Source organism: Lytechinus pictus, chromosome 1 (assembly GCF_037042905.1).
Source record: "Lytechinus pictus isolate F3 Inbred chromosome 1, Lp3.0, whole genome shotgun sequence".
Classification (NCBI taxonomy): Eukaryota; Metazoa; Echinodermata; class Echinoidea; order Temnopleuroida; family Toxopneustidae; genus Lytechinus; species Lytechinus pictus.
In genome coordinates this window covers 44,015,555-44,076,502 of record NC_087245.1, presented here as the reverse complement: position 1 = coordinate 44,076,502, position 60,948 = coordinate 44,015,555, and the positions used below count along the sequence as shown (strand labels likewise).

General features: G+C 39.0%; 1 protein-coding gene across 1 annotated transcript; it reads right to left on the bottom strand.

The window, feature by feature from the left end:
• Window positions 1–23,596: 23,596 nt before the first annotated feature.
• Window positions 23,597–42,145, bottom strand: LOC129283636 (12S rRNA N4-methylcytidine methyltransferase-like). Its single transcript, XM_064103857.1, has 6 exons — window positions 41,635–42,145; window positions 39,200–39,347; window positions 38,175–38,258; window positions 36,567–36,703; window positions 29,254–29,439; window positions 23,597–27,655 (listed from the first exon to the last, which is right to left on the bottom strand). Exons 2-6 carry the CDS (start codon window positions 39,338–39,340, stop codon window positions 27,067–27,069), a joined length of 1,137 nt encoding a protein of 378 aa, XP_063959927.1. The 5' UTR covers window positions 39,341–39,347; window positions 41,635–42,145; the 3' UTR covers window positions 23,597–27,066.
• Window positions 42,146–60,948: the final 18,803 nt, after the last annotated feature.

Here is a 60,948-nt window from a genome sequence, read left to right as displayed (position 1 = left end):
TAGAGAAAAGCCTACTCTTCCGTCTCCAAGTGATTTCAAGAAAATAAATGTTGTTTTTTACCTATCCAAAGCATCATTTTGCCACCTGCATTGAGGGCTCCAAAAGGCAAGATATTTTAATATAGTCAAGCTTCGGATAAGGGTGGGGGTACCTTCGACATGCTTTTGCGGGACTATGTTTTAAGGTACCCGAATGTAATTGCTTGCGACATGCAGAGCAATGCCTCCTCTAACTTTTCCAAGAGGTTTCATTAACATAAAAGTTGCTTTAATATGTAAAAAACGCCTTTTGCCCTCATACCCAAATTATGTAATATACACTTTTCTATCGCGACGCTCATTACATGCATTTATGCGTGCTAGTCACACCAACAAAGGCGAGGCGAGACCGATTGAGTCTATTGTACTCTTTGAAAGACATATGCCAGCGAGCGCATTGTACATAGTCGGTATCAAGTGTGACTGTGACGGAGGTTGCTTTTTTGGTGTCATTTTATCTCAATATCGGGGAATACATTTGGAGGTATTTTCCCTATATTAAGACATCAATACTGTCATGAAGCATATACCAATGTTCTCGTTAATATATCCTCTTTCGTGTAGAATGCTTATATATTTTGCATTAATTGTTGATATTAATGACAAAACAGAAAGATATCAATGCACATGCAAATTTTTGCCTAAAAACATGGAAATTTTTTGCATAAATTCTTATATTTTTCAAAAAATATTGACCGGACTGTCCAGAAAACGATCGCAATCGATGTAAATCATTGTGAAATGCGTATTTATTTAATATCTCTCCATTGTTTGTGCAAAAATATGAAAATAATTGATTTTCATGAAAAATCCAAGATGGCCGACAAAAATGGGGTCCTCTGGGCCTTCCGTACAGGATATGACCCGGCAGCAACACAATTTCTTGACCACTGATATCATGCTAACATGACTGTTGGGCCCATCAAACCTTATATGTACCCGGTCGGCTGAATAAACTCCCTGAGCCCCCGGACTAATACTGTTGGGGCCTGTAAAGGCCATTTTGACCTTCGAATTACAGTATTTATCACCTACCTGGCAGAAGAACTGATATATCTTGTTAGAAATTATGCTTTCAGACAATATTTTACTCATAGATCATAATTACGTGCATTTATGGTGCTCACTCGTGTGAAAATTTATTTCCTAGTTCGCATTGTACAATACAATCAATGTCTATGGCGGCCATTTTGAAAGTCAAAATACAGTATTAAACACAAACTTTAAACCTGAATGATATATTTCGTTAAAAATTATGTTTTTTAGACAGTATCCCATTTATTCATCACAAATAAATGCATTTCAGTGTTCACTCTTGTGATTTCTTTGGTCCTGTTCTCATTGCACATAATACTGTTAGGGCCTTTGGCGGCCATTTTGAATATCAAAATACAGCGTTTATCACATACATGAAATATTAGATTATACATCATGCTAGCATTGATGATTCATATATTACTTCGTCCATAGATCACAATACTTGCAGTTTAGTGATCATTTTTTGGTAAAATTATTTTTCCCTATTCATATTGTACCCCGGGGGGGGGGGGGGCACATTCATTGACGAGTGGATACCATGCGCGACCACGGGGTCTCGAAAAGCACCCTAAACACGTATTTTCCATATTCTGAAAATGCACCCTAAACAAGTATTGGCGTGTGAAACCCTACCCTTAACAAGTTTTGGAAACAAAACGATACTCTTGGCAAGTATTCCCTGAAATGAACCCCTCAACAAGTACAGCGATATTTTATTGTTATGTCACGGGCCCGTCGGTCGTCAGTTTTACCTTTACACATCATTAATTTTGGTCTAGTATACGGCCCCACCTTCTACACCTCGCGAAAATTGGACTCTAAACACGTATAGCGTTGGGGCAAAAAGGACATCCTTTATAAAACATTTGGGAAAACATTTTAATTTTGTTTTATCATCCCCGCAAATTTGACCCTAAACACGTAGCTTTCCTAGCGAAATAGATACCATTTTTTCATTATTTTTGTGTTTTTGACACCCTTATCACGTTACGTACGTAACGTGCCCTATCTTGAAAAAATGACATCCTTTTTACATGTTTTTTGGTCGCGCATGGTATCCACTCGTCAATGTAAGTGCCCCCCCCCCCCGGTATTGTACATAATAGGGTATACAGAGGTCTGTGGCGGCCATTTTGAATATCAAGATATAAATATTTTGTCCAAAATTGTATTTAGCAAATTTGCTGGCAATTTTATGATTTTCATGGGTAATATGCATATTTTGGCGGCTATATTGGATTTTGTCAATTTGCGGAAAATGCTCAAGGTTACACGAGTGGCATCATTCATATTCGTAATCAGCATCTTCGAATTGACAAGAAACCATAAAAAATATTGTATATATGAAAAAACAAGGTTATGCCTCTTCTATCCTGGACTCTCCCTCTCTAAGTACATTTTTACTTTTTTTCTTTCCTATTTTAAAGTGTACTTTTAATCATGCAAATGATTATAAAAGTATATACATTTACAAAAATCTCTACACTTGTTTTAGAAATTTACTTGCAAATCCATGACTATGGATATATATATGTGCACAATACAGTGGCGTACCTAGGATTTTTCACAGGGGGGGCAAAATTGGCCGCCCAAAAATTTGACAAGCCAAAAAAAAAAAAAAAAAAAAAAAAAAAAGGGGTCATCAATACAAAATAAAGATTTTCGTACCAGAAAAAATTTGACAAGCAAAAAAAAAAAAAAAAAAAAAAAAAAAAAAAAAAAAAAAGGTCTTCAAAATCTCGTCAGGGGGGGCAGAGTGCCCCCCCCTGCCCCCCCCCCGTAGGTACGCTAGTGGCACAATAGATTTTAGCATATCTTCTTTCATTTAATATTTTTCAGTATATTTCTAGCTCTGACTGCCCTGCTTTATACACCGTACATCTCCCATTGTCAAAAAATAAATATATTTTGTTTCAGTAGCAGAATTGGTGGATGCAAACTCTTACTGTTATTTTCCAATAAAAATGGAAAACAATTTTCCATTGGAGTAAAGACAAACTAATTCACTATTCATTGAGCAAATAATGGTTTTTATTTCTCTGCGCATATATTCTAGTCATATCACCATGGCCCTTCCAGATGGTGGTGACTGAATTTATAGGAAAACTGAGTGATAAAACTAAGATTTTCAGAGAATTTTGGAAAATAACTAAATCCATTATTATCAAGCAACAATTATTTCATTCTGAATGCTGCAACCTTGTTAATATGAATTTGATGCATCTTTACCAAAAGATAATACGATGACATTATTTCTTCAATTCTTTAAACTAGACATTTTAATATTGCCAATAGTATTATTCAGGACGGAGTGTAGCCAAAACGGAGTGAAAAAAAAATATAAAAAAATAAATGTCATGTTATTATATTTCGGTGTAGGTGTATAGCATTCAAAACGGAATAATCGTTGCTAGATAGTAATGGATTAAAATACTTAAGAAAAATGAGAAGGTACGGTCAAGCTCAAGAGAAAGTCAGAGTAGGAACGGAAGATGAACAAAGACCTGAAAAAGGGAAATTTTAAGGACTGATTCTAGGAATTCATGGAGAGCAGACATATCTCACCAATCCACTAATGCGAACATAAGCACGGACAAGAAATGTTTTGTATTAAGACCTAAAATGTGGCAAACACTTTAAGTAGTCATGAAAAAGAAGCATATACTATTGTACATAAAACAATGATTACTCGAATTGCGAGGAAGTATATTGCAAATGGGATGTTTTAGTACAACAGGATTATATATCTCGTTAAAGTTTAACAGACATTGCGAGCACCAGGAACAATGAAGACATAGGCCCTAATCAAATTATGTTTCATAAAAATGTGAAAAAAAAAGTTTCTTATGCAATATAACATAATTATAATATAATATAACATCATAATGAACAATAATTTCTTCTTTCCCATTACGTTTCTCTTCCTCTCTCCCTCTTTTTCTCCTTTTCCCCGTTTTTTTTTGTCAGCCGATGGGGGGGGGGGGCGTGCCCCCCATGCCCCCCGTAGTTACGCCACTGAAAACAATAATTAATTGGGCACTGTAAACGACCTTTTATCATAGCAGAATATTTTAAACTTTAAATCAATACTCTGATAGAAGTGCAAAGGATCATTTTCTAACCTTTTTTTTGGGGGGGGGGGGTAAGGTCAAGTTCCTATAGTCGTAATCATTTAACTTTAAAATTTACTCTTATGTGGTCATTTTCTAAAGAAAAAAAGAAAAAGTTGGAGGGGGTGCTTATTCTAAGAGTGTTTAGGTTCCTAACGGCCATGGCCTTTGCCTTCTATATTTTTATGTTGTCAGTTAAAGGACCTCCTCCGCCACGAAAAGAACCCAGAAATATCACTGAAGGTGATCAATACCTAGCTGCGCTATGACGTTATAGGGGAATCGAGCCCAAATAAAAACTTGTTTTTAGAGGAAAAAGAAAAATCAGATAAGTTTATACGTAAAGGTTTGAACAACATCGGACAAACAAAAAGAAAGTTGTGAATATTTAAAAGTTGTGGTAATCACTATACCCACGGAGACTTCAAATTGGCCGCATATGTGATGTCATAGTGGGTTCTAGGACAACTACCCCCTGGACAATCACCCCCCGGACAACTACCCCCCGGACAATTACCCCCCGAGGACAATTACCCCCCGGACAATTACCCCCCGGACAATTACCCCCCGAGGACAATTACCCCCCGGACAACTACCCCCCGGACAACTACCCCCCGGACAACTACCCCCCGGACAACTACCCCCCGGACAACTACCCCCCGGACAATTACCCCCCGGACAATTACCCCCCGGACAATTACCCCCCGAGGACAACTACCCCCCGAGGACAATTACCCCCCGGACAATTACCCCCGGACAACTACCCCCCGGACAACTACCCCCCGGACAATTACCCCCCAGACAATTACCTTCAGAAAATCCCCCCTTCTCTCCAGCATCAATGTTAGAATTAAGCGGGACCCATTGTAAGTTTTGGTCGGTGGCGCAGCTTTCCGAAATATTTTCTACTTCATCTTACGTGTATAACTTTTTCTTTCTCTTTTATCTATTGCTCTTTCTCCTGTTCTCTCACTTTCTTCTTTTTTCCTTTTTTGTTTAGCGGCGCCTTCTGCATCATGAAAAATGGGAGGGGGGGGGGGGGCTTGCACCCGAAACCTCCCGTTTGGCTATGCATATATACATCAGAAAATTTGTAAACTGGCCCTCATTCTAAGTTTTCATAGAACAATTGAACACGATGAGTCATAATAATCACAAATGCTGAATATTTTTGATTCCAACTGATCTGATCTTTTTGAATATTTATTTTGGGTTTAATTTCAGGTGAGAAATCAGGCAAATAGATAAATCGTTAAAAAAACACCTTTATAGGTAGAAATATTGAAAGTCGATAACGCAACTATGAACACTAACACTGTCAAGTAGACCTATTAATCTGTTTTTTTTAACAGTTCAACTAACAAGAAGCTAAGAATTATGAAACAATTGGACTTTGGTGCACATTCCAGATTAAGATGTGGCTTTATAACTTAATACAGTAAGCTAAAAAACTTAAAGCAAAGACAATACACACAAGAACACCTTGTAAATTACAAGGTGTTTTTGTGTGTAGTATTCTTGGGTGAAAGCAATTAAACATTAAAGAAGGAAATTAAGTACCAAATTTACTAAATTGTAAACAATATGACATATTCAAATACAGTGTTTTTTGTATACAAATTGACAATCATGATGGTAAACAATTCGTTTAAGGTGCATTTTAAGGACGGTTTGTAAGAATTTATAAAGAAGTAGGCCTATGCAAATCAAATAATGCGACCGCGCACCGTGAGCTGAAAATATTAATATTTAGACCATAAAACGGACATTTTACAGAGCACTTGAAAAATCAATTTGCAAATTTTCAAATAATGAAAGCTCGATATCCGAGATGAAATATGTTTTGTATATTGGCTTCGAAACTTGATATTTTAAGCTCCATATCAGCCTATATTGAGCAAGATATTAATCTCATCGAAAAAGCAATGCGAGCGCGAAGCGTGAACGGAAAATACTTGATATTCCGGTATGAAAATGGTGAATTTGAGCACTATCTAAAGCATTGTGTAGGGAAATTGTGAAGTAGATTTGGAAAGCACTTAATAAATGATGCGAGTGTGAAGCGCGAGCTGATATCTTCATTATTATTTTGACCTAGGACCTGGACATTCTATAGGTCTAAGGACATTTTGTCATCATATGAAAATGATGACAACTTTCTTATTCCTCTTCCTGAGTGCGATATGAAACATATGAAACTGTGATATTGTCGATATTCTTTCCTGAAAAGGGACAATTTAGTCATTAAGAATTCATGAAAATTTTATTATCATATTTATTAATGTATAAGCCTAAATGAGTGAGTAAAATGTGTTGACACTGAGGCCTGAAAACTTGATATTTTAAGCACTTTTGTAATCATGAATAGGATTTGTGAGTTGATATATTTTTAACAAAAATGCGAGCGCAAATCGTATGTCGAAATTTTTGGTAAACTGTCATAAAAGGGGGGTTTTAAGTAGTTTGTTATATAATTTGGCAAATCAAATAATGCGAGCGCACAGCGCAATTTGCAAGTTATATTCACACCATAAAACGAACATGAAACAGAGCACTTAAAAATCAGTTTGTAAATCAAACTAAATTATGAATAATGTCCGAGCTGAAATATGCTTTGTAATATCAACTTCAAAACTTGACATTTTAAGCTACATATCAGCCTATTTAGCAAAATGTGTATCTCATCGAACAGGCTATGCGAGCCCGAAGCGCGAGCGAAAAAAATAATAAAGTGACATGAAATATATTTTTAAATCATTTTCCAAGTCATCCCCTGACCTTTTTTTTCACTCGTCTCCCTCTTATTTTAACTCTTATTTTTCCTCCTTTCTTTCCCCTTCTTTTTCTTTTTTTCTTTCCCCCTTTTTTTTCTTCATTTTTTTGCTCTGCCGATAGGGGGGGGGGGGCCCTCAACCCCTGGATCTGCCTATGGATGGAGCTCAATTTTACAGCTTTCTTACGGCGTACGTTTGATTCCAAGATACTCGAGAATGCCTTGAGTACTTCTTACATCAAACGTATGGCCGACGTATGACTCTGTGCACTCCCTTTGTCTAGGGGTAATTGTCCGGGGGGTAATTGTCCGGGGGGTAGTTGTCCGGGGAGTAGTTGTCCGGGGGGTAATTGTCCGGGGGGTAGTTGTCCGGGGGGTAGTTGTCCCCGGGGGGTAATTGTCCGGGGGGTAGTTGTCCGGGGGGTGATTGTCCAGGGGGTAGTTGTCCTGATACCGTCATAGTGATGTAAGGCAAGGACTACTCTTCCATGTACAAATGGCTAAAATGTTGGGGGGTTTTTTCTTCAAAAGTTTTAAATGAAATTTTATCTGAATTTCTTTCATGATGTTATAAAACAACTCGGCTGTCCTACCGAGTTCCTACAGGAGTTACCATAAACAGAAACAGAAATATACTACCTGGTTTATATTCATATTACGGCCCCAATGGAATATGTACTTACAAGAAAACCACAAATCCTGATAATAAAATACAAGGCCTATGGAAAAGCTGTCCTTGTCGCCTTGTCATAATTTACTTACCCAGTTGCCAATTTCAAATCTACTTTGTCTTTAATAGGAGCTTAATTTTGAAGCAGCCATAACTTGTTTTGCTTATCCGATTTCTTTCAAACTTTCACACTTATGTTTTCTTTTTTTTTCCTTTCCATGCAACACAACATTTTATGACCAAGGCTGGATTCTTTACCCAAAATGAAAAGGATTTTGTGCCAACTTTTATGAGCATTTTCATGGTTAAAAACTGAAAAGTAGCCATGGCTAAAAACTGAAAAGAAGTTTGATCCAAAAGGATTTTTCCTGCATTTCTGCCTATGGTTTGTGGTTACCATGGCAGCAAAATGTCAGGCGAATGCATTAAAAGATGTCTCTTGCCCATCTTTACCACATAGGCGATGTGTGAGCCATATTTCACGAGAATCGGTTGAAAAATAATGAAGCAGTTCGAATGTCAAGGTTTTTACATAATTTTCACCATAATTATAATACCCCATCATTCTAATGCTCCCCCATCATTCTAATGCTACCCATCATTCTAATGCTACCCCATCATTCTAATACTACCCCATCATTCTAATGCTCTCCAATTCATTCTAATGCTCCCCCATCATTCTAATGCTCTCCTATCATTCTAATGCTCCCCCATCATTCTAATGCTCTCCCATCATTCTAATGCTCTCCAATTCATTCTAATGCTCCCCCATCATTCTAATGCTCTCCTATCATTCTAATGCTCCCCCATCATTCTAATGCTCTCCTATCATTCTAATGCTCTCATATCATTATAATGCTCTCCCATCATTCTAATGCTCTCCTATCATTCTAATGCTCTCCTATCATTCTAATGCTCTCCTATCATTCTAATGCTCTCCTATCATTCTAATGCTCCCCCATCATTCTAATGCTCTCCTATCATTCTAATGCTCTCCTATCATTCTAATGCTCCCCCATCATTCTAATGCTCTCCTATCATTCTAATGCTCTCATATCATTATAATGCTCTCCCATCATTCTAATGCTCTCCTATCATTCTAATGCTCTCCTATCATTCTAATGCTCTCCTATCATTCTAATGCTCTCCTATCATTCTAATGCTCCCCCATCATTCTAATGCTACCTCATCATTCTAATGCTCTCCTATCATTCTAATGCTCTCCTATCATTCTAATGCTCTCCTATCATTCTAATGCTCTCCTATCATTCTAATGCTCTCCCATCATTCTAATGCTCTCCTATCATTCTAATGCTCTCCCATCATTCTAATGCTACCTCATCATTCTAATGCTCTCCTATCATTCTAATGCTCTCCCATCATTCTAATGCTACCTCATCATTCTAATGCTCTCCTATCATTCTAATGCTACCTCATCATTCTAATGCTCTCCTATCATTCTAATGCTCTCATATCATTCTAATGCTCTCCCATCATTCTAATGCTACCTCATCATTCTAATGCTCTCCTATCATTCTAATGCTCTCCTATCATTCTAATGCTCTCCTATCATTCTAATGCTCTCCTATCATTCTAATGCTCTCCCATCATTCTAATGCTCTCCTATCATTCTAATGCTCTCCCATCATTCTAATGCTACCTCATCATTCTAATGCTCTCCTATCATTCTAATGCTCTCCCATCATTCTAATGCTACCTCATCATTCTAATGCTCTCCTATCATTCTAATGCTCTCCCATCATTCTAATGCTCTCCTATCATTCTAATGCTCTCCCATCATTCTAATGCTACCTCATCATTCTAATGCTCTCCTATCATTCTAATGCTCTCATATCATTATAATGCTCTCCCATCATTCTAATGCTCTCCTATCATTCTAATGCTCTCCTATCATTCTAATGCTCTCCTATCATTCTAATGCTCTCCTATCATTCTAATGCTCTCCTATCATTCTAATGCTCTCCTATCATTCTAATGCTCTCCCATCATTCTAATGCTACCTCATCATTCTAATGCTCTCCTATCATTCTAATGCTCTCCTATCATTCTAATGCTCTCCTATCATTATAATGCTCTCCTATCATTCTAATGCTCTCCCATTATTCTAATGCTCTCCTATCATTCTAATGCTCTCCCATCATTCTAATGCTCCCCCATCATTCTAGTGCTCTCCCATCATTCTAATGCTCTCCTATCATTCTAATGCTCTCCCATCATTCTAATGCTACCTCATCATTCTAATGCTCTCCTATCATTCTAATGCTCTCCCATCATTCTAATGCTCTCCCATCATTCTAATGCTACCTCATCATTCTAATGCTCTCCTATCATTCTAATGCTCTCCTATCATTCTAATGCTCTCCTATCATTCTAATGCTCTCCTATCATTCTAATGCTCTCCCATCATTCTAATGCTCTCCTATCATTCTAATGCTCTCCCATCATTCTAATGCTACCTCATCATTCTAATGCTCTCCTATCATTCTAATGCTCTCCCATCATTCTAATGCTACCTCATCATTCTAATGCTCTCCTATCATTCTAATGCTCTCCCATCATTCTAATGCTCTCCTATCATTCTAATGCTCTCCCATCATTCTAATGCTACCTCATCATTCTAATGCTCTCCTATCATTCTAATGCTCTCATATCATTATAATGCTCTCCCATCATTCTAATGCTCTCCTATCATTCTAATGCTCTCCTATCATTCTAATGCTCTCCTATCATTCTAATGCTCTCCTATCATTCTAATGCTCTCCTATCATTCTAATGCTCTCCTATCATTCTAATGCTCTCCCATCATTCTAATGCTACCTCATCATTCTAATGCTCTCCTATCATTCTAATGCTCTCCTATCATTCTAATGCTCTCCTATCATTCTAATGCTCTCCTATCATTCTAATGCTCTCCCATCATTCTAATGCTCCCCCATCATTCTAATGCTCTCCTATCATTCTAATGCTCTCCCATTATTCTAATGCTCTCCTATCATTCTAATGCTCTCCCATCATTCTAATGCTCCCCCATCATTCTAGTGCTCTCCCATCATTCTAATGCTCTATCATCATTCTAGTGCTCCCCCATCATTCTAGTGCTCTCCCATCATTATAATGCTCTCCCATCATTCTAGTGCTCCCCCATCATTCTAATGCTCCCCCATCATTCTAATGCTCTCCTATCATTCTAATGCTCTCCCATCATTCTAATGCTCTCCCATCATTCTAATGCTCCCCCATCATTCTAATGCTCTCCCATCATTCTAGTGCTCTCCCATCATTATAATGCTCTATCATCATTCTAGTGCTCCCCCATCATTCTAGTGCTCTCCCATCATTATAATGCTCTCCCATCATTCTAATGCTCCCCCATCATTCTAGTGCTCTCCCATCATTCTAATGCTCTATCATCATTCTAGTGCTCCCCCATCATTCTAGTGCTCTCCCATCATTCTAGTGCTCCCCCATCATTCTAGTGCTCCCCCATCATTCTAGTGCTCTCCCATCATTCTAATGCTCTATCATCATTCTAATGCTCCCCCATCATTCTAGTGCTCTCCCATCATTCTAGTGCTCTCCCATCATTCTAATGCTCCCCCATCATTCTAGTGCTCCCCCATCATTCTAGTGCTCTCCCATCATTCTAATGCTCTATCATCATTCTAATGCTCCCCCATCATTCTAGTGCTCTCCCATCATTCTAGTGCTCTCCCATCATTCTAATGCTCCCCCATCATTCTAGTGCTCCCCCATCATTCTAGTGCTCTCCCATCATTCTAGTGCTCTCCCATCATTCTAATGCTCTCCCATCATTCTAATGCTCTATCATCATTCTAATGCTCTCCCATCATTCTAATGCTCTCCCATCATTCTAGTGCTCTCCCATCATTCTAATGCTCCCCCATCATTCTAGTGCTCCCCCATCATTCTAGTGCTCTCCCATCATTCTAATGCTCTATCATCATTCTAGTGCTCTCACATCATTCTAATGCTCTCCCATCATTTTAGTGCTCTCACATCATTTTAATGCTCTCCCATCATTCTAGTGCTCTCCCATCATTCTAATGCTCTATCATCATTCTAATGCTCCCCCATCATTCTAGTGCTCTCCCATCATTCTAGTGCTCTCCCATCATTCTAGTGCTCCCCCATCATTCTAGTGCTCCCCCATCATTCTAGTGCTCCCCCATCATTCTAATGCTCTCCCATCATTCTAATGCTCTCCCATCATTCTAATGCTCTCCCATCATTCTAATGCTCCCCCATCATTCTAGTGCTCCCCCATCATTCTAGTGCTCTCCCATCATTCTAATGCTCTATCATCATTCTAGTGCTCTCACATCATTCTAATGCTCTCCCATCATTTTAGTGCTCTCACATCATTTTAATGCTCTCCCATCATTCTAATGCTCTCCCATCATTCTAGTGCTCCCCCATCATTCTAATGCTCTCCCATCATTTTAGTGCTCTCACATCATTTTAATGCTCTCCCATCATTCTAATGCTCTCCCATCATTTTAGTGCTCTCACATCATTTTAATGCTCTCCCATCATTCTAATGCTCTCCCATCATTCTAGTGCTCCCCATCATTCTAGTGCTCCCCCATCATTCTAGTGCTCCCCCATCATTCTAGTGCTCCCCCATCATTCTAATGCTCTCCCATCATTCTAATGCTCTATCATCATTCTAGTGCTCCCCCATCATTCTAGTGCTCTCCCATCATTCTAGTGCTCTCCCATCATTCTAATGCTCTCCCATCATTCTAATGCTCCCCCATCATTCTAATGCTCTCCTATCATTCTAATGCTCTCCCATCATTCTAATGCTCCCCCATCATTCTAGTGCTCTCCCATCATTCTAATGCTCTATCATCATTCTATAGTGCTCCCCCATCATTCTAGTGCTCCCCCATCATTCTAGTGCTCTCCCATCATTCTAGTGCTCTCCCATCATTCTAGTGCTCCCCCATCATTCTAGTGCTCTCCCATCATTCTAGTGCTCCCCCATCATTCTAGTGCTCCCCCATCATTCTAGTGCTCTCCCATCATTCTAGTGCTCCCCCATCATTCTAATGCTCCCCCATCATTCTAGTGCTCTCCCATCGTTCTAGTGCTCTCCCATCATTCTAGTGCTCCCCCATCATTCTAGTGCTCCCCCATCATTCTAGTGCTCCCCCATCATTCTAGTGCTCCCCCATCATTCTAGTGCTCTCCCATCATTCTAGTGCTCCCCCATCATTCTAATGCTCTCCCATCATTCTAGTGCTCTCCCATCATTCTAGTGCTCTCCCATCATTCTAGTGCTCCCCCATCATTCTAGTGCTCCCCCATCATTCTAGTGCTCCCCCATCATTCTAGTGCTCTCCCATCATTCTAGTGCTCCCCCATCATTCTAGTGCTCTCCCATCATTCTAATGCTCCCCCATCATTCTAGTGCTCTCCCATCATTCTAGTGCTCTCCCATCATTCTAGTGCTCCCCCATCATTCTAATGCTCCCCCATCATTCTAGTGCTCCCCCATCATTCTAGTGCTCTCCCATCATTCTAATGCTCTATCATCATTCTAATGCTCCCCCATCATTCTAGTGCTCTCCCATCATTCTAGTGCTCTCCCATCATTCTAGTGCTCCCCCATCATTCTAGTGCTCCCCCATCATTCTAGTGCTCCCCCATCATTCTAGTGCTCCCCCATCATTCTAGTGCTCCCCCATCATTCTAGTGCTCTCCCATCATTCTAATGCTCTATCATCATTCTAGTGCTCTCACATCATTCTAATGCTCTCCCATCATTTTAGTGCTCTCACATCATTTTAAGGCTCTCCCATCATTCTAATGCTCTCCCATCATTCTAGTGCTCCCCCATCATTCTAATGCTCTCCCATCATTTTAGTGCTCTCACATCATTTTAATGCTCTCCCATCATTCTAATGCTCTCCCATCATTTTAGTGCTCTCACATCATTTTAGTGCTCTCCCATCATTCTAATGCTCTCCCATCATTCTAGTGCTCCCCCATCATTCTAGTGCTCCCCCATCATTCTAGTGCTCCCCCATCATTCTAGTGCTCCCCCATCATTCTAGTGCTCCCCCATCATTCTAATGCTCCCCCATCATTCTAATGCTCTCCTATCATTCTAATGCTCTCCCATCATTCTAATGCTCCCCCATCATTCTAGTGCTCTCCCATCATTCTAATGCTCTATCATCATTCTATAGTGCTCCCCCATCATTCTAGTGCTCCCCCATCATTCTAGTGCTCTCCCATCATTCTAGTGCTCTCCCATCATTCTAATGCTCCCCCATCATTCTAGTGCTCTCCCATCATTCTAGTGCTCTCCCATCATTCTAGTGCTCCCCCATCATTCTAATGCTCCCCCATCATTCTAGTGCTCTCCCATCATTCTAGTGCTCTCCCATCATTCTAGTGCTCCCCCATCATTCTAATGCTCCCCCATCATTCTAGTGCTCTCCCATCATTCTAGTGCTCCCCCATCATTCTAATGCTCCCCCATCATTCTAGTGCTCCCCCATCATTCTAGTGCTCTCCCATCATTCTAATGCTCTATCATCATTCTAATGCTCCCCCATCATTCTAGTGCTCTCCCATCATTCTAGTGCTCTCCCATCATTCTAGTGCTCCCCCATCATTCTAGTGCTCCCCCATCATTCTAGTGCTCCCCCATCATTCTAGTGCTCTCCCATCATTCTAATGCTCTATCATCATTCTAGTGCTCTCACATCATTCTAATGCTCTCCCATCATTTTAGTGCTCTCACATCATTTTAAGGCTCTCCCATCATTCTAATGCTCTCCCATCATTCTAGTGCTCCCCCATCATTCTAATGCTCTCCCATCATTTTAGTGCTCTCACATCATTTTAATGCTCTCCCATCATTCTAATGCTCTCCCATCATTTTAGTGCTCTCACATCATTTTAATGCTCTCCCATCATTCTAATGCTCTCCCATCATTCTAGTGCTCCCCCATCATTCTAGTGCTCCCCCATCATTCTAGTGCTCCCCCATCATTCTAGTGCTCTCCCATCATTCTAATGCTCTCCCATCATTCTAATGCTCCCCCATCATTCTAATGCTCTCCTATCATTCTAATGCTCTCCCATCATTCTAATGCTCCCCCATCATTCTAGTGCTCTCCCATCATTCTAATGCTCTATCATCATTCTATAGTGCTCCCCCATCATTCTAGTGCTCCCCCATCATTCTAGTGCTCTCCCATCATTCTAGTGCTCTCCCATCATTCTAGTGCTCCCCCATCATTCTAGTGCTCTCCCATCATTCTAGTGCTCTCCCATCATTCTAGTGCTCCCCCATCATTCTAGTGCTCTCCCATCATTCTAGTGCTCTCCCATCATTCTAGTGCTCCCCCATCATTCTAGTGCTCTCACATCATTTTAATGCTCTCCCATCATTCTAATGCTCTCCCATCATTTTAGTGCTCTCACATCATTTTAATGCTCTCCCATCATTCTAATGCTCTCCCATCATTCTAGTGCTCCCCCATCATTCTAGTGCTCCCCCATCATTCTAGTGCTCTCCCATCATTCTAATGCTCTCCCATCATTCTAGTGCTCTCCCATCATTCTAGTGCTCCCCCATCATTCTAGTGCTCCCCCATCATTCTAATGCTCTCCTATCATTCTAATGCTCTCCCATCATTCTAATGCTCCCCCATCATTCTAGTGCTCTCCCATCATTCTAGTGCTCCCCCATCATTCTAATGCTCTCCCATCATTCTAGTGCTCCCCCATCATTCTAATGCTCTCCCATCATTCTAATGCTCTCCCATCATTCTAGTGCTCCCCCATCATTCTAGTGCTCTCCCATCATTCTAGTGCTCCCCCATCATTCTAATGCTCTCCCATCATTCTAATGCTCCCCCATCATTCTAGTGCTCTCCCATCATTCTAGTGCTCCCCCATCATTCTAATGCTCTCCTATCATTCTAATGCTCTCCCATCATTCTAATGCTCCCCCATCATTCTAGTGCTCTCCCATCATTCTAATGCTCTATCATCATTCTATAGTGCTCCCCCATCATTCTAGTGCTCCCCCATCATTCTAGTGCTCCCCCATCATTCTAATGCTCCCCCATCATTCTAATGCTCTCCAAGTCATTCTAATGCTCTCCTATCATTCTAATGCTCCCCCATCATTCTAATGCTACCCCATCATTCTAGTGCTCCCCCATCATTCTAATGCTCTCCCATCATTCTAATGCTCTCCCATCATTCTAGTGCTCCCCCATCATTCTAATGCTCTCCCATCATTCTAATGCTCTCCCATCATTCTAATGCTCTCCCATCATTCTAATGCTCTCCCATCATTCTAGTGCTCCCCCATCATTCTAATGCTCTCCCATCATTCTAATGCTCCCCCATCATTCTAGTGCTCCCCCATCATTCTAGTGCTCCCCCATCATTCTAGTGCTCCCCCATCATTCTAATGCTCCCCCATCATTCTAATGCTCTCCAAGTCATTCTAATGCTCTCCTATCATTCTAATGCTCCCCCATCATTCTAATGCTCCCCCATCATTCTAGTGCTCCCCCATCATTCTAATGCTCTCCCATCATTCTAGTGCTCCCCCATCATTCTAATGCTCTCCTATCATTCTAATGCTCCCCCATCATTCTAATGCTACCCCATCATTCTAGTGCTCCCCCATCATTCTAATGCTCTCCCATCATTCTAGTGCTCTCCCATCATTCTAGTGCTCCCCCATCATTCTAATGCTCCCCCATCATTCTAATGCTCCCCCATCATTCTAGTGCTCCCCCATCATTCTAATGCTCTCCCATCATTCTAATGCTCTCCCATCATTCTAGTGCTCCCCCATCATTCTAATGCTCTCCCATCATTCTAGTGCTCCCCCATCATTCTAATGCTCTCCCATCATTCTAATGCTCTCCCATCATTCTAATGCTCTCCCATCATTCTAATGCTCTCCCATCATTCTAATGCTCTCCCATCATTCTAATGCTCTCCCATCATTCTAATGCTCTCCCATCATTCTAATGCTCTCCCATCATTCTAGTGCTCCCCCATCATTCTAGTGCTCTCCTATCATTATAATGCTCTCCCATCATTCTAGTGCTCCCCCATCATTCTAATGCTCTCCCATCATTCTAGTGCTCCCCCATCATTCTAATGCTCTCCCATCATTATAATGCTCCCCCATCATTCTAATGCTCCCCCATCATTCTAATGCTCTCCCATCATTCTAATGCTCTCCCATCATTCTAGTGCTCTCCCATCATTCTAGTGCTCTCCCATCATTCTAGTGCTCTCCCATCATTCCAGTGCTCTCCCATCATTCTAGTGCTCCCCCATCATTCTAGTGCTCTCCCATCATTCAAATGCTCTCCCATCATTCTAGTGCTCTCCCATCATTCTAATGCTCCCCCATCATTCTAATGCTCTCCCATCATTCTAATGCTCTCCCATCATTCTAGTGCTCCCCCATCATTCTAGTGCTCTCCCATCATTCTAGTGCTCTCCCATCATTCTAATGCTCCCCCATCATTCTAATGCTCTCCCATCATTCTAATGCTCTCCCATCATTCTAATGCTCTCCCATCATTCTAATGCTCTCCCATCATTCTAGTGCTCTCCCATCATTCTAGTGCTCTCCCATCATTCTAGTGCTCTCCCATCATTCTAGTGCTCTCCCATCATTCTAGTGCTCCCCCATCATTCTAGTGCTCTCCCATCATTCTAATGCTCTCCCATCATTCTAGTGCTCCCCCATCATTCTAATGCTCTCCCATCATTCTAGTGCTCTCCCATCATTCTAATGCTCCCCCATCATTCTAGTGCTCTCCCATCATTCTAATGCTCTCCCATCATTCTAGTGCTCCCCCATCATTCTAATGCTCTCCCATCATTCTAGTGCTCTCCCATCATTCTAATGCTCCCCCATCATTCTAGTGCTCTCCCATCATTCTAGTGCTCTCCCATCATTCTAGTGCTCTCCCATCATTCTAGTGCTCCCCCATCATTCTAGTGCTCCCCCATCATTCTAGTGCTCCCCCATCATTCTAATGCTACCCCATCATTATAATGCTCTCCCATCATTCTAATGCTCCCCCATCATTCTAGTGCTCTCCCATCATTCTAGTGCTCCCCCATCATTCTAATGCTCCCCCATCATTCTAGTGCTCTCCCATCATTCTAATGCTATCCCATCATTATAATGCTACCTCATCATTCTAATGCTACCCCATCATTCTAGTGCTCCCCCATCATTCTAGTGCTCTCCCATCATTCTAATGCTACCCCATCATTATAATGCTCTCCCATCATTCTAATGCTCTCCCATCATTCTAGTGCTCTCCCATCATTCTAATGCTATCCCATCATTCTAATGCTCCCCCATCATTCTAGCGCTCCCCCATCATTCTAATGCTATCCCATCATTATAATGCTACCTCATCATTCTAATGCTACCCCATCATTATAATGCTCCCTCATCATTCTAATGCTCTCCCATCATTCTAATGCTACCCCATCATTATAATGCTACCTCATCATTCTAATGCTCTCCCATCATTCTAGTGCTCCCCCATCATTCTAATGCTACCCATCATTCTAATGCTCTCCCATCATTCTAATGCTACCTCATCATTCTAATGCTACCCCATCATTATAATGCTCCCTCATCATTCTAATGCTCTCCCAGTCGTTCTAATGCTACCCCATCTTTCTAATGCTACCCCATCATTATAATGCTCTCCTATCATTCTAATGCCCTCCCATCATTCTAATGCTCTCCCATCATTCTAGTGCTCCCCCATAATTCTAATGCTCTCCCATCATTCTAATGCTACCCATCATTCTAATGCTCTCCCATCATTCTAATGCTACCTCATCATTCTAATGCTACCCCATCATTATAATGCTCCCTCATCATTCTAATGCTCTCCCAGTCGTTCTAATGCTACCCCATCTTTCTAATGCTACCCCATCATTATAATGCTCTCCTATCATTATAATGCTCTCCCATCATTCTAATGCTCCCCCATCATTATAATGCTCTCCCATCATTCTAATGCTCTCCTATCATTCTAGTGCTCTCCCATCATTCTAGTGCTCTCCCATCATTCTAATGCTCCCCCATCATTCTAGTGCTCTCCCATCATTCTAGTGCTCCCCCATCATTCTAGTGCTCTCCCATCATTCTAATGCTCTCCCATCATTCTAGTGCTCCCCCATCATTCTAATGCTCTCCCATCATTCTAGTGCTCTCCCATCATTCTAGTGCTCTCCCATCATTCTAGTGCTCTCCCATCATTCTAGTGCTCTCCCATCATTCTAGTGCTCCCCCATCATTCTAGTGCTCTCCCATCATTCTAATGCTCTCCCATCATTCTAGTGCTCCCCCATCATTCTAATGCTCTCCCATCATTCTAGTGCTCCCCCATCATTCTAGTGCTCTCCCATCATTCTAATGCTCCCCCATCATTCTAGTGCTCTCCCATCATTCTAGTGCTCCCCCATCATTCTAGTGCTCTCCCATCATTCTAATGCTCTCCCATCATTCTAGTGCTCTCCCATCATTCTAGTGCTCTCCCATCATTCTAGTGCTCCCCCATCATTCTAGTGCTCCCCCATCATTCTAATGCTCTCCCATCATTCTAGTGCTCTCCCATCATTCTAGTGCTCTCCCATCATTCTAGTGCTCCCCCATCATTCTAATGCTCCCCCATCATTCTAGCGCTCCCCCATCATTCTAATGCTCCCCCATCATTCTAGTGCTCCCCCATCATTCTAGTGCTCCCCCATCATTCTAGTGCTCTCCCATCATTCTAGTGCTCTCCTATCATTCTAGTGCTCTCCCATCATTCTAATGCTCTCCCATCATTCTAGTGCTCCCCCATCATTCTAGTGCTCTCCCATCATTCTAATGCTCTCCCATCATTCTAATGCTCCCCCATCATTCTAATGCTCCCCCATCATTCTAGTGCTCTCCCATCATTCTAATGCTCCCCCATCATTCTAATGCTCTCCCATCATTCTAATGCTCCCCCATCATTCTAATGCTCCCCCATCATTCTAGTGCTCTCCCATCATTCTAATGCTCTCCCATCATTCTAGTGCTCCCCCATCATTCTAGTGCTCTCCCATCATTCTAGTGCTCTCCCATCATTCTAATGCTCCCCCATCATTCTAATGCTCTCCCATCATTCTAGTGCTCCCCCATCATTCTAATGCTCTCCCATCATTCTAGTGCTCTCCCATCATTCTAATGCTCTCCCATCATTCTAATGCTCCCCCATCATTCTAATGCTCCCCCATCATTCTAGTGCTCTCCCATCATTCTAGTGCTCTCCCATCATTCTAGTGCTCCCCCATCATTCTAGTGCTCTCCCATCATTCTAGTGCTCTCCCATCATTATAATGCTCCCCTATCATTCTAATGCTCTCCCATCATTCTAGTGCTCCCCCATCATTCTAATGCTCCCCCATCATTCTAATGCTCTCCCATCATTCTAATGCTCTCCCATCATTCTAGTGCTCCCCCATCATTCTAGTGCTCTCCCATCATTCTAGTGCTCTCCCATCATTCTAGTGCTCTCACATCATTCTAGTGCTCCCCCATCATTCTAATGCTCCCCTATCATTCTAATGCTCTCCCATCATTCTAGTGCTCCCCCATCATTCTAATGCTCTCCCATCATTCTAATGCTCCCCCATCATTCTAATGCTCCCCCATCATTCTAGTGCTCTCCCATCATTCTAGTGCTCTCCCATCATTCTAGTGCTCTCCCATCATTCTAATGCTCCCCCATCATTCTAATGCTCTCCCATCATTCTAGTGCTCCCCCATCATTCTAATGCTCTCCCATCATTCTAGTGCTCTCCCATCATTCTAATGCTCTCCCATCATTCTAATGCTCCCCCATCATTCTAATGCTCCCCCATCATTCTAGTGCTCTCCCATCATTCTAGTGCTCTCCCATCATTCTAGTGCTCCCCCATCATTCTAGTGCTCTCCCATCATTCTAGTGCTCCCCCATCATTCTAGTGCTCCCCCATCATTCTAATGCTCTCCCATCATTCTAGTGCTCTCCCATCATTATAATGCTCCCCTATCATTCTAATGCTCTCCCATCATTCTAGTGCTCCCCCATCATTCTAGTGCTCTCCCATCATTCTAATGCTACCCATCATTCTAATGCTCTCCCATCATTCTAGTGCTCCCCCATCATTCTAATGCTCCCCCATCATTCTAATGCTCTCCCATCATTCTAATGCTCCCCCATCATTCTAATGCTCTCCCATCATTCTAATGCTCTCCCATCATTCTAGTGCTCTCCCATCATTCTAATGCTCCCCCATCATTCTAATGCTCCCCCATCATTCTAGTGCTCTCCCATCATTCTAGTGCTCTCCCATCATTCTAGTGCTCCCCCATCATTCTAGTGCTCTCCCATCATTCTAGTGCTCTCCCATCATTCTAATGCTCTCCCATCATTCTAGTGCTCCCCCATCATTCTAGTGCTCCCCCATCATTCTAATGCTCCCCCATCATTCTAGTGCTCTCCCATCATTCTAGTGCTCCCCCATCATTCTAATGCTATCCCATCATTATAATGCTACCTCATCATTCTAATGCTACCCCATCATTATAATGCTCCCTCATCATTCTAATGCTCTCCCATCATTCTAATGCTACCCCATCATGATAATTCTACCTCATCATTCTAATGCTCTCCCATCATTCTAGTGCTCCCCCATCATTCTAATGCTACCCATCATTCTAATGCTCTCCCATCATTCTAATGCTACCTCATCATTCTAATGCTACCCCATCATTATAATGCTCCCTCATCATTCTAATGCTCCCCCATCATTCTAGTGCTCTCCCATCATTCTAGTGCTCTCCCATCATTCTAATGCTCTCCCATCATTCTAATGCTCCCCCATCATTCTAATGCTCTCCCATCATTCTAGTGCTCTCCCATCATTCTAATGCTCCCCCATCATTCTAGTGCTCTCCCATCATTCTAGTGCTCTCCCATCATTCTAGTGCTCTCCCATCATTCTAGTGCTCTCCTATCATTCTAGTGCTCCCCCATCATTCTAGTGCTCTCCCATCATTCTAGTGCTACCCCATCATTCTAGTGCTCTCACATCATTTTAATGCTCCCCCATCATTCTAGTGCTCCCCCATCATTCTAGTGCTCCCCCATCATTCTAGTGCTCTCCCATCATTCTAATGCTCTCCCATCATTCTAGTGCTCCCCCATCATTCTAATGCTCCCCCATCATTCTAGTGCTCTCCCATCATTCTAGTGCTCCCCCATCATTCTAGTGCTCTCCCATCATTCTAGTGCTCTCCCATCATTCTAATGCTCTCCCATCATTCTAGTGCTCCCCCATCATTCTAGTGCTCCCCCATCATTCTAATGCTCCCCCATCATTCTAGTGCTCTCCCATCATTCTAGTGCTCCCCCATCATTCTAATGCTATCCCATCATTATAATGCTACCTCATCATTCTAATGCTACCCCATCATTATAATGCTCCCTCATCATTCTAATGCATTCCCATCATTCTAATGCTACCCCATCATTATAATGCTACCTCATCATTCTAATGCTCTCCCATCATTCTAGTGCTCCCCCATCATTCTAATGCTACCCATCATTCTAATGCTCTCCCATCATTCTAATGCTACCTCATCATTCTAATGCTACCCCATCATTATAATGCTCCCTCATCATTCTAATGCTCTCCCAGTCGTTCTAATGCTACCCCATCTTTCTAATGCTACCCCATCATTATAATGCTCTCCTATCATTCTAATGCCCTCCCATCATTCTAATGCTCTCCCATCATTCTAGTGCTCCCCCATAATTCTAATGCTCTCCCATCATTCTAATGCTACCCATCATTCTAATGCTCTCCCATCATTCTAATGCTACCTCATCATTCTAATGCTACCCCATCATTATAATGCTCCCTCATCATTCTAATGCTCTCCCAGTCGTTCTAATGCTACCCCATCTTTCTAATGCTACCCCATCATTATAATGCTCTCCTATCATTATAATGCTCTCCCATCATTCTAATGCTCCCCCATCATTATAATGCTCTCCCATCATTCTAATGCTCTCCTATCATTCTAGTGCTCTCCCATCATTCTAGTGCTCTCCCATCATTCTAATGCTCCCCCATCATTCTAATGCTCTCCCATCATTCTAGTGCTCTCCCATCATTCTAGTGCTCTCCCATCATTCTAATGCTCCCCCATCATTCTAATGCTACCTCATCATTCTAGTGCTCTCCCATCATTCTAGTGCTCCCCCATCATTATAATGCTCTCCCATCATTCTAATGCTCCCCCATCATTCTAATGCTCCCCCATCATTCTAGTGCTCCCCCATCATTCTAATGCTCTCCCATCATTCTAGTGCTCTCCCATCATTCTAGTGCTCTCCCATCATTCTAGTGCTCCCCCATCATTCTAATGCTCTCCCATCATTCTAGTGCTCTCCCATCATTCTAATGCTCCCCCATCATTCTAATGCTACCTCATCATTCTAGTGCTCTCCCATCATTCTAGTGCTCCCCCATCATTATAATGCTCTCCCATCATTCTAATGCTCTCTCATCATTCTAATGCTCCCCCATCATTCTAATGCTCCCCCATCATTCTAATGCTCCCCCATCATTCTAATGCTCTCCCATCATTCTAATGCTCTCCCATCATTCTAATGCTCCCCCATCATTATAATGCTCTCCCATCATTCTAGTGCTCTCCCATCATTCTAATGCTATCCCCATCATTATAATGCTCTCCCATCATTATAATGCTATCCCATCATTCTAATGCTCTCCCATCATTATAATGCTCCTCACTCTTCCTCTTCTTTTCCACGTCAATCAGTCTATTGTAAACATAAAACAAGTACAGGTGAATCTGCCAGACTCCATATTTTTTATTTTATTTTTTTTTACCACAAAGATCTGCTCGACGTAGATGATGTATTGTTTTCACTTTCTGGTCTGAAAAAATGTCGAGTTGGGCAATTATCAATTATTTGAGTAAAGTTTATTTGAAGATCGACTAAGGCAGAGTCTTTTGTATCATTCATGCTCTTTTTCGGCACTATCCTCTGAAGCTATTCATTAAATAATTTGAAAAGTTTCATAAACATATCATTTAAAAACTAGCACATTAATGATTTGGAGCTCATCCCGCATCTCGCAACGAAATTTAACATAATTTTAATTTCAGCCCAGTTGACACTGTAGCAAATTATATTTGTGACATAAATTGAGGATATAGAATTGAAATTGATGAAGAAATGGCAATGCCATTTCTTCATCAATTTCAATTCTATAGCATAGAAGCATTTTTGTGATCTATGAATAAATTTCATATAAATTAAGCATAGATAATTTTCTAGTCAAAATTTTTAAACTCTGTAGAACCTTGGTGAACCTCTTGTAGCTCTCAGATTGATAAAAAATAACCAAAATGAATCAACAAATAAATAAGTATTTTTGGTGAGTTTTGAAAATATATGAATTAGCATATTTAATGAGTTTCAAATTCTGTATTGAAATTTTGTATCACCACCTCGAGCTATCATATTAACCAACCAAAATTGAAATTGATCAACAAATTGAAGAAGAAAAAACATTTTTTGTGATTTATGAATAAATTTTTCATAAATTAGCATAAATAATTTTATAGACAAAATTTCAAAATTTTGTGAACAAGTTTGGTGAACCTTATGCAGCTCTACCAGATGGAAAAAAAAAAATCAAAATCAGTCAAAAAAAAAAGAAGAGGCATTGTCTGTGATTTCTGAATAAATTTTGCATAAATTAGCATAAATAATTTTCTACTGAAAATTTCTAAATTCTGTGTAGATGTTTGGTGAACCTCATGAAGTTCTACCAGATGGAAGAAAAAAATTCAAAATCGGTCAACAATTAAAGAAGCATTTTATGTGAATTTTCAAAAATGCGCATAAATTAGCATATTTAACGAGTTTCAAAATTCTGTGTAGAAGTTTTGAATCCCCCACCTAATCCTATCATATAAAGCAAACAGAATCTAAATCAGACTTGAAATGATGAAGAAGAAGCATTTTGAAATTCAGTTTACAAATATAGAGGCATTTTCTGTGATTTATGAATTTTGCATAAATTAGCATGAATAATTTTCTACTCCTAATTTAAAAATTCTGTGTAGAAGTTTGGTGGACCTCATAAAGCTCTACCAGATGGAAGAAAAAAAAATCAAAATCATTCAATAAATGAAGAAGAAGCATTTTACATGTATGTGAATTTTTTTTAAAATATGCATGAATTAAATTAGCATAAAAATTGTTCTAGTCAAAATTTCAAAATTCTGTTTAGAAGTTTGGTGAACCTCATGAAGCTCTACCAGATGGAAGCAAAAAATTCAAAATCGGTCAACAAATACAGAAGAAGCATTTTTTGTGAATTTTGAAAAATGCACATAAATTAGCATATTTAATGAGTTTCAAAATTCTGTGTAGAAGTTTTGAATCCCCCACCTAGTGCTATCATATATTAAAGCAAACAGCATTGAAATCAGACTTGAAATGGCGAAGAAGCATTTTGAAATCGTGGACGGACGACAGACGACACGGCATAAGCTCATCTGGCCCTTCGGGCTAGATGAGCTAAAAAGGAATTCAGATAGAAAACCTTCAACATAATAACTGCACACCATATCAACTAGTCTGATAAACTAAACATACAAAGAGAATTATATATATCTATAATATTTCTTTCTATCTTATTTCCAAAAAAGCATGCAATACTTTTCTTGCATTAGTACCCCACAATATCCAATGGTTTTTTTTATTGCAACTGAAGTTTCAGATACAGAGGTAGGCTATATATCATTAAAGTGTCATGCAGACAAATTTGAATATTGGATCTCAAATGGCTTTTGACCTTATGAGATCTTCAAAGGTACAAAACATGAATGTATTCAAGTGCATCTACCCATGCTTAGTTGCCATAGCAGCAATGTGTGTAAGGTTATGTCTCACAGGAAAGTCATGCAAGTAGGATTTAAAAAATGACTCTTGACCTTACCATGTGATCTCCAACAGCATAATAATACAAATATACCCTCAATGCATCAATGACCAATGTTTATTGTCTATGCATAATTATTTGTCAATATGAATCTTGCAAGCAAACTTTTACCAAGTGAAATCAAATGATCTTTCACCCTTTTTGATACAGAGAGACCTACAACTGTTCAATGATATCAAAACAAATAAATAAAATACCTTTCATGATAACAATGTGTCTAGGTTGTTTTTTGAGGGATGTAAAATATTACCAGAATAATGTATTGTCTACCACTGAGCATATCTGTCAGAACACTTTTTTTTGTCTTTTTTTGCTCTTTCTTTATTTCTACAGAATCAAAATATAGCAAGGAATAAAATTTACCTATTCCTTGGGTCAATGATGCACTGGACTGGATGAGCGGGAAATATTGGCCTTTAACCAGTGGAACATTTCCTGCATTCCATGAAATAAGAGCATCCAATATAATTCTATATCATCTACACCTCAAGGCTCAAGCAAAAATTAATTTAAAAAAAAAATATTGAGGGTTATTTTGTGCCAAAACCTTTTTTTGTGTGTATTTCAGGTTACATTGGACCCTATGGGAATTTCATTGGGTCTTTCTTGGTTTTCCAGGGCTAGGGGCATTTCATTGGGTCTTTCTTGGTTTTCCAGGGCTAGGGGCATTTCATTGGGTCTTTCTTAGTTTTCCAGGGCTAGGGGCATTTCATTGGGTCTTTCTTGGTTTTCCAGGGCTAGGGGCATTTCATTGGGTCTTTCTTGGTTTTCCAGGGCTAGGGGGCATTTCATTTGGTCTTTATTGGTTTTCCAGGGCTAGGGGCATTTCATTGGGTCTTTCTTGGCTTTCCAGGGCTAGGGGGCATTTCATTTGGTCTTTCTTGGTTTTCCAGGGCTAGGGGGCATTTCATTTGGTCTTTCTTGGTTTTCCAGGGCTAGGGGCATTTCATTTGGTCTTTATTGGTTTTCCAGGGCTAGGGGCATTTCATTTGGTCTTTATTGGTTTTCCAGGGCTAGGGGCATTTAAGGGGTGTATTAGCTCTAGCACACAGGAATACTTTTTTTCCGATACCTCCTTCCCCAAAAATCACAAGGGCCTTGATTATATAAATGTGACCTATATGTAGCTCATAATGACATCATTTAGTATCGCTGCACATTGCACTGCTTTGCAACACATTGATCTAATCAGTCTATGAAAACCGACAGCATCTACATTGAATCCATTCGTCTGTTCCAAGAGCTGTCTAAATATGAAGATATTGATTTTTGGTAAGATTTAATGAGAAATAACTCATGGACAAATTTTACAGCTTAATGGCAGTTCTGAGCTTAGCTGATCTTGCTCTGGGGTTCAAACTGATTTCTTCATCGCCTGCAGTCAGCTCTTTTCTCTTGACTATTTCCCACCTCTGTACACCACTATCTTCAGAAGACACCATCATCCTCTTTTGACGCAATGAGTTCCCTCTCTCAGATACATGTCTGCCCTGAAGCGATCTCTTAACAACTCTGTCTTCCAATGAGTGAAAGGTCAGAACAGCTAATTTTCCACCAGGTTTCAAGAGATCCCATGCTGACTCCATTGCCACAGCGAGTTCATTAAGCTCATTGTTCACAAATATCCTCAATGCTTGAAAGGTCTTGGTAGCGGTATGAGCGTGCCGTCCAAGCTTGTCTCGATTGCTCTTAGCATCTCTATGGGTGTGACAACAGGCAACCACCGTTGCAAGTTCCGAAGTAGAAGAAAAAATTCTGAAGTTTGCTCGGTAGTCTATGATTGCCTCAGCAATTCTTTTGGCTTTTGATTCTTCTCCGTATGTCCGCAATATCTGAGTGAGAGTGGCATGGTCCAATGAGTTTACAACATCAGCTGCAGTAGGTTGTGAAGGAATTCTAAAAAAGGAAAAAACAGAGAACCAACAGATGTATTCCAATGTGCAAGAGTTTCTGGTGAGGTAAAATAAACAATAAAGATCACAGTCAGTCCGCAAGCCCTGAAAAAGTAGCTTCTTTTATCCAAGTGATATTCATAACAAGAGGATTTTTGCATAGTTAATGAGCTTGGTGCGAACCAAAACACCTCTTTTTACTCGGCCATTGCTGCTCTAAATATTGACCAAATTTCATGTTTTTGGTATCTTTGTAAAGAAGAAGATTCATTATTTTAGGTCATGTGTTTGGATTTTTAAAAGAATGATGTAATATAGGAAAAACTTTTGATCTAAAACATGAAACAAAATATTTTTTTTCATGCAACAAAAGTTGTTGTTTTCACACTTAATTTCTCTTTGGGCACAAATGATTTTTAAATCATGATAAAGCTGAAGATCTAAGCTTTAATATGATATAATTTTTATAAGAAGATGTATTTTAGATGGGTCAGCAGCCAGCTTTTCATAGGCCAAGTACATTTTGCAGCTCAAAAACAAGAACACTGCGCTCTGATTGGTCATAGTGACCACACACCCACGCAAATTCCAATGTTCCCCACACTGGGCCTCTGCAAGGTCACACTCACCATGTGGTAATCTCTTCAAATTACCCGCGCCTGTTTGTTTTGAAAACAGTATTCAGCCAATAAGAACTCTGGATTTTATGTTACTCAGAAATTTCAGAAATCTCGTCTTGCATCTTGATGGAAATAACTGGCTGCTGACCCATCTAAAAGATGCCACATATCAAGAGTGACATTGAAAGAAAGTATAGAGTTTGAGCTGTCTGATGATATAAATAATGTTGGTGCCTAAAACACAAAATGTTGCACAATTTGCAAGTGAAAACAGAGGAAGAAAATTCTGTTTGATGCATCTTTTCAGGTAAAAAATTCACTTATTTATCAAAATATTTCATTCAAAAGAAGTGACCAATATAAAAGGGTAACATTTACTCTTGCCCATGGTACAAAAATAATCAATATTACTCAAGGAGAAAGTGGTTAAATTCTTTGAGAAAGAAAGTTTCACAATTCACGAGATTTTGCAGGGACATGAATTCAGCCACGAGAGGACTTGGATAAATCTTGCTCATTTGCTCATTAACACAGGGGCTTGCGGACTGACTGATCATGACTCCAGTTTGATTCTAAATGGGCTGGGTATTTTAGCCCCAGCCTTCTCACAGCCAGAGGGGTTGATTCTGCCCTTAATCAAGTCATCTATCCATCACTTCTTGCTACCCCTGGAAAGATACTTTCCGGTAAATTAGTCAACTCTGACCTTTGACCTTGTGACCAAAAACACTAACCATATCAGAGTCACACCTACAATATGCATACTTGAACCAAGTTTTGAAATTTGAAGTGGATCCATTGAACGGCTCTTTATTTATCGTGAGAGTGAAAACAGGACAGCCAGAGACTCTCAAATAGATGGACATAAAATATAATGCCTCTAGTAGCGAGGGGCATAGTGCCACCAACAACTACTTCTTTAATGTGAGTGGCATTTGAATCGAAATGAAAGGGGTATCTTGGAAATGTAGAACATATTTACCTGTTTGCATCCATTCTCATATCAAGAGGTCCATCCTGACTGATAGAGAATCCTCTCTCTGGAGTGTCAAACTGAAGGGATGAACACCCTGCATCAATCAGTATTCCATCGACACCAGAGATGTCCTTCTCAGAAAGAAGATCCTTCACCTCACTAAACTTTCCAAGCAACGGACACAGCTGACCCCTGTAAAAGATTCAATGATGGGTGGGTAGAGGCATGAAAAGGATGCAATGATCTGTGGGGTACATCAAAGTTCTTTGACTAGGAAGGGCTTGAAATCCAAGCTAATGTCTGGGGTGCATTTCACAAAGCTGTTTTTGAGCTATTCAGGACTGAGGGCAATTTCTTATGCTATACACCACATATTTCTCCTACTAGTATTTGACAATATTATGGAAGTGTATTTCCAATAACCCTTATCAAATTCAAACACTTTGAATTTTCCATTCAGAAGCTTGTTAATGTGAGCAAAGGACACAGGTGACCTCTGTAAAGATTCAATAAGGGTGGGAAAGACATGTCAGCAAAGGACACAGGTGACCTCTGTAAAGATTCAATAAGGGTGGGAAAGACATGTGAGCAAAGGACACAGCTGACCTCTGTAAAGATTCAATAAGGGTGGGAAAGACATGTGAGCAAAGGACACAGCTGACCCCTGTAAAGATTCAATAAGGGTGGGAAAGGCATGTGAGCAAAGGACAAAGCTGACCTCTGTAAAGATTGAATAAGGGTGGGAAAGACATGTGAGCAAAGGACACAGCTGACCTCTGTAAAGATTCAATAAGGGTGGGAAAGACATGTGAGCAAAGGACACAGCTGACCCCTGTAAAGATTCAATAAGGGTGGGAAAGGCATGTGAGCAAAGGACACAGCTGACCTCTGTAAAGATTCAATAAGGGTGGGAAAAGCATGCAAGCAAAGGACACAGCTGACCTCTGTAAAGATTCAATAAGGGTGGGAAAGACATGTGAGCAAAGGACACAGCTGACCTCTGTAAAGATTCAATAAGGGTGGGAAAGACATGTGAGCAAAGGACACAGCTGACCTCTGTAAAGATTCAATAAGGGTGGGAAAGGCATGTGAGCAAAGGACACAGCTGGCCCCTGTAAAGATTCAATAAGGGTGGGAAAGGCATGTGAGCAAAGGACACAGCTGACCTCTGTAAAGATTCAATAAGGGTGGGAAAGACATGTGAACAAAGGACACAGCTGACCCCTGTAAAGATTCAATAAGGGTGGGAAAGGCATGTGAGCAAAGGACACAGCTGACCTCTGTAAAGATTCAATAAGGGTGGGAAAGACATGTGAGCAAAGGACACAGCTGACCTCTGTAAAGATTCAATAAGGGTGGGAAAGACATGTGAGCAAAGGACACAGGTGACCTCTGTAAAGATTCAATAAGGGTGGGAAAGACATGTGAGCAAAGGACACAGCTGACCCCTGTAAAGATTCAATAAGGGTGGGAAAGGCATGTGAGCAAAGGACACAGCTGACCCCTGTAAAGATTCAATAAGGATGGGAAAGGCATGTGAGCAAAGGACACAGCTGACCCCTGTAAAGATTCAATAAGGGTGGGAAAGACATGTGAGCAAAGGACACAGCTGACCTCTGTAAAGATTCAATAAGGAAGGGAAAGGCATGTGAGCAAAGGACACAGCTGACCCCTGTAAAGATTCAATAAGGGTGGGAAAGGCATGTGAGCAAAGGACACAGCTGACCTCTGTAAAGATTCAATAAGGGTGGGAAAGGCATGTGAGCAAAGGACACAGCTGACCTCTGTAAAGATTAAATAAGGGTGGGAAAGGCATGTGAGCAAAGGACACAGCTGACCTCTGTAAAGATTCAATAAGGGTGGGAAAGACATGTGAGCAAAGGACACAGCTGACCCCTGTAAAGATTCAATAAGGATGGGAAAGGCATGTGAGCAAAGGACACAGCTGACCCCTGTAAAGATTCAATAAGGGTGGGAAAGGCATGTGAGCAAAGGACACAGCTGACCTCTGTAAAGATTCAATAAGGGTGGGAAAGGCATGTGAGCAAAGGACACAGCTGACCCCTGTAAAGATTCAATAAGGGTGGGAAAGGCATGTGAGCAAAGGACACAGCTGACCTCTGTAAAGATTCAATTTGGGTGGGAAAGACATGTGAGCAAAGGACACAGCTGACCTCTGTAAAGATTCAATAAGGGTGGGAAAGGCATGTGAGCAAAGGACACAGCTGACCCCTGTAAAGATTCAATAAAGGTGGGAAAGACATGTGAGCAAAGGACACAGCTGACCTCTGTAAAGATTCAATAAGGGTGGGAAAGGCATGTGAGCAAAGGACACAGCTGACCTCTGTAAAGATTCAATCAGGGTGGGAAAGGCATGCAAGCAAAGGACACAGCTGACCTCTGTAAAGATTCAATAAGGGTGGGAAAGACATGTGAGCACAGGACACAGCTGACCTCTGTAAAGATTCAATAAGGGTGGGAAAGACATGTGAGCAAAGGACACAGCTGACCTCTGTAAAGATTCAATAAGGGTGGGAAAGGCATGTGAGCAAAGGACACGGCAGACCTCTGTAAAGATTCAATAAGTGTGGGAAAGACATGTGAGCAAAGGACACAGCTGACCTCTGTAAAGATTCAATAAGGGTGGGAAAGACATGTGAGCAAAGGACACAGGTGACCTCTGTAAAGATTCAATAAGGGTGGGAAAGACATGTGAGCAAAGGACACAGCTGACCTCTGTAAAGATTCAATAAGGGTGGGAAAGACATGTGAGCAAAGGACACAGCTGACCCCTGTAAAGATTCAATAAGGGTGGGAAAGGCATGTGAGCAAAGGACACAGCTGACCTCTGTAAAGATTCAATAAGGGTGGGAAAGGCATGCAAGCAAAGGACACAGCTGACCTCTGTAAAGATTCAATAAGGGTGGGAAAGACATGTGAGCAAAGGACACAGCTGACCTCTGTAAAGATTCAATAAGGGTGGGAAAGACATGTGAGCAAAGGACACAGCTGACCTCTGTAAAGATTCAATAAGGGTGGGAAAGGCATGTGAGCAAAGGACACAGCTGACCCCTGTAAATATTCAATAAGGGTGGGAAAGGCATGTGAGCAAAGGACACAGCTGACCTCTGTAAAGATTCAATAAGGGTGGGAAAGACATGTGAGCAAAGGACACAGCTGACCCCTGTAAAGATTCAATAAGGGTGGGAAAGGCATGTGAGCAAAGGACACAGCTGACCCCTGTAAAGATTCAATAAGGGTGGGAAAGGCATGTGAGCAAAGGACACAGCTGACCTCTGTAAAGATTCAATTTGGGTGGGAAAGACATGTGAGCAAAGGACACAGCTGACCTCTGTAAAGATTCAATAAGGGTGGGAAAGGCATGTGAGCAAAGGACACAGCTGACCCCTGTAAAGATTAAATAAGGGTGGGAAAGGCATGTGAGCAAAGGACACAGCTGACCTCTGTAAAGATTCAATAAGGGTGGGAAAGGCATGTGAGCAGAGGACACAGCTGACCTCTGTAAAGATTCAATAAGGGTGGGAAAGGCATGTGAGCAAAGGACACAGCTGACCTCTGTAAAGATTCAATAAGGGTGGGAAAGACATGTGAGCAAAGGACACAGCTGACCCCTGTAAAGATTCAATAAGGATGGGAAAGGCATGTGAGCAAAGGACACAGCTGACCCCTGTAAAGATTCAATAAGGGTGGGAAAGGCATGTGAGCAAAGGACACAGCTGACCTCTGTAAAGATTCAATAAGGGTGGGAAAGACATGTGAGCAAAGGACACAGCTGACCCCTGTAAAGATTCAATAAGGGTGGGAAAGGCATGTGAGCAAAGGACACAGCTGACCTCTGTAAAGATTCAATTTGGGTGGGAAAGACATGTGAGCAAAGGACACAGCTGACCTCTGTAAAGATTCAATAAGGGTGGGAAAGGCATGTGAGCAAAGGACACAGCTGACCTCTGTAAAGATTCAATTTGGGTGGGAAAGACATGTGAGCAAAGGACACAGCTGACCTCTGTAAAGATTCAATAAGGGTGGGAAAGACATGTGAGCAAAGGACACAGGTGACCTCTGTAAAGATTCAATAAGGGTGGGAAAGACATGTGAGCAAAGGACACAGCTGACCCCTGTAAAGATTCAATAAGGGTGGGAAAGGCATGTGAGCAAAGGACACAGCTGACCCCTGTAAAGATTCAATAAGGATGGGAAAGGCATGTGAGCAAAGGACACAGCTGACCCCTGTAAAGATTCAATAAGGGTGGGAAAGACATGTGAGCAAAGGACACAGCTGACCTCTGTAAAGATTCAATAAGGGTGGGAAAGGCATGTGAGCAAAGGACACAGCTGACCCCTGTAAAGATTCAATAAGGGTGGGAAAGGCATGTGAGCAAAGGACACAGCTGACCTCTGTAAAGATTCAATAAGGGTGGGAAAGGCATGTGAGCAAAGGACACAGCTGACCTCTGTAAAGATTCAATAAGGGTGAGAAAGGCATGTGAGCAAAGGACACAGCTGACCTCTGTAAAGATTCAATAAGGGTGGGAAAGGCATGTGAGCAAAGGACACAGCTGACCCCTGTAAAGATTCAATAAGGATGGGAAAGGCATGTGAGCAAAGGACACAGCTGACCCCTGTAAAGATTCAATAAGGGTGGGAAAGACATGTGAGCAAAGGACACAGCTGACCCCTGTAAAGATTCAATAAGGGTGGGAAAGACATGTGAGCAAATGACACAGCTGACCTCTGTAAAGATTCAATAAGGGTGGGAAAGGCATGTGAGCAAAGGACACAGCTGACCCCTGTAAAGATTCAATAAGGGTGGGAAAGGCATGTGAGCAAAGGACACAGGTGACCTCTGTAAAGATTCAATAAGGTTGGGAAAGACATGTGAGCAAAGGACACAGCTGACCTCTGTAAAGATTCAATAAGGTTGGGAAAGACATGTGAGCAAAGGACACAGGTGACCTCTGTAAAGATTCAATAAGGGTGGGAAAGACATGTGAGCAAAGGACACAGCTGACCTCTGTAAAGATTCAATAAGGGTGGGAAAGGCATGTGAGCAAAGGACACAGCTGACCTCTGTAAAGATTCAATAAGGGTGGGAAAGGCATGTGAGCAAAGGACACAGCTGACCTCTGTAAAGATTCAATAAGGGTGGGAAAGACATGTGAGCAAAGGACACAGCTGACCCCTGTAAAGATTCAATAAGGGTGGGAAAGGCATGTGAGCAAAGGACACAGCTGACCTCTGTAAAGATTCAATAAGGGTGGGAAAGACATGTGAGCAAAGGACACAGCTGACCTCTGTAAAGATTCAATAAGGGTGGGAAAGGCATGTGAGCAAAGGACACAGCTGACCCCTGTAAAGATTCAATAAGGTTGGGAAAGACATGTGAGCAAAGGACACAGGTGACCCCTGTAAAGATTCAATAAGGGTGGGAAAGACATGTGAGCAAAGGACACAGCTGACCTCTGTAAAGATTCAATAAGGGTGGGAAAGGCATGTGAGCAAAGGACACAGCTGACCTCTGTAAAGATTCAATAAGGGTGGGAAAGGCATGTGAGCAAAGGACACAGCTGACCTCTGTAAAGATTCAATAAGGGTGGGAAAGACATGTGAGCAAAGGACACAGCTGACCCCTGTAAAGATTCAATAAGGGTGGGAAAGGCATGTGAGCAAAGGACACAGCTGACCTCTGTAAAGATTCAATAAGGGTGGGAAAGACATGTGAGCAAAGGACACAGCTGACCTCTGTAAAGATTCAATAAGGGTGGGAAAGGCATGTGAGCAAAGGACACAGCTGACCTCTGTAAAGATTCAATAAGGGTGGGAAAGACAAGTGAGCAAAGGACACAGCTGACCTCTGTAAAGATTCAATAAGGGTGGGAAAGACATGAACAAAAAAAATGTGATGATCTGTGGGGAACAGCCAAGGTCCTTGAATAGGAAGGTTTTGGGTTCAAATCCAATCAAATGTCTGGGACGTATTACACAATCTATCTTTGAGCGATTCAGGACTGGAGACAATCACTAATGCTACAGTACGTACCGCATATTGGGAGTTAACCCTAATTCTCCGGGGGGGGGGGGGGGGGGGGCCATAACTCGACAATTTTCGCGACATATCTGCTGCGCAAAAGTTTTTGACATCGCCGCTCACTGACTTTTTACTTTCAAGTCTCGTGAAATTTTGAGACCAAATTTGTGACGCCCGGTTACGCGGTTACAACACTATGTAAGTGCATGTCAGACCCAAAATTGCTCATAAACGTGATTTCATGTACAAATCCAATGCAAATTGTGTATTTAGCCAAAATTCATAAATGTATCATTATTTCTACTTTTACTGATTAAACTCAATTAATTTTGCCTTGTTTTTGCTCAGTATAAAGTCTGGAATGATTTCCATTGAAAAAACAATTAAAAAAAATATAAAAAAAGAGAAATACATAATTAAAAAAACGATAAAATACATAAGAATTTTCATTCACAATTGTTAGGAATGCTATAAAGAATATTTTCACCAAAAAATAGCATTCTAGGAGCTTTATTTAGTGAATCAGACCAAAAAGTATGATTTCATGAATAAATTAGCATAATTAATTCATATAAAATGCAAATATATGAATTCAGTGAAATTTACCAATGCAACTGCGTAGATTAGTTCATTCTCTACCATCATGCAAATTTTCGTTGTGATCGTGCAATCCGCGGCCGAGATCTTAAGGGGGGCCATAATGGCCCCCCCCCCCCGAATGACAAGAATCAAAATACCCCGGGAGATTTAGGGTTAAAATCAGTTTTCAAACATTTTGAATTTTCCATTAAGATGTTTGTCTCTCTTTGTCTCTCATAACAAGAATAGTGACAGATATAATAATAATAACAGTTTTTGTTTAGCGCATTACACCTTACAAAGGTCTCAATATGTGGCTTTCCACAAACGTGGTAAAGTCTGATTGGGTGTGTGTACTGATGAACACTGGCCTTAAGATGGAGGGGGTCTTACAGGGGTACTGGATCCCCTAAAAAATTTAAAGACCCCCCCCCCCCCCAAGAAAAAAAAGTCTGCAAAAAAAAAAGAAAATGAAAAAAAAAAATGGTGAAATTATATATTTTTTTTCTGAAAATCAGATTAAAATCTATCACTTAATAGCTCACTCAAGACTTACAAATTTCACTCCACTTGCGATGCTGCGTCCCATCAAAACTTTTAGCTTGCTTCGCTACTGCAGGCGAACATAGAATGGTACATATGCTATCTGGTTCTGGCTTGGCCATTGAATGACAATAAGAGCACCTTGACTTACCTGTAATGCAGACTGAGTTTCTGTGCAAGCTCATAAGCAAAAGGATCTCTATCAAGACCATAAACTTTGATTCCTGGAGCAGATTTAATCAGTTCTTGCGTATGTCCACCTCCACCAAAGGTCATGTCTACAAAAACCTGTAGGGTAAAAAAAAAATCTAAATTAACTAGAATTTGATGCATAATTACCAACCCTCATGAACCTTACGATCCTCATCATCTAATCTCTTACAAATTCCAGTTGCTAAGAAATCATGCAGGAAATGGGCCTTGCAGTGCTCATGCAGTGCCTAACCTGTGGAATTCTCTTCCACAGAGTTTGAAAACCCAGACTTCAGTGACCACCTTTAAGGGCAACCTGAAAACATACCTGTTTGAGTGCTTTTTGATAGACATATTTTTCAGACATGTTATGTAAATAGCTATTGTTGTTGTTCTGCTCTGAAGTATTTTGAGCTTCTAATCAAGATGGAAAGTGCGCTATACAAATCTCATGCATTATTATTATTATTACTACAGGTACTTGAAGAATTGATACAGAAAATAAAAATATGCCATCGGTTGAACATGTCACTGAGCAAAACTTGAGTAGACAACTGGTACGTGAATGGAAGCATAACTGCAAAATTTTATAACTTTCCATGTTTTTTAAATCTGATTTTAATGATTTCCTAGTGTTATGCTTGTTCAAATTGTCTTTTTAATTGTTGTTGCCTCATTGTTGGGATTAACTTGACCTTTTAGCAATGATAATACTCATTCTTGTGAACATACTTTGATTGAATTGCATGATATCTTATTACATAATATTCACAATAATTTCCATTCATTCGGTATCTTTCTTGATTTGTCAAAAGCATTCGACTTGACCGACCATAACATTCTTTTATATAAATTGCCATATTTTGGAATTCGTGGTGTAACTTTTCAGTTATCTATCAAATAGGAAACAATACACAACCTTCAATAATAATGACTCATCTTTTTCCAATGTTGAATGCGAAATTCCGCAGGGGTCCATACTCAGCCCCCTGCTTTTTCTGTTCTATATATGTCAATGATTAATGTAATGTTTCTTCATTTTTCCATTTCATTTTGTTTGATGATACCGAAATTGTCTCTTCACACAAAGATTTTGATATACTCCAGCGTAAGACAAGTGAAGAACTCCGCAAACTTATCGACTGGTTTGATTCCAATAAGTTGGCAATCAAGTATGATAAAACATGTATTTTTAATTTATACATTTATGCATTTACATGTATTTGTTATTTTACATTGTATTTGAATATTTTATATGGTTAATAAACAAATTGGATTGAATGATTGAATATGGATGGAATGTGGATGTCTACAGATGTTAATGCCATGCCATGGCATAGGCTATGGATTCTATGGTGGTGTTCTAACCAATTATTTTTATTACACTCTTCCAACTTACCTTCAATATCAACATAAACAAGACCGCACATACATGCCCAACTTTCTATTTCCTAAAAGCAACACATGTTTTAATTGAAATACTTCAGGAAGAAAAAATACATGAAATTTTAAGTGTATATTGACAAAATCCACATCTTTTTACCAATTGATAAATATGTTGTCTCACCTGGTTTTCTTGTGGAGCAAAGAATGACAGCACTTCTTTTACCATGACTGGTTTATGGAGACTATCAGCTACTCTCTGATCCTCCTGAAAAGATTTTATGAAGAAGAAAGCTAATTAATCATATGGGCATTAAAATATCAAGGCGGAGGCCATATGTACCGCACGACTGCAGGTTAGATGCATTAGTTCTTTTCACAAAACAATTGAAAATCAAATGCAAAGTTCCCATCTATTTTTTCCTCTTTATTTTTTTCTGTTTTTATGGGATTAAAACCAACTTCTTGTCACAGTGAACTTCCCCTTTTATCACCCTACTACAGTACTGTAAGGGTTGAATTTTGCCATGTTTAATCTAATTGTTTATTTCACACTTTGCTTTCCATACTTCTCTTCACTTCCCATTTCTATACCATTGTTACACACCTGTTTCTCTCATTCCTTAGTTTCTACATCATGTCATTCCATTGCCATTCCAACTCCATGCAGCTCCACATGTTTCTATTGTCCTTTTCTCATTTACATTCATATCATCCTATCTCATCCTCATTGGTTCACCTTTCACCCTTGATTCTTCCACTTTTCTGGGTTCTTTATCATGTGACACTATTTTTGAATATATTTGAATATATTATTTGTAAAGGCAATGTCTAGTGAGGTCTGGATTTCAGGCCAATAAATCAGAGCATCACTGGACTTCATTTTGTTGACATCTTTATTTTGAGTTTAGTTCAGCTACAATTATATTTTAAGTTCTTCTTATTTAGGGGCCGCGGAACGGTTTTCGAAGTGGAAGGGGGGGGGGCTGATTATGCAAAAAATCACAATCGTATGGTCATTTTTACGTTTTTGTACATGGTTTTGGAAAAAAAAAGCCCCTCCCCACTTCCGCGGCCCCTGTTATTTGGTGCTTCTGGCTGTTTGATATGATTTGAGTTTGCTTGTTTACGACTGTTTTTGTGAGGTGTATCTGAACATTCGGCCACTCTACAGTACATTTATTTATACTTGGCAGAATTTAAACCTACAACAATATTAGGATTCTCTCTGCTCCTTCCTCTCCCAGAAGCTCCTCTAAGAAGTATGTTTAAAGGGAAGCCTTCCTGCAGGTCTAGTATCACCCGATGTAGTGATTTCAGCCGGTATGCAGAGAGTCTCTTCGCCATCATAGCTTCTCTAAAATCAGAAATAACATAATAAGAAATTATTTTATGGCAATTGGCAAAATACAAATTTCTGGTATTGGAAAAGATAGAAACTATTGGCAGACTCATCGCTGACACAAACTGTCTTTATTACTCTTCAGTAACTTCTTCATTCTACAGCTACAAACACGCCAGCCAATCACGTCCTTATTACAATTTTCAGTTCATGACCTGAAAATGGTAGCGCGAATATGATTGGTTGGCACATTTGTATGCTCAATGCAAGCTGTATAAACATACATGACAGCGAACGATCAAAGAAGAACCTGACCCTGTGTTTGTCATAAAAATTCAGTATTTTCCATCATATATTTCGAAAAGGTGATAAGCTGATTTCATTCATTATTTTTTAAATTTGAATTATTATTCTTATCTGGTGCCCTTTTTCGCCCATCAAGAGGAATTAACCCTTTCTAGGTAGACACTTCGCACTGATGCATGCACACTCTGTGCCGTGTGAACTTCGCATTTCACGCTCTATAACAAACGATGCATTGTTTCTCTCCCTAAAAATAATTCAGTGCTCAGAGTCAGAGGGGTTCATGGCCCAGCGAACAAAGATTTAAGCAGTAATCAAGGGGGGTAATGTACAATGTAGCTCACCCTTTTCCCCATAGCTATAATATAATATAATATAATAATCCATGATGCATGAAAAGTTGTTAAACTGATCAGAGCCTATTTACATGATACTCATACTCATACATGCTCATAGTAGCGGATAAGTCTAACAATTGTGCAAATCACTGAAGCATATCGACAATGTCAATTATACTACTGAGTGATTGTATTACCGACCGGCCTTGTATTTTCTATTACCGAACGTGCGCATCATACGCATCAGAAAATAATTCCATACGCTCAAAATTTTGCAACATCCTTTCAAAGAGAACTTGAATGAAAAGATGATGAAAAATTGTCAAAAACACAATTTCAAAGTCTTAATATTCGAAAAACAATAAGATATGGTCAAAATAGCGCATCAGTGACTTTGTTTTCTCAACTTTTCCCATAGAAAACACACGTTCGGTAATACGATACTTTTTCAAGTGACCAAAATATTTCACATGCGAAGAGGGGTCCGATTGGAAGCTAATATCGTAAATAGGAAAAACGATTTCGGCCAAATTTTTACATATTTATATTTTGTAGGTAATTGTGTATTCATGGTGAGTTTGGTGAATTTTATGAATTATGAATATGAGGATAGTGTGTTTGATTAGGGTGTCTGAAGCCACACTGAAAAGTGTCAGCATAAGACAGGCTGATTTAGGGGAAAATATGGCACATTTTTTTCGGGTAGTTCAGGCTACTAGAAAAATGTGATCTGAATTGATTATTAACTTGTGTTTGGCATGAATAGAAAGAGAAAATTCAGGGGCTTCTTTTGACAGTAAGGACAAGTTTATATGATCATTTTAAATAAGGATTTAGAGATAAATTGCAAACCCTTATTTTTGTGTGTGTTGAGATTGCCATTTCCCCATGCGTTTTCTATGGGAAAATGAAATTTCTGTTTTGCACAATTTTTTCACTTTGTCGCAATTTTTCATTGTGATCTGGTTTCCAAATCTTTATAAAAATCATACCGTCAGAAAGAGCATAAAAAATCCTATTGGACTCTTTATGGACAAGTTTTTGGCATTAATAATAAATTTATAACAGCTCTCGGAAGCTAAAAATTTGGATTTGTGTGTGTCCATTTCTTAACTACACAGTCTGTCTATGCCTATGGCAGAGAAATGCTGAAAATTGACCTAATTTCATTCTTCTTTTTTGCAGCCAATAATCAGATTTTTTTCAAAAATGTTACATTTCTGTCAGTCTGAAGGTCATTTCTCTTCAAATTCACAAAGAAAATGTGATATTTTCTTGAAATAAGAAAAATAATATTTTTCTCCAGACACCCTAGGCTAGACTAGGCCAGGGGCAGGGCCTAGTTTACTTTGATATGATATGATTGAATTCATGAAAAGTGTTCGGTAATAATAGTAATACGATCCACTACCATACAATAATAGACTAACAAAATACCAATTATAAATCAGAATTGTACTAAATCAATATAACTTGAAACTACAACAACGTGAAAAATGCAGGATTTAAGAGAATATATCCAAGTCCAGGAAAGCGAAAGGGCCATCCCCCGCCATCCCCCCACTCCAAGTCTCCAGGCCCCATTGACAATCAATGACATGCACATGCGAGTTAGAAATAGAATTCCAATCTTTCTAATTTTTAATGGATTTCGCTCAAACCTTTTCTGGCGGGTAATTTCACTTCGAAGTTTTTGTCTTGGTGAATTTCCAATAGTGGGATCTGTAAATTCATTTCTCGGCAATTCCTGCCAAGCCCAAGGGTTTCTTTCCGATCCGCATTTTTGAAAAATTGACTCACTCACGTCTACGTCTAGCTACGTCTCTGCAGCAAATATATACAAAGACCGGACACTTCGACGATTTTTTGAAACGCTCTATAAATGCTCATGGGAAAGGGCGCCCAGTAGCGTTGAGTATTAAAGTAAACCTTTGCATTCACGCGACTGTGTATAAAACATATGGGGGAAATGAGAGAGAGGAGTTTGGAGAGGACTCAAGGGTGGCACATGGGAATAATTCCACGTTTTATTACCAAGAAACCTCTGAAATATATTCATTTCAAATTTTAGGGGGAAAAATTGAATGAAAAAAATGTAAAAATGTAAAAATCGTCTATTCCTTCACCACTTCACCATTTCTCTCATATGTTTTGTACACAACCATCCCGCGAGACGCAAGGGTAAAATAGGTCGTTACTTACTCAACGCTGTAGGGCGCTCTTCCCGAGAGTTTCATTACGCGGTCTATGATGTACCGTACTGTCCGATCTTCCCCTTGTATCTTTGATTGTGGCAGGCAATGTACGACTCGTGAACCGAGAGCTAGAGGCGAGAGTAAATTCGGGAGTAAATCCCCATCTGCAAGAATCTTCAATCCTGAAGGAGGCAGATTAACCTGAAGAAGAAGAAGAAGAAGAAGAAGAAATCTTTCGAAATGTTGTTCTGCCCAACCTGCGCGAATGTCTTGGTTGTTGAAGAGGGACCAAAGTGTCTTCGGTTCGCTTGCAACACATGTCCATATGTTCACAACGTTACCCGAAAAGTAAGTGCCAGTTGAGAACTCGAGAATCATCTATTCTAAGATTCTAACGTTAGAATTAGAAATAGAATAGAATAAAACCGGGGGGGGGGGGCAGTCAAATATATTGTTGTATGATGGGGGGACCTAAAGCCACGCACTTTGTTTACAAACGATAAAAACTATGCCAATTTTAATATTTGAACAAATTGTCTTTGGCTTCCTTGTCTTTCACTAATTTGTGGCAAACAATCTAATCAATGTTAAAGATCATTAAGCAAGAAAAAATATCACAAAACTCACTAAGTTATAATTAAAAGTATGACTATAAGTAAGTACGAAAATTCCTCCGTGTTTTCCGAACACCTCTTTTGTCTTGAATTTGCCGCCCGATGTTACTAACTCCTAGAAGGGGTCCTATCAATTTATCATGCAGTAAAATAGGATTTCCTGTGCCTCAATTTCTAAAATGTGTTCATATTATTATAGGATAATATGAAATTAAAGCGAATATAACTCCAAAACTCCAAACAGTTACGGGTTTTCTCTGCATTTAGGGATTTACTGCAGCCTCTGTAGAAAAAATTGAATAGGAATCGTTCGTCACTCTGCAGTCACAATTCCACACACAAAGTGCGCATTTGCCATAAAAAACTGCATGCACGATGAGTGGTGCGTAGCTTTAGGACCCGCGCAGCTTTAGGAAATTAGGACTCCCTACCATACACACTCTAGACAGGAATAACCTTCGTTTAATCTGGCAGTCTGGGGATTTCCTTTTCTGACATTTCACTATTATAATCCCCATTCACCTGTAAATTTCGCTTAAAGGACAAGTCCACCCCAACAAAAGGTTGATTTGAAAAAAAGGAGAAAAATCCAATAAGCAAAACACTGAAAATTTCATAAAAATCGGATGTAAAATAAAGTTATGACATTTTAAAGTTTCGCTTAATTTCACAAAACAGATATAGGCCTATGCGCATCCTGGTCAAGTGAAACAAAGTTTAATTTCTCCCTGAACATGTGGAATTACCATTGTTTTTTTATGGTTGAGTTAAGTTGGTCCTTGTCAAATCTGTAAAAATTGAAATATTGTATTATTCAAACAATAATAAACAAAAGAAATAGTGAGTGATGGACATCATTGTGCATTGACTCTCGCATTTGCATATCACTGAGTTGTGCATTAAACTAAACAGTGAAATGCACAACTCAGTGATATGCAAATGCGATTGTGAAAAATAAGTGAAACTTAAAAATGTCATAATAACTTTCTTATTTTACATCCGATTTCGATGAAATTTGCAGCGTTATGTTTGTTTGATTTTTCTCTATCGATTCAAATCAACAATTTTCTGGGGTGGACTTGACCTTTAAAGGACAAGTCCACCCCAACAAAAAAAAGTTGATTTGAATAAAAAGAGAAAAATCCAACAAGCAGAACACTGAAAATTTCATCGAAATCGGATGTAAAATAAGAAAGTTATGACATTTTAAAGTTTTGCTTAATTTCACAAAACAGTTACTTATGCACATCCTGGCTGGTATGCAAATGAGGAGACTATGACGTCATCCACTCACTATTTCTTTTGTGTTTTATTATATGAAATATGAAATATTCTAATTTTCTCCTCATAATCAAGTGATACAACAATTAATTCCTCCCTGAACATGTGGAAATAGCATTGTTTAATACTATATGGTTCAGTCAAACGTCAAGTTGGTCCTTAATGTCAAATCTATTTTAAAAAAATGAAATATTGTATTATAATTCAACCAATAAAAAACAAGAGAAATAGTGAGTGATGGACATCATCGATTGACTCATCTAGTTGTGCATATCACTGTTTTGTGAAAAATAAGCGAAACTTTAAAATGTCATAACTTTATTTTACATCCGATTTTGATGAAATTTTCAGCACTATGCTAGTTTAATTTTTCTCTATTCAAGTCAGCATTTTCCTGGGGTGGACTTGACTTTTAAAAACAGTTTTAAATCACGACCTATAAAACGTTAGTTAACTTATACGTTGTCTAGATCTATAGCCACGGGCCAACAACTCTTCAGTCTATGTAACGTTAGATCTATTATTGAGTGGAGCCAATGGCAACGTGGTTCAGCGGAACAACAAAAAATACAGAGATTGAAGCTTTTGGTCAAACGTTATACACACGCGTGACCAAAAAAACACGTTAAAAGGGGTATTTTTTCGGTTTTGGGCGCGGCCGCGCGTGCACTCGTAAAGGGTATCAAAAACACAAATTTTCAGAAAAAAGGGTGGTTTTGAAAGACTGGTCAAATTGTCAATCGCGGGGTCAAACGTATTTAGGGTATGTTTTTTTTCTCCTCGTTTCTGAAAAGTGTGGTGTTTCAACGCCAGGTTTCAACTGCCAGGGGGGGGGGGGGTCATGCACCCATGATTATAGTTTTGTCTCTTTAAGCTTATTGTTAGCAAGTAGAAAAACTGACTTGTTTAGGGGTCATATTCTGGCGACAACTTGTTATAGGGGCCAAAATGTGTAAATAAAGCCTGCGAAAAACTTGTTTAGGGGCCTTTGTACACAGAGAAAAACTCTTAGGGGGTGTTTGGAAATTACTTGGTCACGCGTGTGTACAGCAATATATTTGACTGCCCCCTGGGAATAAAACCTTTTCCATATATTACTGGTACCGTACATTTGGTTGAGGTCGGACTCGACTACCACCCGGTATATCGAGCGTGTTGGAGCCTCGGCATGTAAATCTGGCACTGCGAGTACCATGCCTACCCCACTACCCCCACCAGGGACGCGCGGCCGGGCCAAGGGCATGTATGTTCGTCACCCATAGGCCATAGGCTACTTGTAATTGTATGTATCAACCTAGACCAAAAGCTTCAGTCTCTGTATTTTGGTTCCGCTGAACTGCGTTGGCTCCACTCACCAATACATATGGGGATTATAGTAAAATGTCAGAAATTATTAAATAAGTCCCCAGAAACGACGGTTATTCCTGTCTAGTATCAACCTAGCCTTGAGGACTCCATGATGATATTTTTTATTATTAACTGTATATCAGACATCTGAGCAGGGCAACTTTGAAACATTGTTGCCTGCTTAAGACTGGGATCAAATGGCCGGTTAATAAATTTCCAGTTGTTTATCCACGGGCCCAATTTATTGCCCGCTCAGGAAAGTCAATGGGAAAATGTAGCGGGCAATAAGGCAGAGCTAATATCCGGGTATTCTACGCGTTTTTGTACGCGTCCCTGAACCGCGCAGTGCTATACGCCACAATGTTAATCAAGTTGTGACAACGCTGGATACTGCGTCCCAAGGCCAGGGAGGCGTCATTTCAATTGCATCACAATGGTAAAGTTCAGAGGCCCAGTCTGCTCAACGTGACAAACTAGAATCTCATTCTTAAACTTTAAAATAACTAAATTTTAACGATTTTTGCTCTAGATGTCTGATTTGAAATGAAGGAAAAAAAAAAAAAAAAAAAAAAAGAACGTTCGAATGAAAGAAGGATGAAAGAAAAAATAAAAGAGAGAAAAAAGGTTTCCGTCATTCTTTGAATTGAATATAGAAAAAAAGAAAAATAAAGGAAGGGAAGATGAATAAATGTGTGAAAGACAAAATAAAAGGAGCAAAAGAAAAAAAAAAGTAAGAAAAAAGGAGGAGGAAAGAAACAATGAAGGAAAGAAAAATGTTTCCTTCATTCTTTGAAAGAAAGAAAGAAACACAAAAAAAAAAGAAAAACAGGAAGGGGGAAGGAGGGAAGGAAGGGAGGTAAAGAAAGAATAAGGGAAAAGAATTAGAAGGAAAATAAAATAAAGAATGAAAGAAAGAAAGGAGGAAGAATGAAGGGATAAGAGATTGAAAAAAGGAAAATAATGGAAGGAGAAAAGAACGAAAAGAAAAAGGAAAGGAAGGGAGTAGGAAGCAAAGAAAATTGTTAGGAAAGAAAGAATGAAAGAAATAAAGGGAGATTTAATAAAGAAGGCAGGTAAGAGAAAGGAGGAAAGAAAGAAAAATGAACAGAGAGAGAGAGAGAGAAAGCATCAGGAAAGAAAGATAGGAAATAAAGATAGATGGAACAAAAAAGGGCAGGCAGAAAGGATAGAAAGATAAAGAAAGAAGGATAGAAAAGAAAGAAAGAGTAAAAAGTTCAAACTTCAAGCAATCAATGAAACAATCCAATCATCTAACAAAAATCATAATGATATTTGATGTTTTTTAATTATATTTTTATAATTTTTAACAAACTAAAATGTTTTAGAAATGAATAAAATTTCAAAGTGAAACATAGTCAACTTAAAAATTAAATGAAACATCGCGGCATCATACACAACAAGACTCAAAATGAAAGCTGAAACAATTAGATCTAGTTAAACTGAAAACTCAATAAATTTTTCCCCCGATTACATCTCCTAATCAGTAATCTAAGAATCCATAATATAATTATACAAATTTCCCGCTGACTTTGTGATTATTTTGGTATAGAAAACTGTTTATCATGTCATTGTTTGCACCATTGAGAATCTGCTCCGATCCTACATGCCTAGCTCATAGTTATCGATGTTATTGTTGTCTCTGCTTCTGGTTGGTTATTTGATGAAAATTCATCACTTTTAAATGTATTAACTACATTTTGCTCAATATTCTGAAATACGGGACAAATAGGCATCCCGGGAAGGGTTTGTCGGGACGCCGGGACAAAGGAGCAAAATACGGGACGATCCCGGGAAATACAGGAGTCTGGTCACCCTGTTTGATGGTAAGCAGATGATCCATTCTCTGCAGAAGAAGTAGTGTCTACGATAAAGAAATTTAAAAAAAAATGGTAATGCTTGTGGTATTGATAAATTACGTAATGAATTTTTAAGAATTGCCCAAAAAACATGATCATGATGATAGTCCGTTTTTTTAATGTTGTGTTAGATACAGGGTGTATGTATACCCACAGATTGGTGTGCAGGCATAATCATTCCAATCTACAAAAACAAGGGTGATGCTGCTGATCCAGATAACTACAGGGGTATTACGTAGTTGTTTGGGAAAACTATTTACTTCTATTTTAAATTCAAGGTTAACTAAATTTTTTAACTTAAATTGTCAGATTGGGAAGGAGCAAGCAGGTTTTCGTGCAAGCTACTCCACAACTGACCATGTATTCGTGTTGAAGTGCATAATTGATATTTATGTGCAGCAGAACAAACATCTTTATTGTGGATTTATTGATTATAAAAAAGCCTTTGATTTTATTGATAGATACTCATTATGGCAGAAACTGTTGAAGAATGGAGTTAGCGGTAAAATCTTCAAAGTGAATAAGAACAAATACCAGCATGCAAAGTCATGTGTAAATGTTAAGGGAAATTTGTCACAGTATTTCACTTGCAATGTTGGCGTAAGACAAGGGGAAAATCTATCTCCATTATTGTTTGCCATTTATTTGAATGATTTTGACAGCTATATTGGTTCATGTTATGAAGGCCTGAAGTATCTGGCCAGTGAGATGTGCAGTTAAGGTTTTGGATAATTTTGTTAATCTGTATTGTTTGTTGTATGCAGACGACACTATTATTCTAGCTGAAAGTCCAGACCAGCTCCAATCTGCTTTGAATGCAGTTAATAATTATTGCCAGAAGTGGCAATTAACCGTAAATACTAGCAAGACTAAAATCGTTATATTTTCTCGAGGGAAGGTAAGAAAAATACAAATTTTCAACTTTAGTGGTGGCGTTTTGGAGGTTGTGGATGATTTTATCTATTTGGGAGTTAGATTTAAGTATAATGGTACGTTCAAATTAACAGTTACAAAGCAGGTATCCCAGGCAAGGAAAGCTTTGTACAGTTTATTAGCAAAAGCAAAAATATTAAAACTGTCAATTGATACACAGTGTGAATTATTAATGATAGAAAGATTTTACCAATACTGACATATGGGTGTGAAGTATGGGGCTATGAAGATATTGTTCAAATTGAAATTTTTCACAGAAAGTTCTTGAGAACAATTTTATGGGTAAATAAGTTTACTCCAGATGCCATGGCATATGGAGAAACTGGGCGCTCCACTTTATTAAGTCATATCAGTTGTAGAATGATTGGATTTTGGCTCAGAATTGTGACAGGTGAGGAGGACAAGTACACTTTTATAGCTTGGTTTTTAATATGCACCAAGATCTAACTATGCAGTTCACGTCAATATGGTCGAGTTGCATTGAAGATATACTACAGAAAGCAGGTTTTGGTAACATGTTTTTATCACAAGGGAAGGGAATTGGGACTGATTGGTTTCTAAAAGCCTTGAAGTTGCGTTTAAAGGATATGTCCGAACAAGATTGGCAGGCAGCAACATGGTCTAATCGTATTTGTTTGAATTATAAGATGATGAAAAAAGAATTGGGGTTTGAGACATATTTCCTAATTTTAGGTGACATTGATGCAACTACATTGTGTAAATTCAGATGCAGGTCTCATAGGTTACCCGTCAATAACAATTGATTTTCTCGAGAATCAGTGAATGATGATTTATGTCCATTATGCTCGCTGAAGGAAGTTGAAGATGAGTTCCATTATTTATTTGTGTGTCCTTTTTTTAGTAAAGAAAGACAGATGTACATACCCTAAGAATATTTGATAAGACCATGTGCTTACCAAATGGGAAGATTGTTTAGTGTAAATAAAAGGTGCCATTTGAAAAAATTTGTAAAAGTCATTAGAATAGTAATGTTGTACTTCTCTAAATCATTTATTGATGAAAGGCTTTTTGATAATAATACAGAACTTTACCAGAGTGAATGTAAATACTAGAAGTGGCAGGGTGGTTAAACAACCAGTGCGTTATACAATATAAATGTGTTAAACACAGCTAGTGGGTTTTATTATTGTTGTTGTATTAACTCAGAAGCGGATCTAGAGGGGGGGTTGGGGGGGTTGCAACCCCCCCCAAAAAAAAAATCCGGGGACCATTTTTTAAAATCTTATCTTTTTTTTAAAACTTGTAATTTTATTTTATTCTATTTCTATGTATTTATTTCATTTATTATTATTATTATTATTATTATTATTATTAATATTATTATTATTATTTCTTTTTGGGGGAGGGGGGGGGGTTGGGCGAACAAATGTCACAGAGTCCCTTGCCCCCCCCCCCCCCCATCAGCTTTTTTGAGGACACGGGCCACCGCCGAAGTGACAAGCTAGGCCAGCGTTGCCGATTCTCATCCCCAAAATCCCCACATTAAAAAGAAAAAAAAATGGGGGGATTGTTGAAGTCTTTGGGGATGAAAAATAAATATTTGGGAATGAAAATAATATTGAGTTTTATGAAAAACGAATTTGGGGATTTTCTGTCAAAATTTGGCAACTTTGGGGATATTTTAAGTGACGTTTGGGTGGGGATTTTGTGAAGATTTATGCAGATTTCCTGGGGGTTAATTTGGCAACGACCTCTATACCAAAAAGAGTGGTGTTTTAGATGCAAGAAAACGCCATTTTCACACACAGATTTTCAAAAATTTTCCCTACTGTGGGAGGGGGGACACCCCCCTCCCACACCCTCCCCCCTCGCTCGCTCCGCTCGCTTGGACTCGGTCGCTACGCTCCCTCGCATACCACCCCAACCCCCCCCTTTATAAAAAGCTGGATCCGCCCCTGATTAACCTTTTGCAACATATATTTTTACAACGCAAACAATTGTATTCATCATTGTAAATATGTTCATTTTTATTATACGCATATTCATTATTGTAAAGAACCAACTTCTAAGATTCTAACCGCTTTTAACGAGTTGGAAGTTGTTCCTTGTGATGTCACCAATCACATAAAAGCGAAAAATCAGACTAAGCCAATTTGTCGAAGTAGAAGACATTTGCTGCCTGACTAAAGGTTGAGTGGCCTTTTAAAACTCTTTTATATAGACAATGAATCAGGATTGTAGAAGATTGAAGCCTAGGATGGCAAGTTAGTCAATTAATTTCTATGAACATTTTGGGTAACATTCATACATTTTGGTTGTGATGTTCCGTTGAGTGATATTGTGAATTTTAATGTTTCTGTTCTCAATGCTTCTTCAACACACACCCGTTATTGGATTTTGATAAAATGTTTTTTTTAAGTGGGATAATTTTTTTGTCCCATTATAGTCTAGACTTAACATGGCATTTCAGATCGCCATTGGCATTAGCCACCGCTAATCGCGAGCCCTGATACACAAGTTAAAAGTTGTAGGCATATTACTCTTGGATGTTTGGACTGATTCAGCTAGATGTATTTTTAAGTCCTGACGAAATCTGATGTGTTTGAATAAAAAGTCATACTCTTGGTCGTATAGAACCATAACAAATATTCATATTGGGATATTGGAAAACAAACCAGCAATTACTTTTTTTAAACAAGTGCACACCAAAGTTACTTATACAAAGTATTTCCATTTATTTGAATGCAGGATAAAAGAGCATTGTCGATTAAGCATGGATAATCTTAGAAGTTAAGCTACCCCCCCCCCCTCCCTACACACACACACACACACACCAATCTGTAAATATTTGTGAATCGCTGAAATAACTATCATGTTTTTTTGTTGTTGTCTATTTTAATATCTTCCCATAAGATTACCAATCGTAAATATCCTCGTCTGAAAGAAGTGGATGATGTTTTAGGTGGTGCAGCCGCATGGGAGAATGTTGACTCAACAGCTGGTGAGCTAATTTTATTTGTCAGTTTTATTAGAATTTAGAAATCTGCAATTCTCAATTGTCCCATTGTTTGAAATAGATACTCATACTGCACAGCAATCAAAACTGGAAAATCATGCGATCTTTGTCCTTTATGAAGGTCTGCTATCCCCTCATTAAAATAAAAATCTGTCCAAATTGGTGAACTCTTTCTGTGGGCATATCTTCTGAAATAGAATTTCTTGTCTCCTTTGTTTATTCTTTGAATAAAGAAATCAATGAGAATCATGATATTACCTAATCACTCTTTTCCTCTTATACAAACAGAAAAATGCCCCAAGTGTGAGCACCCAAGGGCATACTTCATGCAAATGCAGACTCGTTCTGCCGATGAACCAATGACAACCTTCTATAAGTGCTGTAACCAACAATGTGGGCATAGATGGAATGAATGATGAACCAGGATTCAATATGATGACGATGTATTCTTGCAATGCTGGCATTGCTAACGTGAACAGGATCAAGACTGTTTATCCAAGAGGAATGTTATCTGGTGAATGGAATTCCTTTTCTGTTGAAGACAGATCAACAGATGCACCAAAACTTTTCGCAATAATGAAAGGTTTAGAAATCTTGTGTGGACAAGATACAAACCTGATGAATTGGATAGGTGTAACGAATCAAACCAAAAGTATGTTTGAAGACAGGTTGAACTTGTCATGAGTAAAGACTTGGGTCTGTATTCTGAAGTGTTACCATCTGTTAAAATTATGGGAGGCCATAAATGTCAAAATCTTGTTAACATTGTATGTTTCTTATGTTCAATGTGCTCATTCATCAGGCTATAATGGAGAAAAAAATATTAAGTTATTATTCCCAGACAGTTATGAATGATCTCAGTAACAGATGAGCTAATAAATATATCATACCTGTACTGTGAAAGATTTGTGTCACAAATGGCTATCCATAGTTAAACCACAACCTTGATATTCAAGATTCTTTTATTGGTCAATGTACCAATACAAAGAAATTTGGTTTCCAATGGCTTTAATTATGTACACAAAGATAAAAAGTAAAAAAATATCATAACAATACTGTAGGGGAGATTGGGGTTGGAACATTTTTTTACAAAAATTGCTGTAAAGTCCGAATAGGTTTTATTCAAGAAACAATCAATATATCAGCTTAAAGCATTTATCTAAGGGCTACAAATGTACCCATAAAATTCTTTCTCTATGATGGTAACCAAAAAAAAATCCACCTTGTACAAGACCATCTGAAGTGTTCCAACTTTATACCCCATATGTGTTCCAACTTACCACATATATGGGGTGAGTTGGAACACTGCATGGTCAATTAAGAATTATACTATAACATGGTTTCAGCTTATTTGCTTATTTTTTCAAGTTAAACATATTAAAGGTGTGTATTCTCTGATTTGTGGAACTTTTATGTTTTCTATTACACATGATATACAGCCACTTACGCAAGGCGACTGTGTAGTAGAATTCTGCATATTTGTGTGCGTTTTATTTTACAAGAAAAAAGTGTATCAGCAATTTCATGTACTTCTGCACTTCATGCACTTCTAATCATGACAGATGTATAATGCCAAAATCTCATTACTCATTAGGTAGGCCTACATGTAAGGGCAAAGTTGGGGATGATTATAGGAACACACACCTTTAACTGTACTTTGAACTAGTTAATTATACCATACAACAATTCAAGGTCAGAACTGAATGAATGAATGAAAAGGTAAATTATGCTAAGAACTAATGAGCATTGTCGTCAAACATGAGATACATACAGAGTGTGGTACTGTACCCTATAAAATGCACCTCGCATGTGAAACAAAAATACATTGGGTAATTAATTTGGCAACTAATTACAAAATATATTGCAGTTAAAGATTTTAGACCAACACATTTGCTGTTCCAAATAGCCCTTTCAATTTTGTTCCAACTAACCCCAGAGGCCCATGTGACATGTACAAGCTTACAGCACAAAAAAGGGAATTCACCATGGCATATTAATAACCTTATTTTGTAGCTTGGTACAAATGTCTATTATACCCCTGAACTAAGGTAATAAAACATTTCTGAAATAAAAAATTACTCGGAAGGTGAAAACAAAAAATTCCTTTCTAACTTCACTAGGCTTGTTGGAGATGTGTTGTCTGTAATATAGTGGATGGCTGTTGCCAATGGTTATAAATAGAGGGCAGAATTCCATAAATTTATTTATAGGTGTTAAAGAAAGTTACAATGTTTCAACTTACCCCGCATTCCAACTAGTCTACAACTGTAGACCCACATCTGCAGTGTGTGTATCACAGCTGATTCAAGGAGTCTGCATAGCAGACTAGGTCTACTAGAGCCTGCAGATCTGGGTCTACAACATGTTTGACCAATGTACACGAAACGTGTACACAAGGCGGAGCTTGCTGAAACCCTCCGTTGCCAGTAGATACCATGATTGACAGCAGATTTGTGGAAGTAGGGGCAAGAGAGGGATTAGGATCCAGCTGTTCTGACCATTACTTATCTTGTGGAATTTAAACAAATAGGGTATACTCCTCTTTCACTTTTGGGGCTTGCTACATACACATAGGATACATATACATGCATAGATACATATATGAATGTACTTGAGTAGTCAGGAGATGGAATGGTTTGGATGATAGGTCCATGATGATACCAAAGTCTGTAATAGCTCATGGTTATAATAGCATAGGGCATATTTTGTAACATTTTTTGTTACAGCAAGGAACGTGTATGGAACTAATACAGTATATGAATGTGTAGAAGATGCCCTGATCACCCCCCCCCCCCCCCCCGGGTCTTTTATAAGTGACATGGAATAAACCTTGTCTTTTTCTCTCTTTCTCTTCCTTTCTTTCCTTTTTTTCTTTTTTCCTATTTTCATTCTTCTTGATTTTTTTTCTTTTCCTCTTTTCTTCTCTTTTGTTTTCTTTCTTTTTTCTCTCTTCTTTTTCTCTTTATATCTTCCTTTCTTTCCTTTCCTTTCTTCCTTTTTCTTTCTTTCATTCATTCATTTTTTCCTTCCTTTTTTTCATTTTTATCTCTTTCTCTCTCTCTCTCTTTCTTTCTTTCATTCTTTCCCTTCCTCCTCCTTTCTTATTTTTTCTAATTTTATTTTCATTTTTATTTCATTTGCTCTCTCATTCTTCTTCCTTTCCTCCAATGTCCTGTTTTTTTTTAATGTTATTTATCATCCTACGTGTATCTTTATCATTTCTACAATATAATGGAACTGATTGATTAAAGGACAAGTCCACCCCAACAAAACTTGATTTGAATAAAAAGAGAAAAATTCAACAAGCATAACACTGAAAATTTCATCAAAATCGGATGTAAAATAAGAAAGTTATGACATTTAAAGTTTCGCTTCATTTCACAAAACAGTTTGATATGCACATCTCGGTCGGTATGCAAATGAGGGAACTGATGACATCACTCACTCACTATTTCTTTTGTATTTTATTATATGAAATGTGAAATATTTTTATTTTCTTGTCATTGTCATGGTGAAATGAAGTTTCATTCCTCCCTGAACACGTTTAACATTTTATGCTTCAGGCAATGAGGTCCTAATCATCAAATTCGTAAAAATTGAAATATTGTGTAATTCAAACAATAAAAAACAAAAGAAATATTGAGTGAGTGACATCATCGACTCTCTCATTTGGATGTAACTGGCTCGTTCATATAACTATTTTGTTAAAAATAAGCGAAACTTGGAAATGTCATAATTTTCTTATTTTACATCCGATTTTGATGAAATTTTCAGCATTGTGCTTGTCTGATCTTTCTCTATTGATTCAAATCAACATTTTTCTGAGGTAGACTTGACCTTTAATGAACCAAACCGTTTTCTAAAGTACAAAATAAGAAATTATATGAAATTTTAGCGTGCAACATTAACCTTATGTACTACTAGTCCGGGTTATAATTGAGCAAGGTGCCACTTGGAGAAGGAGAAATTTTCATATAGTGCCTCTAGACCAGTTTTTTACGCTGAATATGAATATATGAGGTAAACAGGCTGTATCCTGAAAATTAATCCGTGAGGGCGCTTTTTTCAAAATGGCCGCCAAATTTTCATAAAATTTGAATATTCGTACATAGATTTTGACATAAGCATCCAATTGCCATGAAGTTAGTGTCATATGAAAGCCAATTAAATTTCCTTCAATTTTATACTATTTATAGGGGATAAGTAGGTCATTTGACCGAGATTTAAAGTAGAAAACTGCATTTTTTGTATTTTTTCCCAAAAATTGAAAAGTTTGCAAATACATGATTTTACATAATTCTAAGAAAAATGAATTAATTACCTTGAAATGTTCCTGAAAACTGTATTACTATATTATTATCACATGGATGAAATTTAAACTCTGTATCATTTTTCTAAGCAAATTTATAAGGTATCAAACTTGAATTCTTCAATATCAGAAATGTTGCTTTTTGTATGCATTTCCATAGACTAATACGTATAACATGTATAATACATGTATGTATAATGTATAGTTAAAACTTAAATGCAATTATCTCCGCTAGTTAATGTAGGCTTTTCTCTATCAGCTACATAGAAGAAAGTGTTGGCACATCGAAGCCTAACACATTCTCATGGGGTGGGGGTGTCGAAGTCCCCCCCCCCCACCCCGTGGCCATATCATGTTGTTGTATTTATTGGAAAATCACTATTTTCTGAAGCACCCATTGAGGCAAAAGGCAATTCTTTTTATACAGTACAGCCACTTTAATTACTTTAAAACCACTTGGAGAGGAAAAGAGTAGGCTTTGTTCTACCAGCTACATCAAAAGAAGTAGAACATCGAAGCCTACCTCTCTCGGTGGGGAGGGGGGGGGGGTATGGAGGTCACCCCTCCCCCTTTTGCTAATTGCTAATTCATTTGGAAATTCACCATTTTTGACCCAACATTGAGGCAAAAAAGTGTTTGTGCATTATAGTACACCCCATTTTATTGATTTGAAAGAGTAGAGTTCGTTCTACCAGCTACATAAATAAGCGCACGCACATCGAACCCTAGCCCTCTCAGGTGCTGTCAAAGTCACCCCCCCCCCCCTCCTCTATATCATGTATATTGCCTATTTATTGAAAATTACACCATTTTAAATCACCAATAAGGCAAAAGGGCATTTCTACTATACAGTGCGTATAGAAAAAACGGGACAGATTTGAAAAGTCTATAAAATGTTTGTTTCAAATTATGATGTCTATATTTTGGTGTTAATAGGTGCTCTAAGGTCTTATCTTTCAAATGCTATTAAAAAAAATTAGTTTCGTTCATGCTTGAGCGAACACGGAATGTTTTTGTCTGGGGTTTAAAAGGAGGCTTGCACCAAAATGGCATAAAATTATAAATATGATGATCGGACTTCTTGCTAATTAGCAGACTTCCTCTTAACCTTTTCACTATCTTTGCCATGATTTTCAAATCATGCGGTCAAAATTCATTTTCAGATCTATTTATTTGCTTGAATTATTCTGTTGTTTCTTTTTAATATGCTCTCTGTTAGCTTTGAATATTCCTTCTTGAAGCTAAAACAATTTTTCTTTCAATCGAATTATGGGAGAGCATGGATTTTTTTATTCAAATCCTTTCATTGAGTGCTACAAAGGTTATGGTGCCTTTTTAACAGTGCCACACAGATGGGCGGGTGCTCGGGATGCCCCCCCCCCCCTCAAAAAAAAAATCATGACCAAGAAAAAGAGTGGACAGGAAATAAAAGGAAAGACAGAAAGTAAAATGTGTTATTTTCTAAATATTTTGTCAAAATCTATCACAAAATTTGATATTGTAATAAAAAAGTGGGAATATTTGCGTGCTCACTTCGCTCGCTCACAACTTTTTAATACATTTTACCCGATCTTCCATATCTAGCTCCTTCAAAATTGACTCAATACATACAAGGGATTCATGTCATTGAAAGACATGAATCCCTTCCTGTGTTTACTGTCAAGCAAATAAACTTGGTCAAGGAATTAATGACCCCTTGAAAAAAAGGTTCATGTCTTTTAAAGGTAAATAACATAGTTTGTTTCACATAATAAAAGGATTTGAATAATAACAAGTTTTCCCAATTAATAATTCAAATCTTCTTGCTTGGGTTGACAAAAAATCTTCTTTTCTCAGTTACTTATGAAGGAAAATTAAAAGGTAAGAGAAGTTTAAATGAAAAAACAAAATATCAATTAAATGAATAAATTTGTGAATGAAATTTGACAGCATAATTCGAAAATTGTGGCACAGATAATGAAAAGGACAAGAGGAAGTCTCCCGATTAGCAAGAAGTCTGATCATCTGATCATCATATTATTCATATTCTGCAATTCTGGCGCAAGCCTCTTTTTGAACCCCCAACAAAAACGTCCTGCGTTCGCTCAAGCATGAACAAAATTTATCTTTTTTAATTGCATTTCAAAGATAAGACCTTAGCGCATCTATTAACACCAAAATATAGACATCATTATTTGAAACAAAATTTTTATAGACTTTTCAAATCTGTCCCGTTTTTTTTATACGCACTGTATAGTACAGCCAATTTTAATTTCTTGCAATGACTTGGATATTTATTGCATATTTATTGAAAAAAAAAATCACCGTTTTGAAACCCCCATTGAGGCAAAAAGTCATTTCTGATTAGAACTCTGCCTTTTTTACTACCTTGAAACCACTTGGAGAGGAAACAATCATGGCAATAGGCTTTGCTCTATCATCCACAGACAAAGATTTGCTGGCAAATACAAGCCTACTCCCTTCAGGGGACTGTCGAAATTACCCCCCCCCCCCCTCTTGAAATTCACCATTTTGGAGCCCCCATTGAGGCAAAAAGGCGGTTCTGATATATAGTTCTTCCACTTTTACTGCCTTGAAACCACTTAGGGAGGAAAGAATAGGTTTTGCGTTATCAGCCACATATAAAGAAGATAAAGAAGTGCTGGCAAATAAAAGCCTACCCCCTCCGGGAGGCTGTTGAAATCACCCCATCCCTTTTGAATTATTGCCTATTTATTGAAAAAAAATCACCGTTTTGAAACCCCCATTGAGGCAAAAAGTCATTTCTGATTACAACTCTGCCTTTTTTACTACCTTGAAACCACTTGGAGAGGAAACAATCATGGCAATAGGCTTTGCTCTATCAGCTACATACAAATATGTGCTGGCAAATACATGTAAAAGCCTACTCCCTTCAGGGGACTGTCGAAATTACCCCCCCCCCCCCCTCTTGAAATTCACCATTTTGGAGCCCCCATTGAGGCAAAAGGGTATTTCTGATATAGAGTTCTGCATTTTTTCACCCTTGAAACCACTTGGAGGGAAAAGAATAAAGGCTTTGCTTTAAAAGCTACATATAAAGCATATCCCCATCAGAGGACTGTTGAAATCACCCCACCCCCTTTTCATTATTGCTTATTTATTGAAAATTCACCATTTTGGTGCCCCCATTGAGACAAAAAGGCGGTTCTGATATATAGTTCTGCCACTATCACCACCTTGAAAGAGTAGACTTTCCTCTATCAGCTATATAAAGAAGTGGCTCTACTATATACCAGAAACACCTTTTTGCCTCAATGGGGGCTCGAAAATGGCGAGTTTTTCAATGAATTGGCAAAAATCGTAAAAAAAGGTGGGGTTACAGCTACATGTATAGTCCCTGAAGTGGGTCAGGCGTCGATATGGCAGCAATTCGACATATATAGCTGAAAGAGGAGAACCTACTCTTTGCTCTCCAAATGGTTTCAAGAAAATGAAATCGGGTTTTTTTATACAGCAGAAGTGCATACTACCTCAATGGGGGCTCAAAATTGTGAATTTTCAAATAATTAGGCAATAATGCAAAAGGGATGGAATGGTTTGACAGCCGCCCAGATGGGTAAGCTTCAATGTGCCAACACTTCTTTATAGGTAGCTGATAGAGCAAAGCATATTCTGTCCAGCTACTCTTTCAAGGCAGTAAAAGTGGCAGAACTACATACATGTATCAGAGATTCTTTTTTACCTCAATGGGGGCTCAAAAATTGTGAATTTTCCAATAAATAGGCAATAATGCAAAGGGGAGAGGGGGTGACTTTGACAGCCCCCAGAAGGGGGTAGGCTTTTATTTGCCAACACATCTCTATAGCTGATAGAGCAAAGCCTATTCATTCCTCTCTAAGCGGTTTAAAGGCAATAAAAGTGGCAGAACTATATATCAGAGACGCCTTTTTGCTTTAATTGGGGCTCAACAATAGTGAATTTTCAACAAGTAGCCAAATACCGAAAATTAGTGAGGTAACTTTTACAGCCTGAAGGAGATAGGCTTCGATTTGCCAACACTTCTTTATATGGAGCTAATAGAGCAAAGCCTACTCTTTCCTCTCCAAGTCATTGCAAGTAAATAGAATTTGCTGTACTCTATAGTAGAAACGCCCTTTTGCTTTAATAGGTGATCCAAAATTGTGAATGTCTAATAGATAGTCAAATACCGAAAATTGGTAAGGTAAATTCTACAGCCCGCTGAACATTCTGAAGGGGAGAGGCTTCGATTTGCCAACACTTCTTTATAGCTGATAGAGCTGTCTATTATAATACTCTTTCTTCTCCAAGTCATTGCAAGAAAATAAAATTGGCTGTACTATACAGTAGAAACGCGCTTTTGCCTCAATGGGTGATCCAAAATGGTGAAATATCCAATAAAATAGGCAATATACATGATATAGAGGGCGGGGGGAGGGGGTTGACTTAGACAGCCCCTGAGAGGGCTAGGGTTCGACGTGCCAGCGCTTATATATATGTAGCTGATAAACTCTACTCTATTCTACTCTTTCCTCTCTAAGTGGTTTCAAATCAATAAAATGGGGTGTACAACAAAGCACAAACGCTTTTTGGCCTGAATGTTGGGTCCAAAATTGTAAATTTTCAAATAAATTGGCAATATTAAGCAAAAGTTCCCCCCACCCCGAGAGGGGTAGGCTTCGATGTGCTACTTCTTTAGATGTATAGCTGGTAGAACAAGCCTATTCTTTCCTCTCCAAGTGGTTTCAAAGCAATCAAAGTGGCTGTACTGTATAGCAGAAATGCCTGTTTTTGCCTCCGTGGGTGCTCAAAAAATATGTTATTTTTTTAACAAATAGGCAATATACAACAACATGATATAGCAAAGGGGTGACTTCGACACCCCCACCCCCATGAGAGGGTCAGGCCTTGATGTGCCAACATTTTTTTTTTTATGTAGCTGATAAAGAAAAGCCTACTCTTAATTCTCCAAGTGGTACAAGCGGAGATAATTGCATTTAATTTTTAACTACCGGTAAACATTATACATACATGCATTATACATGTTATACGTATTTAGTCTATGGAAATGCATACAAAAAGCAACATTTATGATATTAAAGAATTCAAGTTTGATACCTTACAAATTTGCTTAGAAAAATGATACAAAGTTGAAATTTCATCCACGTGATAATAATATATTAAAAAAGTTTTCAGGAACATTTCAAGGTAATTGATTTATTTTTCTTAGAATTATGTAAAATCATGTATTTGCAAAATTTTCAATTTTTGGGAAAAAATACAAAAAATGCAGTTTTCTACTTAAAATCTCGGCTAAATTACCTACTTATCCCCTATAAATAGTACCAAATTGTAGGAAATTTAATTGGCTTTCATATGACACTAACTTCATGGCAATTGGATGCTTATGTCAAAATCTATGTACGAATATTCAAATTTTATGAAAATTTGGCGGCCATTTTG

Bases quoted from the DNA above. Each gene is read 5' to 3' on its own strand.
- LOC129283636 (XM_064103857.1), bottom strand. From the start codon at position 39,340: ATGATGGCGAAGAGACTCTCTGCATACCGGCTGAAATCACTACATCGG. The intron at 38,259-39,199 runs GTAGGTTTAAAT...AAATCTTTTCAG, and splicing joins GAGAGAATCCTAATATTGTT to GAGGATCAGAGAGTAGCTGA. The intron at 27,656-29,253 runs GTAAATATGTTC...TTCCTTTTTTAG, and splicing joins ATGAGAATGGATGCAAACAG to AATTCCTTCACAACCTACTG.